Consider the following 61727-nt stretch of genomic DNA (forward strand, 5'->3'; position numbering starts at 1 on the left):
GACTGGTGGTTTAAATGAAGTTCTTTACGTTAGTATATCATCTTGGCCTTTTCTGACTAGAATCATCTCCAGCAAAAAAAGAACAAAATTTGCCATTCATTATGTAACCATCATGCAATCACAAGAACTTTACCTGCATTTTGAGTACTTCCCCTCGTCCATTTTCTTTTAAATACTCCTCTCTGGACTTAAGTCAATACAAAACTTCTTTGAATGCTGAGGGATAAAACCAATATATAAATACAGTGGATGGACTCATGTGTGACATTAATCCATATTCTGGATTATTTTGACACAGGATATTCATTATAACCTGCAAACTTAATTTATATGGCTTCAGCTTATGGGTGAATCTAGCTAACTGTGTCTTAAGAGAATAAGCCATCTTTAGGTCTGTTGTCATGCCCCTGGTGGAGTCTGAGGAAGAGGAGGAACAGCCAACAGGGATTGCAAGTGTGGCTCCGGAGGTGGTGGAGGAGGCTGGCGAGGGGCAGAGGCTGGCTGAGCAGTCAGAGGAGGATCCAGGCCCATCCCCTCTCCATCCTAGGTCACGCAGGGAGGAGGATCAGGGAAAAGCGAGGTCTACTCAAGAGGAGATTACCATGATCCTCCTCGTGGCTTGCAGGTGGGAGCTATGTATATAAGTTTGCAACTGCGCAGTTAGAATTTGCTGAAGTCAATTAGTGTTCACCTTGAAAGAGGCTTATCTTTGCTGGCTGGACTTTTCTCGGCTATTTTCCTGGAGTTTATAATTAGTTATCTCAGCTTGCTTCAGAACTCTCATCAATGCGGTTTGTTTTGGTTTTCTGTTTGCCTCCTTATTTACTTTTGTGACTTTAAACTGTGCCTAATAAAACAGTGAAGTTAAGTTGAAGGCTTTACTGGACTTTAATAATATGTTTTGGGTTTGGGGTTATTTTGAGAGACTAAGGGTCATCACATCTGTATAGGAACCAAGTAATATAATACACCCTCCGCCCCTCACGACTTCCAAATATACAACCATTTCTTCAAAAGCACATGGTGAAATGGGGTGGGTGGGGAGAGACAGTCAGTCATTTAGAATTATTTTGTCCTGGTGCACTATATTGAAAATACTCAAACGAAACACAAATCCAGATTCCAAAGTTCTGTATTTTTCAAAATAAAGATCACACGTTGTTTAGAGACAATCTACACAAGAGTTACAAAAAATAGTTGCCCAGGCATAAGCATACACAGGTTTGTTAATTATACACATATGGTTACAAGTGTGCTGGCAAAAAGGTTCATTGGAAATATACACAAGGCTCTGTAAATGTACACCGTGTAGTGTTACAATTCTATATTCAAACAAGGAAAATTGACAGTATGTTACATTCACTTACAAGTAGACAAAATGCAAAATACAGTTTATCTTCTGTACAAAAAGGCAAAGTGATTTCACACTTTACAAGGTGAAAGAGGGACTCTGATTTAAAAGGAATAAGGGGTGTGTGTGGTATTTTTTACTGCCACAAAATAAGTAAAACATTGCTTTTCTTTTTCAAAGAGTGAAATAAACACTATTTTTTAACTGAATTGTTTGTAACATTTAGAAAGGATTGCTACTCTCTTGACTAGGTGACAAATAAAAAAAAAAAACCAAGCATTTTCTTTTAAACATTAACCAGGCTGTATAAAGAGAACATTTCCTTCCAAAGAAAAAAAATTTACTTCTGGTTGAAATTACAATTTACAATATACAACACTATATGCTACGACCATAAAAGGGGTGAATATACACTGAAATGCACAGGTTTTGCTAATTTATTTTCTTACCAAAAATGGGTTTATGTTGATTCAAACTTCTCCACATTTACATTACAGAGGTTTACAAATGTACAATTGTACAATCAAAAGTATGTTCCACTACTAGGGTACATTATAGATACAGATTAGACATCAAAACAAGAAAATACTACAAATTTTTATATATGCAAAGTCTACACCAAGTATACACTATATATTTATAGAAGCAAGACCAAAGTTGAATTGGATTCTTTTCTACATGCTAAATAATTAAAAAAAATTGCCTCTGTGTTAACAGAAGAACTGTAGTAGGCAGTAACTACACACCAACCAGCTATTTAAAAAAAAACTCTTGGTGTGTATGTTTTCCCCTCAAAATTGACTGCTAAGCTCAATTCTTTAGCACTTTGTACTATGAAAAAAGGAATTTTTAAAAGTCTGTGAAACTTAAAAACTTACCTTAAATTGAAGCGTTAGCAAACCGATTCTTTTTTTTTAAATTTATAAACAGCGTTAAATGCAGATCTGCACAATTTAACTAAAACTTCTCCTTGAGTGTGGACTAAAAGAGAATGAAACAGTTGTTTCCAAAAAGCTCTCCTGTAAGGTAGAGGAGTTAAAAACTTTTTTTTTTAATTTCATATTAGCCACTTTGAAAGTTTCCATATTTGAAATAGTTACATCAGTGAACAAAAATGGCTTTCCATGTACATTTGTTGCCTATGTACAAGAATTCTATACACCACTGAAACAGCAGGGCAATTTAAAAAAATAATTAGTACATGTTATGCAGGATAAAATCAAAGAAATTTACAAAGGGGTTTTTTTTTGCCTCCCCTCCCAGCTTTTTTCTGTTTAAATTTGTTGACTAGTTTTATTTTGTCGATCTCATAATATCTATATGTTGAGCAACCATGAATATTTTTCAAAGTATATATTAGAGCTTGACAGGTTGCTGGTTGTGAATTCCAGGTACTATGGTCGCAAATTCTCTTCCGCCGTTCCGTGCTTCAGATGATGCCATTTGGTGGTCCACAAATAGGCCCAAGGTCAACCCCGTTCTTCATGTAATACTTCTCCAGCTTGGCCAAGATGTGTTTCCCGTACGTGTATTTGCGCAGAGTGGCAATGTGAGGTCGGATCTAGGGGATGAGGGTAGAGGAATTTAAGCACAAGTGGTTCACAAGTACATTCACACAAGTACACTATGATTTCTGAATTAGAGGATGATGAAACTTCAGATCTGGGAATCATCCTGGATTACACAAATGGTCCTGAAATAAATAGTCTGACAGGAGGTAAGTCAAGCTGCCACAGAGTGGATTTAATAGCAATAGCACTTAGACTTATATACTGCTTCACAGCTCTCTCTAAGCAATTTACAGACTTAGCCTATGGCCCCCAGCAATCTGGGTCCTCGTTTTACCCACCTCAGAAGGATAGACAGCTGAGTCAACCTTGAGTCTGGTGAGATTCGAACTGCCAAATTGCAAGGCAGCCAGCAGACAGCAGAAGTAGCCTGCAGTACTACACTCTAACCACCGCACCACTGTGGCTAATGCAAACTTTGAACTAGGCAATGAATAGCAACAGCCATTTCTGCCTTCACACATTGTTGTAAGGATGAATTCAGAGACCCATGAAACTAAGTCAGTTTTTATATTAAAAAGAAAGGAAGAAAAGGAAAGAAACTCAGTCAAATCAGAGGTGATTAACCTTAGAAACTTGGTTGAACTGGCAGATGCAAAACAAAGGTGCCAAGTTCTGACTAGCCAGTATTAGGGAGACATATCTGCATGCAATGATTCGTACTTCCTCTGAAATTTTCCTGTGTTTTTCCAATCCCTGTAAAGATTTGGGATCCTTCCGAATAAAGCATTGTAATGTAAGCGTGACACCCAATCCCTTGATAGTCATCATGGTTGTGCATTAAAATAGCAGTCCACAACCTTTCTGGCTTTCTTGGGGGGGATAGTTGCATGCAAGCAGCAGGTGCGCAGTTCACATAAATGGAGCCGTATGCGTGCGCGGACTCACCCGCTGTTTGCATGGCCCTGTTCCAAATGGGCCACAGCCCAGAGGTTGGGGACCCCTGCATTACAGGACATTCATTGGCATGAATCCTCTTCATGATTATTCAGTAATATAAACTGAAGAGCTGGGATGGCGCAGTGGTTAGAGTGCAATACTGCAGGCTACTTCTGCTGACTGCCGGCTGCCTGCAATTTGGCAATTCAAATCTCACCAGGCTCAAGGTTGACTCAGCCTTCCATCCTTCCCAGGTGAGTAAAATGAGGACCCAGATTGTTGGGGGCAAGAGGCTGACTCTGTAAACCACTTAGAGAGGGCTGGAAAGCACCGGAAAGCGGCATATAAGTCTAGGTGCTATTGCTATACTGCAAAACCAGCAAATATGATTCATTTAAACACAATTTGTATTTTCGTAGGGAAAGCGAATCCCGCCCCCTCCAAAAAAAAAACCCCATCATTCAAGATGCTACCCTATAACAAAAACACAGAGAGAGCTTTGGCACAGCTTGTTGTCCTGATAAGCAACTGGGAAGGGGGAGTGGCATCTTTCAGGTGCTTGGGTAGTACCTCCAAGAAATGGCTTTCCGTGGTTTTTGCACTGGCTGTATTCCAACAAAATAGAACGGGAAAATCCAGGCTGTTGACTCACCTTGTGCATCACAATTTTCCTTTGGGCTGGCTCTGCCACATCGATCATTTTCTGTACCACATAATTGGCATACTGATCTTTCATCATGGTGTATAAGGCACTGTGAGGGCCATCGTTCATAGTACACACCTCATCAATCAGCATGGCTCGTTCAGTGCGAGAGGCATGCGTGACGCATTTCTCCACAACATTGCTGTAGCGAGTCAGAAAGGCTACCGGTTATTTGCAGGCATCCCAACAGGCATCCATATCAATGGATTTTGCAAAGTATTTCACGCATCTCTAAATGTGGATACGCACATCCACAGAGGAAAGAGCCATAAAACATTTGAACAGTTTCCCCCTTGTTACATACAAATGCAGACTGGGAAATTGAAATAAATGGCCAGGACTGAGTTTTAGCCTGAGACAGAGAGACAGTATCCTCTATAAACAAGATTTAAAACATGTTCATTAACGTTGGCTCACTGATATCAAGAGCAACTAGAAGTAATGCACAGGGCTACTATCTACGTTCATCTGAAAAACAACTGCTCTACAATACAGCATATATCTCCCAACTTCTTCACCTACCCTTAAAGATACCCTGAACTGACAAATACAAAATAGCTGGTTGGGCTAGAATAAAGATTGTGGTTCTAAATACACACTGCAAACTGCTTCATATCAACAGCAAAATTGCTCTTATTAGATGTTCTTAGTTCCTGAAAGAGTAACAACTTCATCCTCCTCTTAGTATCTACATTACACACTGCTCTGAAGCTGCCCCCAGATGGAATTAGATAATACTTTGGTCCTGATTTGGAGAGGCGTGTTGGTGCAAACATTCTGGACTCCCATGGATTTGAATTATGTTCCATATGAGGCCAGTACTGGATAAAACTAAGCAACACAACACCTCTATTCTTTCACCATGATCTGTTCCATGACTGCATTCTTACACATTATGTAACTCTGCCCAATAGAGAGATCTGAAAATACATTTGTGGGACGGGAGCGAAACTAATAAATATTTTATCATTATGAGGAATTCTGAAGTTTCATCTTGAAGCTGTAGCTTTTCTTTCTGTACATGATAAACAGAATATTTTCCCACTTCAGTTTTCTTTCCTACAACATTATTTAGAAATAGACATAAAAGGAATTATGATGATACCTGGCAAATTTGTGCTGACTCAGTACAAGCACGTTGCCTCTAATTTCTGCCACAATCTTGCTTTTATCTTCAGGCCGCCCATGTTCAAGTACATGTTGGATAACATAGTTCCCATATTGATCCTGTTTGGATAAAAACAACAGAAGATTAAGTCTTAAAACCTTCTTTTATGTTTAAATATCCTTAAAACACAATTGTAATTATGCAGTACTATGTAATAAGCCGGGCTGTAATGAAATCAGCTAGTTACAATTTTCACTCCTGAAATGGAATACCAAAACTATTGCCTTCTCATCAAATTCTTTCTTCATCAAATGTGTACCCCACCTTTCATTCAGGAATTTAACACAAATGTAGGCAATGCTTGTGCCTATTTTTCCCCACAAAAGTGTGAGGTAGATTGGTAGGTTGAATATGATACCCAGTTGCTATGTTTCCTACTGCTAATCTAACACCTTTAACAGTATAAGTCAATGTTTCTTGGCCGTGGCTATTTGAAGCTGGCTGGACTACAATTCCCAAAATTCTACAGCCAGCCATGTTAGGCTGGCTGGGGAATTCTGGAAGTTGAAACCCACACATCTTAAAGTTGACACAGTTGAGGAACTCTGTTGTGCACTGGGTCCTTGTTTTGCTACCACAATTGGGACTGACAACTTAGTTAAGTGAAATCACAGCTATGCTCATGATCTTACTTCAGCATTCCTTTGCTTTACAGACCTGCTAAGGTTATACATGCAAGTATTGGTCATCAAGTTAACTTTTTCATCACGATTGTAACTGTGACTAGTCATTAAGCAAGGCAGTTGCTAAACAAGGACTACCCATATACCAGAAGTGGTATTCAGCAGGTTCTGACCAGTTCTGGAGAACTGGTAGCGGAAATTTTGAGTAGTTTGGAGAATCAGCAAATATCACCTCGGACTGGCCCCGCCCCCATCTATTCTCTGCCTCCCGAGTCCCAGCTGATCGGCTGACCTGCACAGGAGAACGGAGCTGGAAAGCAGGTTAGTGGGGTGGGGAGGGAATGGGATTTTGCAGTAACCTTTCCCTGCCACGCCAACCAAGCCAGGACCACAGAACCAGTAGTAAAAAAATGTGAATCCCACCACTGCCATATACCATGTATTTTCTGCCCTTCTCCAATCTGGTACCTTCTGGGTGGGGGGAGTTGAACTCTCAAGATTTGCCCACTCAGCATCGTCATTGCTGAGAATTTTGATGTCTCTGGAGAACATCCCAATACCGGGAGTCTGTGCAATTTCATTTATGATTTGACAGATTACCTGCACAAGCTGTTCTGTGTGTTGATGAAGCTCTTCCAGGATAGGGAGGGTCTGTTCAGGTAGACAGTGTTCAAGGATCCTCTGAATGACCCGGCAGCCGTATGGATGGGTTGACAAGGCAAACACCTGAGTTCAACAGACAGAGGTGAGGACAGGGTAAAAATCCTTATTCAGAACAGCCTAAATTTAAAACAAACAAACAAAACAACAGGCAATGTAGCATGTCAAATATTTTTTAATACTCGCTAGTTATCACTCACTGCCAGGCTCCAAAAACTGTGAAACTGAATTCTTTGTACATTTTAATACTTGATGTTAAAAGATCGATGGTGACATGGTGCAGTTGGAAGAAAAATGGTCATTTGAGCTTTCAAAACGTTGTGGTCTTGAACTACCTTGTTTTCCTGCAGTTCTGGAAAAGAGAAGGTAGCCTCGGCCTACTGCATGCTGGATTGTGCGAACACGGCAATGCTTTTAGCTTTCGGCACATGACTTCTTGGCTTTTCTCACAAAATCCTGCTGAAGGACTCAAATACTTGTGGGGTTTTTTTTACTGGATGGTTCTTTATAGAAAGAGATATATATCCCCATAGGATGCTTTGACTTTCAATCCCTTCTTAAAACTTAGCTCATTTTTATGATTTTTTTTTGCTTTTCAGCTCTTTAATTTCAGTCCAAGGACAAACAGCAGACCTGATCCACAATTTGCTCAGTGGCTTTGGGAAAATATTTGGAATTTAAACAATGCAAGGCAGGAATGTGGAGATTCACATCCATATCCACACCTCTATATGTACAGAGAATGTTTCCATCTTTCACTGCTCTCTGCTTCTCCCAACATTTTCCCAGTTATTCTATGAAACGATATACATATATTGGTGGAAAAACAATGGTAACAGTGTCCCCAGTCAGAAATTGGGGCGGGGGGTGGGGTGGGTGGCTTCTGGACAGTAGCAGACAAAGGGAAGAGATCAGGTTGCTAAGTGTAACTTTTCAAGGAAACAAAGCATTTAAATGATCTGGTATCTGATCATCATCCTGCCTTTTAACTAAAGACAGAGTCCCCCAAATTGACCCCTTCCGCCCTGTTATTTTACATCAAGTTTCCCCGCCTCCCAATGTCTGTGTACATTCTCCGTTAAATATGCACACAAACACCTTCTTACCTGCCCCTTAAATGCATCAATTATAAACTGCAGGGATTGTGGCTGCACACATTCAATGCATTTTTGCACAACGTGATTTCCATTCTGGTCTTTTACACATTTCAAGACGTGGCCATCCAGTTCTCGGACCATCTCGTTCTATGGAAGAAGGGACAGAGAAACAAAGAGAAAGCACCACCAGAACCACAGAGAGCGAGCCCTGTAAGAACCAGCCCTTAAAACCCAGCTAAGATGATGCTTCTTCCTAAACTCCCAAGCACTGATCAGGAAAGATTCTCATGGATCTTGGGCAAAATTAAGCTTCTCCCATCTCCTGTTTCGGATAACCAGGAACCAAATCACTTTTGCAAACAAATTAAAATCCAACACAGTTCTGGAAATGAGGTGATATTGCTCTGGTCACGCAAGTGTTTGGTTCATAAATATTTCAATTTCAAACCCAAAACGGGATGGTTTCAAACTCTTCTGGAATGGTCAGAATAGCATCCAAACCGTAATCTTGAGCTTGGAACAGAGTGCTTCAAATTCAGGATGTTTTTGAGTTCAAAACATTTTGCAGAGGCCTGTTATTTCACTTCCCCAAAAAACCACATCTGTGCTTGCTGATCACAAGAGTAGATTTTGCTGAACGGGTTGTGGGCATGTGGGCTATCTCAAAAGAGGAATGTCCCAACTGTAGCTCCTCCTAGGTAGCAATCACCACGCCCTCCTCACCCCAAAGAAAATAGCAAAGACTGCAAAAAAGACCTTTTATTGTTTTCTTCACTACCTTTCTGGCTAACATGATCTGGGGAAGCATACACCCTTGCCCACTAACACTGAATCTTGTGTTCCCCAAACGTCTTTCGCTAATTGTACATGTACACAAGCCACAGGATAGATACACCACAAACCACTAAAAGGAGAAGAAAAACAAACCACGATGACAACGCTTAAGGTGACTTAATTTAAAAGGAAAAAAAACACTGACATGTAACATCAAGAGATAAAATTAAAATGGAAACTTACAATTACCTGCTGGTCTGGGGGAATAAACTCAAGTGCTTTTTGTATAACTCGGCAGCCGTACATTTGCAAAGCCAGGGAGAGGACATGGCCACGGATGCGTTCTGCTAAAGCCAGCTTCTGTTCCAGGCTGCCAAACTAGAAGCAACGACAACAGTTACAAGACATATGTCAGAGTCTATCGAAGCACGTCAGAGCAGGCCTAAAACCTCACCTAATTTATAGTGTTTTTTAAATTAAAGGGCCGAAGTTTTTTGCAGGACGGCCAAATCACAGGAAGTTTCTGCCTTCTCACATGAGATTTCACAAGGTGACATCATGATGATTGCATGAGATTAGTGGTGGGAAGAAAACAGGTATGTTCTCCTAAAAGGTTTGCCAATTCCTGAATCATTCCGCTTAATTTGCAGTTAAGCCAAATGGAAACAATACCTTCTCTGGAAATAGCACCGTAAACAGGACTCACCTCAAAAAATTTCTGGATTACATAATTTCCAAACACATCAACCATCAGCTGATAAGCTGCCTGTAGGATTTCATTGAAGACAAGCTGTCTTTCAGCTGGGGTGGCACGTTCCAGTTTAAGCTGGATAAACCTGGAGAGGGTGCAATTAAACAAGAAATTTGTATGGATGATGCTGATGTATTTTTTTAAACTTGAAATTATGGAAGTAAAATAACTGTGCCTAGAATTTATTTGCCTGACATAAACAAACAAAAAGGATTGAGATTTTCTACTAGATTAACTTACCCACTACCCTCCAGCCAGCAATTCCCTATTGATTTTAATTCAAAATAAGCATAAATCCGATGATACCAATTGCTACCAGCATGCTGAAGCGTATAAACCCTTTTACACAAAAATAACCCTTCCTGTCTTCGCCTCAGGACAGCTCCCCGAACAAAAGCTTTTAGAAACAAGTGGTTCCTAGAGTCTGAGAGCTTTCCTCTACGGAAATGATACAGCTAAAATCTCTTGTTAAGATTTTAAAGTTGCTTTAAGAATCTGTTTTTTTGGCAATCTTTCTGACAGTTTTATGGAGTTTCTGTTGCCAGTCCATTATCCTGTCCTATTCCTTAAAGAAACCATTTCTAAACATTTCTAGGAACGAATGGTCTCAGCCACAGGCCAATCCTGAAGACCTTCAATGACCTCCCCCAGGTCTTCAAAATTCAAAGTATATTTTTAACGAGAAAAGAGGATGAAACATGCAATTGTATTAGCCACATTTTAGCCAGCTTGGGAGGTGGGGGTGTCCTTGGGTCAGTTTCTTAGGAAGAACTCAATGGCAAACCACTTCTGAAAAAATTGCCAAGAATAGTGTGGATTTGTTGATGGAGTTGCAAGGAATGAAGACTGACTCAAAGGGACCAAAACAAAAACCTCCTCAATATAAATAAGAATATACGCTAATCTGATGATCAGCGTTCCAAGTAATGCACCCATAGAAAGCAGAACTCCAAGACAGGTAGATTCCTTAAGGAACTATTTATTGGATATGTCACATTGGCACAACTGGTGTCTCTGTGGTTTTCACCTAATTAATAAGTGAAAGTTCCCCCTTCCCCCAAGTCATCAGTCACATTGTCCAATAGAAGTGCTGTCCGGTTGCTTGGTTACTCCACTCCTCCTCTCCCCAGCACCTGTTGGAATGTCCTTGGTTCCCACAGGAAAACTTCTTCTTTTAACTACAAAGCCTCAACTATCTATTTTCCACCTTCCTTATATGACCCTCTTCTGCCTCGTGGCAACCCTGAAACCTGAAAGATGGCCTCAGCCAGGTTCGCTTCAGGGTTCACACCCATTTTGCAGGGCTCCATCATGTCCCCGCAGAATGGCTACTCAAACACGATGCTTGGCCCGGGGGAAAAAAAACCCCAAAATTCCCACGCTCCTTTCTATAAAAGTTCTCCTCTGCTCGTTCTCCCCACTCGCCTTGATCCATGCTGATCCTGGGAAAATTCCATAATGTGACCGGCAATCTCTCTCAACTGCAGGTTCGGGTACCGGTTATTACGGAAGTCTTCGAGCAGCCGGCTGCGGCCGGAGGGCATGACGTCGGACATCCCGTAGCGCAAACGCGAGGATGGGAAGAGGGTGCTGCTGGGACTGAAGAGACTGGAAGCGCTGCTTGCACTCCGGTACTTGGCTTCCGCTCCAGGGGCAGCCGAGATGTAACGGCCACTTCCATTCGTGAGACCTCCTGCAAGGATTGTTGTTGGGTTTTTTTAATGTTAAAACAAAAGAGGTGGCTTACGCGGCTAATAAGGATGCCTCAAGCTGAAAACACATGGGAGTCATTTTCCCCAGGCTGTGACTGAAGCGGGACAGACTTTTAACTGGGAAAAGAAAATTGCACATGGGATCATTCAATGGTTGATTTTAGCCATAGAGGCAAGCTGTGGTTTCCATGTCCTTTGAACCTTCGCCCCTTTCTTTACCGGCACCACAGAGGTGATCAGTCAGTTTCTATCGTCATCTTTTAACGACCCCATAATCCCTTGCGGGGTGGAGTCTGGGCAACTAAATGGAGCTAGCAGAATGGCCGGATGCCCTTCCTGACGCCAATGCAGAGTTCTGTTCAGCAGATATATTCTCAGTGTGCCCAGAGAGAGAAATATCTGCCTCTACCTAGGATCGAACTCACAGCCTCCTGATTGTGAGGCGAGATCTCCACCTTTAGGCCGCAGCACCACTCCTAGTCAGTTTCTATATCCTGCTTTAAAGTCTCCAATGGATGAGGGCTAAAAGGAGACAGCCTTCTCTCCACAAGAAAGCACCACCAGAGAAAACCAAGCTTCTACCACACCTTTGCTGCCGTAAAAGGAGCTTTATACAAGTCATCTTAGCAGATGAGTAGTTTTTACTTTCTCAGAAAAAACATAATCAGGACCTATCACTTAGCAACAGCATAACTTTGCTGCTGCTTTTTTAAAAAGCTGCTAGAGATTTCAAGCTTACTCGTATGCAAACACAGAAAGTCTGCTTCAACTGCCCCTGGTGCTACTTCTTTATTGGAAGTTATCTTACGTATTATCCTATTCTTCTCCACGTTTCTATTTGCTAGCATATGCCCTTGGAAAAGCATTCCGTGCAAATTCCCTAGAAGACGTGTCTTGATCAATACGCCTGGGTGTGAAATTATGTTACCTACAACCTACAGGTGTTGCAACCCTATCAAGAGCCAAACGTGGAACAATCATGGATCCAGCACGCTTTTGGATATTCAGCCATCCCGTTTCCTAGGGATGCCATCCCATCATCTTTCAGACCAAGGAAAAGGCTGGGATCCAAAGCCAGTGGAGGAAAAAGCTCCTGGCTAACAAGACTAAAAGGAGAACAGTTTAATGAACTCGCATTCACAAAAGGAATATTTCCTAATATTGGGATTCTGCTGATATTTCTGGTTGAGACAAACAAAAAGCAGCTTTATAAGGATTACAGATCATTTATAAGACAGAACTCTTCTGAATTTCTTTAACTGGGCAAAGAAGGGGTCCAATCTTGCTAGGCCCACGGAACAGTTTTGCAAGGGGGGTGTTTCAAGAAGGAAGGATCCTAACCAGTTCAGATTCAGGACTTTTGAAGCCCTGCCACATCTGCAGGGATATCTAACCAAGCAATATAAATAATTTAGCATGTAACAGTAGATGAATTGGCTGTCCCATGCTGTCACTCAAACCATCTGGAGGACAGCAAGTTTCCTGCAAGCAGTGGGTCAGATGGGAGACAATGGAGCAGCCTTAGCTTCAACCAAGATGCAGATTTAACCTGTGAAAAGACAGCAGCATCCTTACCAAGGTTTAAGCTTGAAGAGGAGCCATGAGAAGACAAAGATGGTGGAGGAGTCTGAGAATGGCCGGGTCCCTGACTAGGCAAAGGCATGCCTACCGGACCCGGTGAAGAGGAAAATCCAAGGCCATTATAAAAGCTATGTCCTATAGGAGTCAAATTGCTGGATGTCCTTTTGTAGAGATCGGTGCTGCCTGTGAGGGAATCTCTGCGAGAACCGCTGCCTGTGTTGGAGTTGGCAACTGAAAGAGTAAAAGAAAGGCAGTGAGGAGCGAAATGCTTCATCATTAAGGAAAGGAGGAATACCTCTGGGTCTAATTATCAAAGCAAACCTGAATGATGGAAATCATCTCTACAAGAATTAGAGATGAAATCATCTCTACAAGAATTCTTTCACATTAAAAGAAACAGGCATGACAGGAAGGTGTCCAAACTTCAAACAGCATTCTCCACATTAAATAATAGTTTTTTTAATCTGAAAAACTCTGAAATCAAAATCTTGTTAGAATGCCAGCATCCTGTTTTACACATTGTTTTAATTTTCTCACCTGAGATTTACAGAATTGAGGGGTCAAATTACTGAAAGGGATATGGCATTTCTCTGAGATTTTTAATTTTCCCTGAGAAATACTTTCTCAGCAATTTAGCAAAGAATTGAGTGAGATACGGTACTGAGATTCAGAGCACGGAACAAATTTTATTGGGAAACCTTGGGTTAGTCACAATTTTAATGTAATACTTTCAAGGTGTTTAAATAGAATAGGGAAGACCACAAAAAAGGAGAATGCAAACAAACATAGCAATAAATATTCCTTCATACATAGATATCAATAAATTGAAATATGGGCTGTGTTAACACAACGCACTAAGTTATATTTATTTGTCATATATAACCACCAACAACCTCCCTCACAGAGAGATTTTTGTGATTTGTTTGATAGGGCTGTGAACCCAATTCTTGAGATACCCTGAGAAAACTGTGCCTTTAGTACAATGCGTAAGCCAGGATCCTGTCCCAAAGCAGCGGCCTCCAATCTTTCGGGCACCAGGAACCAGTTCCGTGGAGAGAAGTTTTTCCCACAGACTGGAGGGGGCATAGTTTTGCATGCTGCCTGCATCCCACGGATGGAGCTTCGTTTGTGCGGTCCAGTTTCTGCCATGCTGCGGCCTGGTATCAGTCCCTGGATCGGGGGTTGGGGGACCCTTGTCCCATGAGAAAAGGGGCGTCAAACTTGATTTCACTGAAGACCACATTAGGGTTGTGTTTGATCGTGGGGGGAGGGGGGGTTGGTTGAGGGGCATGGCCAGGGTGGGCGTGACCAGCTCGACCTCACTTGTCGAGGCTCCATTTTCGGCAGCAATGGCCTCCTGCAGCCCTCTACCAGCAAAAACAGAGCATGCAACCTCCCCAGGCCTCCATTTTCACTGGCAGAGGGTTGCAGGAGGCCATCGCAGCCAACAATGGAGCCTGGGTGCGCCTTGCACAGCCTCCCTGAGCTCTGTTTTCACTGGCAGAGGCACCATGAGCTGGTCCTTCAATGTTTCCAGGGCAGCCCCATGGGACAGATCTAAGCACCCTGCGGGCACAGGATCCTGCCCCTGGGCCTAGAGTTTGACACCCCTGCATTAGAATAATAAGAGTTGGAAAGGACCTTGGAGGTCTTCTAGTCCAATCCTCTGCTTAGGCAGGAAACCCTACACCATTTCAGACAAATGGTTATCCAATCTCTTCTTTCAAACTTCCACCGTTGGAGCCTTTACAACTTCTGGAGGCAAGTTGTTCCACTGATTAATTGTCCTGTCTAACTAACATGCCCTAAAGCAGGGGTGTCGGTTTCACTGAGGGCCACATCAGGGTTGTGTTTGACCTTGGGAGGGCAGGGTGGGCATGGCCAGCTCGACATCACTCGTGTCAGGGGTGCCTGTGCCGGCCCGAGCACTCTGCCAGAAAAAAACGGGCTCCCAAGCTCCGTTTTCAGCTGTGCCGGCCTCCTGCAACCCTCTGCCAGCGAAAACAGAGCTCAGGAGGGCTGCACACCCCGTTTTCTCTGGCAGAGGCACCACAGGCCGTCCATCGCTATTTCCAGGGCAGCGCCGTGGGCCAGATCTAAGCACCCAGGGGGGCTGGGTTCGGGCCCCGGGCCTTGAGTTTGACACCTCTGCCCTAAAGGATCTTTCCTGGATCTACTCAGAACAGGGAGCCTTATTCAGAACTGACCTACATCAAGGTTCTTATTCCCTCCTGCTGCATCAAGACATCAATGCCCATTGTTTCGTCACTTCGGGAGAGCTGCTGCTCCTACCTGCTGTTCCGAAGCCTCCCAGCGCAGACCCCAGGGTAGCACCAAGGGAACTGCTGCTCCCAAAGCCGAGGGAAGTGTTGGCAGGTTGGGCAGAGCCCTGAGAAAAAAGCGAGCTGCTCTGAGAATTGCTAGTTAGGGAATTGTTGCCGTAAAAGGAGCTGGAGGCCAAGTTGCTGGTGGGCTGTTGTTGCGGCTGCGGCTGTTGAGTCCCGAGAGGTCGAAATGGTCCACTGGTCGTTCCTGCGAGGCCACCGGCAGCTCCGTTTGCTGAAGCTGCTGCAGCTGCAACCGCTATCGCAGAGAAAGAAGGGGGAGGAATAACAAGTCAAAGAATGGGAAACCTCACACAGCCTGAATCAATACAGCATTTATTTTACAGAATGCTATCTATCCAAATTCATTTTCAGGAAAGGCTATCAATATTTTTTATGTATCACTTCGGAGCAGTAATCTCTAAACTGTTGGTTGAACAGGATTAGTGTATCGCCCTGGCAAATCAAATTAAACCATGGCAAATTGCCACGAGAGCAGAACAGCTTTCCACCTAACAGTCCCTGCCCGCCTCTCTTTTCTTTTGACTTTGCAAACAGGAAAGTACTTTTGCTGCTGGGGCACTTTAGAACTTACTTACATGTAAACCAGGAATTGTACTTTAAAACAAACTCTTTTAGCTTTCTAAAACAAACCATGAAAACCACTCCCTCCTTAGTATCTTAGCATTACGTGCAAATCTAGCCACTATTGCTTATTTAACACTCAAAAAAAAAATTTCAATTAAAAAATCCTAATTAAGTAGGTGCAAATACAGCCAATTGAAGCTTGGAAGACGGCACATTCAACACTTAAACTAGGATTCCTGCTTTATGTGTTACAACTTAGGTTCACGTGCATTGAAACTAAAAACTAGTTTCGTGTCCATGAGAGAATTAGCAGGGAAGGAGGGCTAGGCCCAGTTCGCTACATGGGGACAGTACCTTCTTGCTCACCCAGGCAGGATGTCTTTTCCATGTTGAAAAATATATTTCATATTTTCTCTGGATGTGAAGTTATATACAACCATCGATGTTCCCTTTGGATTTTGATACCCACTGTATCTACCATGTTTCTCTGAAAATAAGACCCAGTCTTGTTTTTCCCCTCCAAGAGGCATTAGGTCTTATTTTCGGGGGATGTCTTCCACCGTCTCACCTCGCGGTGGCAGCATCAACAGCCCCACCCAGAAGCCCATGTGGCTTCAGGAAAGGCCGTGAATTGGAGGCCAGGAGGCACAATGCACATCAATCCGGAGGTCATTTCTCGGCTGCAGAGGCCTTTCCTGAAGGACTCTTGATGGTGAAACGGACTCTAGGGGCAATGCGCGCAAGCGGCAGAAGAAGTAGGATGGCAAGGTGAGGCAGGTGTCAGGGCATGGGAGGCCTGGCTGCAACTGTCCTAAGGTAAGTAGGGCAGCTCCATCCCCCCTATCCCCACCCTAACTTGATTTTTACCCATGCACCTTGCTCTACACCTTGTGCAACCAGGTGCTACGGAGTGGGTGAGTGAGTCTTAACTAGGGCTTATTTGGGGGTGTATGGCTTTTATGCACATGTAAAAATCAAGCTAGGTCTTATTTTGGGGATAGGTCTTATTTTCAGGTAAACACGGTAACAGTTTCATAAAGCTGCTAAGATCACTATGCATCCAATCCCTGTGCTACCACAGAGAGTATCTAAACAAGACTTGCCTGCTTGTGCAGCTGAGGAGCTGATGATAACAGGAGCAGGAGCTACTAGTCGTACAGGAGCTCCAAGGCCATTTCTTGCCCCTGTATTCACCACAAGAGCACCTGTTTGGTCATAATAGGCAGCGGGAGCCAGGACTGGATAACCTAGGAAGACAGACGAGGCTGTTACAAGGAGTCGTCTTTACAACACTGGTTCTTTTTTTTGGTTGCCCCCACTCTGAGCCCCTCTGCTCTTCTGAAAATCCTAAGCTCCTACCTGGCATTCCTGCTGCCAGCCCCTGCCCGAAAGCAAGAGCTGAATTCACTGCTGCTGCAGCCACCAAAGGATCCGTCTGCTGGCCCTGTTGGTTCTGATTTGGGGTCAAAGGGCGCTGGCTGGCTCCCCCCCGGAGTACCTTGGAGAAAAGCAAAGAGGTAGTAGGTATCAGCACCATCAAGAGCGGAAAACAACATGCTGCAATTAACACAGAACATTCCTTTTTATTTGTTATCTTTGGGAACCACCCATCTCCCCTAAAGCACCTTCGCTGAATGTCATATATGCAAAATCAAAAATGGACAGTTGCTTTTTTTCCTGTAGAACAGGAAATGTAAAGGTTGGGCTACAGGAAAATTTATTGGTCAGTCAAAATTTGCACATTCTTTTATAAAAACATCAATTTCCTCAACTGCTCTTCACCATTCCTGCTAGATTCCAATGATGGTTCTGCCATATCTTTGTTCTGGTCTATTGACTCACAACCTTCTAAGAATGTCTCGCTAGAAATATAGGTTAGGCTTAAGGCTACAATTCTGCTTTAAAGCATGCCACTTCTCAGGGCTGTTTTTCTAAAATGATTTTAAAAAAAAAAACAGACAAACAGGAGGGGTGGAGAACATGCTGGGCTGCAAGGGAAATGTTGCTAAGGGACCCTGTCAGGGTTGGTTTTCAAGAGCAACACCTGTTGTCTGAAATGGCCTTCTAGTAAAAATCAAGATTTTCCCCCTTGCTGATTTCGTTCAAAAAAAATAAATAAATAAACATGGAGTTTCCTTTATGGAGCGTTTGTAGCCTGAAATGACACCATTGATAGGTACTCAAGGATTTTCGTGGCTGAGTATAATTAACTGAACTTAATACTCCTCATCTTTATCCATAATTAGTCTTAATGGATTGCTGCAAGAAATACAAAGAATACATATAAATTCATGGCTACCACAATGAGATTCTGTCCTGTTTTATTTCAGTTCTAAATAGTGAGCCATTATGACAACAATGACAACAATTGATAACTGTTTTGTATATATGGGAACTTATAAAAATACATACTTAAGTAAATTATCTGGAGAAAAACCGTCAATATATCCATGTGCATTGGGCAGAAAAGAGATGATAAGCTCTTAATGTAACAGCAACGTGCTGTTTAAGAAGGTCCAGCTCAGCTTATCTGAGTCCATTACAAGATTCTCATTACAGAACAATGTTCTCAGTGAGGGCAAGAGTATCATCACTGCTGGACCTTTTGAGTTCGAGGACTTGGAAAAATAAATTAAACTGTGTTTCCTTGTCCTCGCGTGGTAGAAACCACACTAACAAATGATTATTCTGTTGCAATCAAATATATTATTCTATTCTGCCAATCGCCGTGCCAAAAATCTAGACAGATAATCTATTTTGAGGATAGATATGCATATATTTTATCTGATTGATAGAGCATACTAAACCATCAATCATGATTAACAAACCCAACCGGGGAGTTCATACAATACACTACATCACAACCACATTATGGCTTAATGTGATCCTGGAACCCAATTAAGAACTGCCTGTAAACGAGAACTTTTGCACATATTTGTGGCCCTATTTCCATTGTTCTCTGCCTCTCCTCCTCTTGTGTACACACCAATGAGATTCTTTCTCATAATCGAAGACCAACACACAAATCCCACTGATCATTTTCGGACTTGGAACTACTTATTGAACAGTTTGCTAGCACTGCGGATTTGTCTCCAATAAGGAGACTGCTCAGTGGGAAACCTACCAAGGGAGTCTCGCGTCGTCACCATCCAGATCGCACCTACCTACTACAAGGGGGAATGTGCTGTTTTTGAAGTAATTCCTCTTACCTGCTGTTGCCCTTGCTGGGTCTGCTGAGAGGTTTGTTGATTGGAGGAGTTTGTGGCAGCAGCGGCAGCAGCTTGTTGCTGGAAAAGACTGGCGGGATAAACTCCCCAGGGAGCGACTCCGTAATATTGATGGGGGACAACGGCAGGCCCTAAAACATTGACAAAGGACTGGCTTTATCTTTTACGAAGTAGCACCACAGGGATTTGTAGCTCAAATCAGTCTGCCCTTAACTGAACAAGACAAACAAAGAGCTAGGTAGCTTAAGTGGAACCCCATCTGGCCCAAGAGGAGAAGGGATGAAGACGGTATCCCTGCCACATGCCCAATTTTTAAAAAATTTTTAGAAAAACACTTTAGAACAGTTTTAGGCAAAAATAATCCTCAACTTACAACAGTTCATTCAGTGACCATTCAAAGTTACAACGGCATTGAAAAAAAGTGACTTATGACCTCTTTTCACACTTTTGACCATATTCCTGGGTTACGTGATTAAAAAAAATTCAGACACTCGACAATGGACTCATATTTTATGCTGGTTGCAGTGTGTCCTGGGCTTGCGTGATCATCTCTTGTGACCTTCTGGAAAGCAAAGCCAATGGGGAAGCCAGATTCGGTGAACAACTTTGTCACTAACAACTGCAGCGATTCCACTCAACTGTGGCAAGGAAGGCCGTAGAATGGGACAAAAACCACTTAACAAATGTCTCCCTTAGCAACAGAAATGTTGGGCTCAATCGTGGAGTACCTGTAATTGTACCATATCACCCAGAACAAGTACTTGCTTACTGGCAGATATATTTCACCTGAGACGCTTATACTTTCAGCCCAGAGATACGGTGCTCTAACTGCTTAAGGGTCTGGACAAGCTAAACAACATATTTGGATCAGTTCGGTTTCCCTATCTTCTACAACATGATGCTCTGAAATCCAATGCAGGGGAAGTCTACCTGAAATTCTCAAGTCATCCAGGTCATGGTTGTCCCAAAGGTGCTTTTTCAAGAGGCAACTGGACTTTCTGGATTTTTTTTTTCTCTGAGAGCTGAAGAAGCTTCTTGGATGAGAAACAAAACGTCTTCGCAGTAAAACCAGAAAGTCCAGTTGCCTCTTGAAAAAAAAGCACCTCTGGGACAATGCAAGGGAAGGCAGCAAACTGGGAAGGGTACTGTGATTCAAGATACACAGCTGGTTCTGTGAGGCATTAGGAAGACGGTCCCTTGGAGCCTCGAGTATTTAGGGGTGGGCGTAGGCGTGGGTAGCGTGGGGAGGGGGCTTCTGTCCCAGAGCAGAGAGCATTTTGAAGCAACTCACCTAAAGTTGCGGCAGCCGCAAGTCCTGCTGCGTAGGGATCCGTGCCTGGCGGAGCAGCGCTGATGATGTAAGGGTTGGGCACAAAGGCAGCAGGGGCTAAACCTGCTGAAAACATACCTGTCAGTGAAAACAAACCCCACTGAACAATTTCCGCAGGGTGTGCGTGTGTGTGTGTGCATGCATGTGTGCAAGCAATCTATCTCTGATCGTTCAGGGCATTAAGACAAGAGTTTTAAAATCTACAGAGATCTTCTGTTAAGAAATCTACGCCTTTTGAATTAGAATAAAAAGAGAGCTTAAACTATAAAATGGGGGGGGGGGGATTTTTCCCATTGTTTAAATAATTACATAAGGCATTTTACATACGTCTGATTTTTGGAACAGCTCTATAAACCCTCCCCCCACCATAATAAGGCATACATTCTTCCGTTTGTCTTCAGTCTTATTTAAATGATTGGCAGTTCTTGGGCAAACATTATGTGGGGTTATTTCAGGAGAAATATGAGGCAGGAGAATGCGTTTCTCAGTTAAATCTCTTAAATAGCTTAATTCATGTCTGGCTCAGAGGCAACGAGTCCTTCCAATAAAAGTTCTCATTATAGACTCACAGTCTCAGTGAGGGCAAGAGCATCATCACTGCCAGACACAATGAAGGTAAGGATATAAAAATCCTATAAAAAAATCACATAATCGTTTCTGCTTTATCCTCACAGTTTTTTTTGGGGGGGGGGGGGGGGGGAGCAAATGAACACCATCTTCAGAGTTACTTGACAAAGTGATGAATGGAACAGAGAAAGGGATCAGATTTTTATCCATCCATGACTAGGAAGGCTTACCTATGTGAGGCTGATGGGCAGCTGCTAACGCGTATTGCTGTTGCTGGGCTGCTGTCAGTTGCTGGACAGCAAGTGCATTCGGTCTTTGGAACAGCTGAGAAACAAACATTTTTTTTAAAAAGAGACGTTAATTTTACAATTTTACTCTGATGCTCTTAATGCCAAGGAGCTCATTTAACCTAGTCTGTTTCTGCCCATAGTGCTATCCCTCTGACAAATAAATAAAGGTAGTCTTTGTATAGCGATTGCCTTGCACAGCAACTATTCACAGGGATGAAAGCATAACTCTGCCAACGATCCTCACATTTATAACTTTTGCAGGCTTGTAAAGCAAAGCTGAACATAATAAGCACAGCTGCAATTCTGCTTAGTGACAGCTCCTAGGCCACTGGTCCCAAACATGGTTACTAAATGAGACCTTTTATAATAGGGGGGAAATAACCTGGGACCCTGCAGATTCTATTAAATGGCAATTCTTCCGATGCCTAAAACTTGTCATTCTGTTGAAGGTTAATGGAAGCTTCCATGTTGCTCCCTTTTGTTTAACTTCCTTTCTAGCCATCTTTCTCTTTTTTCCAATCTCAGACTAACTACTATGTGGGTCCCCAAGTGATAACTCAGTTCGCTGTTATCATACATTAGGATGCATTTATTTATCGAAATTTCTCTAAAGATACTTCCATTTATTGCCACAATAATGCATAGGGCCAGAAAAGGCTCACTGTAACGATAGAATGACACAATCAGCTGTAGAGAAAGCTTTATAATAACTCACTAGGTTTATGTTTTTTGGCTGTAACAACTGTGTTGACACCCATTTCCTAAATGAATGCTTATAACCTATACATCCTGTGTGTGAGAGAGAGAGTGAGAGAGGGGGGAGGGAGAGAGGACAGAATATTTAATATCTCATCTTTATATCAGCAGCAGCAGACAGGCGTGAAATGCAGGTATCCAGAGTAGAAGAAAAGGGTTAGGGAAACCCAACTGTTTAATCCACATGGACGTGAATACACAGAGCTATTTCCGCTAAATGGGGGTGGTGTGTGACTGTGCAAATCCACTGAAGTCAGGTGGGGAGGCTGGAAAAGGGCATCGATAAATGCAACAGTGCCTACCTGTTGTTGCGAGTTGTAATCAAACAAGCCCACCGTTGCCGCAGCAGAATCCACAGGTACTTGGGTGCCAGAGTAATCAAACTGAAGTGGCTCCATGCCAACATGCTCCATGGGATCCAGAGGAACGCTCTGGGACTCCATGTTAGAGAAATCCTCCACAGGCTTGGCACCATTAGTACTAGCTAACTGGGCTAAGCTTTCTGATCCATTCTGGTTTGGCCCTAAAAGATCCACATCGTTGGCAGAGTTCTGGCAGTTTCCTGGTGTCCTGCTGAAAAAGAAAGGGGGAGGGGTGCTTTAGTTTGGTCCTACATGTTTCCTATACACTTTGTTAGAGCTCCATAGGAACATGAATACTTATGTGTTATAACACAGTCTCCTTAAAGCTGTGTTATCCTCTGCAATGGCTTCTCTTCTTTCGTATTATAAATAAATGTCTTTAACCCAGATGTGATACCATATTGGAATTCTCTCCCAGGACAATTTTATTAGTAACAATAAAACCTGAAAGCAACACAATAAGATCTTGCAAAATTGTCTTGCTCGATTAACGATCCGATGCAACCTGCTGCTGTGTGATCTCCCAAGAGAACAAAGGAAAGAACAGCCTAAGAACTACAATTCCCAGGATTCTCAATCAACAATCCTAGCTTACAAGGGAAAAAAAAACCTACCTGCCCCTTCCACTATATACCAACGTTATAGTCCAATCCTGGTAATTTGGTTAAAGGTGAAGGCTTCCTGTGTCCACTTATTTCTGACTCTAGGGGGCGGTGCTCATTTCTGTTTCTTAGCCAAGGAAACCAGCACTGTTTTTATGTATGGTATTTCATGGTCATGTGGCCAGCATGACTACATGCTGCGGCACACGGAACGCCATTACTTTCCCACCAAAGTGGTACCCATTTATCTGCTCACATTTGCCTGCTTTCAAACTGCTGGTGGGCAGGAAATGGGCCAAGTAACGGGTGCTCACCTTTGTTGCACAGAGCTCGAGTCTCAAACCTGGTTCAGCATCTCTTACTGGTGAGCCATCATGCCCTCTAGTAGTTTTGTAATACATTGCAAACTTTCCTCAAGCTGGACCTATTTGGCTATGTTTCTACGGGAACACTGAACTATGTGCATACGTACCCCTCTCCTTCTAGAAGAAGGAATTGGAGAAGCACTTCAATTTTTCTGGTTCGCTATTCGTCAATGAAAACCACTTTAAATTAGGATTTTTATTTATATGGCTGTTCATCCCATATGAAGCAACTCTGGACAGTTATATAAACTTAAATGTTCTGATCCAGCCAACCAAAAAGCCAGGCCTTGTATAACCACTTTGCTTAGCAACTGATTAGAATCCATTCTAGCCCACCATTCCTTATGTGATAGGTAACCAGTCAAGAATCAAGCAAATTAGGCTAGAATATGTCTTGGCACAAGAGTACAGAAATTAGAGGTTCCTTTCTCCTCAGAGAATCTTCCCCGTGAGTTGTCAGGACGCATTGCTGCCCTGCCCAGTGCACAACCACATATGGAAACTTACGTACCTAAAATCTTTTGCATCAGCGTCGATTCCATTTTGCACAGGCAAACCATTAGCCTTGTCCATTACATCTCCCTCTTCCTTCAAATCACCTAATTTATCGCCATCAAATGTACCCTTATTTTTCTTGTCTCCTTTGTCATTGTCATCATTCTCTGCATCCCTTGGCCCCTAGGGTAAGGTAGAGGGTTGTTATATTCTGCATAAACCGTATCAAAAAATTCGATTATAACAATTTGGGGGGAAAACTCTACATCAATAACCTGCACAGCACTCCTAAGTTTAACCACTATTTTAATTCAGTTCTATTTAATTTTAACCTTATGTCAACATAATTTGGGGGGTATTAAGATGATGATCAATACAAAATTGTTCCAAATACGGTGACGCTACATCAGGGTATATGCCAAAGAGATCACTGTGATTTAGAAATAGAAATGCCGTAGTGTTACTTACAAATCCTCCTTTTCTGAGACAGGAGTCCCCAGGGGATGAACTCAACACATATTCTACCATGCTAACGCCAAGCCCACCACTTTCCGATCGTGGAGACAGCACTGAATTAACTTCATTATTCACATGAAAACCTTGACCAGGTCTTCTCTGAACCATGATTGGTTGGGAAACAGAATGATCTGCAACACAAATAACCACAAAAGTCACAGGTTACAATTTCTCAAAAGGGAAATTTATTACCAGCAGAATATTTGGGGTCTGCAACGTTATGATTATTTCCCACTTTATTCTTCATGCCCTATTATCTACTCATTAATTTTTATCAATTCAACCATTTTTTTGTCTAAAAGTCACCAAGGATAATGTTCAATTGAAACTACCTACTAAAATGAAGCAGGAAACCTAAGGTCAGGGGGACATTGTCCTACAGAGTAAAAAGTTAAGAGTAATACTAACATTCATCTATGACGAACATTCCACATCGTTTCATGTAAAATAATACAGGAAAGGATTTACTGTTCATGCAAAACAGAGACTGGAAGGAGCTAAATTTTTCCCTCTCGACAGAGTGTTCCATAGCCAGGTGCTGCTATCAACAGTATCCATCAACCTTGACTCTTGAGGGCCTCTAGCACTGATGTTAAATGATCATCAGCCCCAAATAAAAGAACAGGCTGTTTCAGATATTCTAGTCATAAATTATTTAGGGCTTTCAGAGTCACAACCAGCACTCTGAATTGTGGCTGAAATAAACTGGAAGCAATATACTGTTCCAAGGTGGTGCAATGTAATTTCTGAAATGCATTCCAGATAAAAATACCACCCCGTGTACAAAGGCTTTTCATTCTGCCTTTAAGGAATTTCCGTCTTTAACAGAGCAAAGAAATTAACTCCATCCCTCAATGGCCGCAGACCGCCCTGACTTTCTTTTCTACTTCCTTAAAAAGTGCACCCAGGATAATTCACTATCCTGTATTATTCCCTTAACCAATAAAATTGTACTTACTTTTACACTAATTGGCTGTTATGGACAGTTTTAAATACTTTTAATTAAATGTTCTAAAGTAGTTTAAGGGAACAAGAGGAAGAGAAGACTAGCTTTAAAAGAGAAATAACACAGATTGTCCAGAATTATTTACAATCATGGTCATTCAAAATACCTGATGTCCCCCAAGCGCTGTCTCTCCACTGATCACCCAAAAATATTCCTTTTGGTCCATCTTTGCTTGAATCATCCGATTCCCAAAATTTTTTCCCTGGCAAAAGCTGCTGTAAAGGAAAAGCAGAAATACTGTTATGTAAAAAGGACATGGGACACTAGGACAAAGACAGAAGCTTTAGAATAATACCAAGTTCTCATCTCTCTTGTTGCTCTTCCTCATGTAGCTAACATATAAGGCAGATTTCCTAAGTATGTTAGGGCTGCAACTTCCTCCCAGAAAGGTGCGCTTGCTGGGACTTCTGAAGTTGCCCTTTCAACTCAACTGGAGGGTATTGGGGTCAGGTGTGTCTGCCATTCAGTATTTCAAAGCAAGGTAAGGGGGAGGGGCTTGGAAGAGGAAGAGAAATTTTGGACAGAAAAAAAAATCATTACACGTAGTCCTCAACTGACAAGGGTTCGCTTAGCAACCGTTCAAAGAAACGACGGCACTGGGGGAAAAAACCACTTCTGATCATTTTTCACATTTACAACCATTGCCGCATCCCCATGATCACGTGATCAAAATTGAGATGCTTGGCAGCTGGCTCGTGTTGATGACAGTGGCAGTTTCCCAGGGTCACATGATCCCCTTTCGCGACCTTCTTCTGACAAGCAGGGTCAACGGGGAAGCCAGATTCACTTAACCACCATGGTACAAACTTAACAACTGCCAGGCTTCGCTTAACAACTGTGGCAAAAAAGGCCGTAAAATGAACAAAACTCACTTAACAAATCTCTTAACCACACACCTTTGGGGCTCAATTCCCTTCCTGCAAGGAAGGGGGCAGCAATACTCCCTTGGATTACAAAGAGAAGGCAGGCACTCTTGAGCAACATGTCCAATAAATCACCAAAATAATTCATTTTGTGGGGCAGGTCTAAGACAGTCCTGGCAATATCTTTCGCTTCACCTTTTACAAAAGTTTCGATGACTGATAGGCTTTAATTGGGCAATAATAAAGTTAAGGCAGAGTTGGGTGGAACAAAGTTAAGTAGCAGGGGAGAGAGGTACAATTAGGGAACTCTTCAACAACTACAACAAAAACAGTTATGGCAGTTTGTGAGGAAATGCTTTCTAAAATGGAATGTATAAATAAGTGCACAAGAGCATACAACTAATTTAAGGCCAAAGAGTCATGTTTACATGCCAGTATTTACATATAGTAATGACATGATTATATAACTACATACTCATACTAGAATGAACAATTAAAAGGCCAAACACAGCCACGATGCAGGAAGTGGTAAAGTTTTAAGCAACATGGAATTTCTCAATATCTTGCCTGCCTGACAGCTGCCTTCTTTCTCTTACTCCCTGGACACGTTCAATTCTCTATAGGTTAAAATATAGTTTAGCAGCTTACAATAAACCAGGAAAGCTCTCATTCCTAGTAAATGACATGAAACTATTTTATTTCAGACTGTTGGCATATTAAATCAAGGTGGAAGAATGGAGTGAAGAGTGTAATGAACCTTACCTACTTAGGGTTACTGTGATGCATAAATCTGTGTTTCATGGCAATGTAATATATCAACTCTGTTGTTAGGATTCATCCAAGGAAATGGGGCTAAAGCAAGCTATGATTCAATGCACTTGCGAACCCAACAAATTTCTCATATTCTAGGAACCGAGAAACTAAGAGGGTATGGAAACCATTCCTGACACTTATTTGAAATTTTATAATTAATTAAACACAGTACATAATATTATACTATAATTAATTAAACACGGTACATAATATTATACTGTGGCGTCTTCCCATTCAGGAGTTTGGCCAACCAAGTGACATTTCATGATTGGCCAGTCTATTTATCCCATAAACCTTCCATATTTCCCCTCCCATTATTCAACATTATGGAGGTACAAGGCACAAGTCCACATGGCATGTCTTCTTTTCGCTTTGGTTTTCTTTCTTAAAAGCTTTTTGTACCTCTTTACATTTTTCAAAATCTAGGGCTATGCCAAGTTTTTTGGCATCTTATTCTTGTTATTCAGGGTCCCTGTTATGGGTGAGTCTGCTTTAGAAGGAGCAATGAACACTACTCTACCCCAGCCCCAGCACACAGATAACATCTAATGCTGGTCTTGGAAGCCTCCTAAGCAAGAGTAACCAGTATAGAATGTTTTCCAGTACACTGGCTGGGGAATTCTGGGTGTTGAAGTCCACATACCTCTAAGCCACTGAGGTTAAGAAACATTGGTGTAAGAATTTTATGGTGCAGAGTGAAGGATGGAATAGCATACTATGGTGATATTGAAAGTCAAGTATTTGGGGATTATGTAGCAATTCAGATGTATGAGCAGTGTCTTTTACGGAGTATCAGCATACATTATACATTTATGAAATGTAATGTATGTAATCAGTCAAAGTTTAAAACCTAAGCTGAAAACATTCTATTATACACATTCAGCAAGTTAATATTTTATTCTTCAATGAACGTAGGTGTATGGGTTTGTTTGTTTTTTTTAGATTTTCTAATCCTGTCTTTTTTATTTTTGTAAATAACTCAAAGTGGCAAACCTACTTAATGCTCCTTCTTCCTCCTATTTTCCCCCAAACAACCACCTCATCAGGTGGGTTGGGCTGAGAGAGAGTGACTGGCCCAAAGTCACCCAACCGGCTTTCATGCCTAAGGCAGGACGAGAACGCAGTCTCCTGCTTTCTAGGCTGGTGCCTTAACTACTAGAGCAAATTGGCTTAGGGATAAGTCTACATGATTTATGAGAAATAGGACCTGTTACTACCAATCTCATGGTTTTCCCTGGTTGGTTAGTAGATTTCAATTGATGAGGTCACTTTTTCATTTTAAACTGTAGCTTTATTTCAAGCCACCATTCATACATATCTTTTTTCATAAACACCCTTTCTAAAATAAAACGTCACTCTCCTATTCCAAATTACCAATAGAAAAATCAGCGGCCCTGTGACAACTTCCCTTTTAGTCTTCTACAGAGAAACAAGTGTCTTGGCTCTTTTCACAAATATATGAATATTTCACAAATAAATACAAAAATAATTAATAAATACAAGTATTTATTAATTTATAAATACAAATATATAAATACAAGTAAATCTTAAGGCTATACTAACAATATCTTTATTTAAAACCAAGAACCCCCCAAAATCTGAAGGATTGTATTATAGAGCTTTAATTGGCTAGCTTGGTTTCACAGGCAGATGTATAAATGAAGCTTTGATGTTGACCTTTGTAAGATCCTGAGTAATAACAATACAGCAAGTTTACTTAATGAGAGCATTTGAGAACATAATAGGGCAAAAAGAATAGACATTTTATCTGGATTACAGGACAAAGCTTTTTTTTTTTCTGTTTGCCAAACGGATTGTCTCTCTCAAAAGAGTATAAGAATGGGATTTACCACCAGCTAGGCTCATTTACAAAATATTCTGGCAAGTCTGTGTAAAATATTTTAACTGTAGTCTACATTAACATAGCAGTGGTAAAGTGTAAAACTCTTGGGACAAGGGTCCTTCTTTGTACAAGAATAAGCACCCAGGCACCTAAGGGAAACTACTTGGTTTTCTTCTTTCTTCCATTAACTTATTTTTATAATGATTTTTATATATAAGGAAGCTGAGTGTTTAACCTCACTTTCAGCCTAAGGAATAAAATATGTCAACTTTATTGATGAGGGCAACACCCCCGAAGCTCAGGATGCTTTTGGCTTAATTTTCAATATAGTTTGCATACTACTTCACATTGTCCCACCTACATTAAAAAAAGGTCCCAAACTACTGACAAAGGTAAGTGAAAATGAAGTTAACATTAATTAAGTGGACTAGGAGAGACAGAATCGTATAGCATAAAACAGCATTGGCACCTTTAAGATCCTCTCTAGAGAAAAGGCTTAGACTGTAGGTAGTCCTTGCTTAATAACAGTGATAGAGACTGGAAACTTCATCACAAACTGATGTGGTCATAAAGTGGGATAATTCCAGTGGCTACCATTAAGTGAATCCCACATGCTCATTATCACCTGATTGCTGTTTGCCAGCTTCTGCTGCCCTTCCTGGTTGATTTTTTGTTAGGAGCTGGCAGTGAAGGTTGAAAATGGCGATCACATGACCAAGGGGCCTTCAATTTCAAACTAGTTTGCCAAGTGCCCAAATCACAATCATGTGAATGAGAGGATGGTGCAACAGTTGTAACTACAAGGACCAATTGTAAGTCTCCTCATTCAGTACTGTCACAACTTCAAATGGTTGCCCGCAACCTGTAGAGCTGGCAGCAGAGTCGGACAGTGGGGACGAACATGGGTCAGTCCAGGAGTCCGGGGAGAACTCGGACGAGGGTCCTGCATTTGATATAGAGATGGGGCCAGGGCAGCTGGGAGTTATGTGCTGACTTCAGATCCTCCAGAATCCGACATCAGCGAGGCAGAGGAACAGGGGGAGCCTGCTCCCAGTGTTCGCATGCACAGAGCTGCCAGAAGGCAAGAACAGTTAAGGCAAAAGGGGCGACTCGGGAGTAAGGCTTGGAGGTGATTGGCCTTCCCATGAGACATAAAGGAGGAGTAAAGGGACAGGAACCTTTGCAGGAAGCAACTTTGTTTGGTCGGTTTGAAACCTGAAGCTTCTGTGTTGAATTTGTGCTCTGTTTGGCCTTGTACAACTAATTGGCAATTTAGTTGTTGGCAGCATTTCAAGGAAGATAAAGGTGCGTGCTTATCAGACTTATCCCAAAGGACTTTGGCAGAGTTCTATGGGACTATTTACAAATTGTTTGAGACTCATTACAGGCTGTGAATGATGATAATTCACAGCCATTGAAATAAAATAAGAGGTTTTTGAGACTAATGCGTGTTTGTTAATGTCTCAAGAAGCCTTAGTCTGAACAGAATTGTACAATTTTCTTTGTGTGGATAGCACCACGATTTACACTAACAGCAATCTCAGGTCTTTGAACACCAGCCATATGAAGCCAAAACAGCTCCAGCAATGTGAGGGGAATTAGCAGGCTCAGGTGAACAGATAAGAGACTTTTTAAAAAATGTAATAATGAAAACCCAAGGCTGATTAGGAAATGAAATTACCAGACGACTAGAGAATGCTCTGTACTTCAACATTTTGTCATCTTTCTGCTTTCCAGTTAAAAAAAACAACTTAACTCTCATAGGAGAATACACAATGTGGTCTTAGTGAACTTAGTGAAGACTTCACCTTAAAACAATCTTTGCAGGAACAAAGTTACTAAGTTGCTAATAACTCAAGATTCTTGGCTTTCTATGTAAACAGATTTAATTGAGTTTAATTAATCCAAACTTCAAATACCGAAGATGAAATGGCCTGAAAAAAATAAACACCCTTGCAATGGCTATTATTTTCCTCTCTGTACTGGCAAAATGCCCAAACAAACCACAAATACGGCAGTTTTTCATCACCATTTTTGTTTGTAGAATTTATGCTTGGAAAAATAAACATGGGTTGAATCTTCACAAATACTGCAAATGGTTAGGGCAGCCTCAGCACTAGATATGCTATCCACATAGCCCAGGTCACCAATAACCCACAACCTCTGTCTGATTGAAGTATTTCAATACCAGGAGCCATCTCAGGTAGGTTCCAGGGTTTAATTAAAATAAACTGCTATTGAAACTGTGGAAATTTGTGGGTTGCCATGAACAAACTGTACCCTACTGCAGATAAATTAATCTGTACCTATCTTGGTCCATCTGACTCTTGTCACTGCCAAACCTATTACAAATGAGCCAAAATCATGTTTGAGGAACCATGGCATTTCTGGAAACAACAAGCCATAAATCCCATTCGGTTGATATTTTACACTTTTCAACTTCCAGATGTGTAGGACTACCTTCTCCCACTATCCTACTGAGCATTTAATTTTTGGTTTGCATGCAAAGGAAGAGCAAAATAGGAGATTTAAGATTGGGGCTATTTACAAAAATAAACTGTGTTCTCCAATATTCTGGTTGATTCTTGGCGCAAACCTCACTCCTGCTTTCATTCAGAACTTTCCCTGTTATCATTTTAGTCCACGCAAGCTAATATATTTTCCTTTGTAAGTTTACCAAGTAGCCCACGCAACAGCCACGTATTATTACAATAAATTCTGTGCTCATCATTTCCTGTATCGGAAAGGTTTTCTTTTGAGATCCACATGACCAGATTTTAAGGTGGAGTGAGTAGAAATATTTGGGAGGGGGAAAAGTAATAAGGGCTCCTGTGATAAGGGATTTCTTCAGTAATTGGTAACTTGACAACTCTGGAACACATTCTTTCATAAGAGAAAGATAACTGCCCCCCCCCCAAAAAAAAAGCCTTTTCTTCTACCATGTCTTGAGGAACAGTTCATCATGCAGCCATAAACTACAGAAACTGACTGAAGGTCAGACCTGCTAGTGCTAGGCATAGCTGTTTCTTATCAGCATTTAACTTTGTTTTTACAGGGCAAGGCGCATAAAAAAAGGCTGGGTGGAGATGCCTCAAAGGAAAGCCAATCCTTTATCTGTTAGTTAGGATAAGGAAGCCTCTCCCTAATTCAGTCTCCCTATGGCCCAGACTGCTTTACAAAACAAATAAGGAATTTTAAAAACAGTCTGCAGAGAAGCAGATTGAACCCCCCTCCATTTCTTAATACTGTATTGATCAAAAGCCTATCTTATCCTCTTGAATCCAAGAGCAAATAACATAATTTATTGGCCAACTTTCTACTTAGTTTTACAGCAGCTGTCTTTGGATTTCATGTAGCTAAGGCGTATGGCAATTTGGTGCTTTGGGCAATCTGCTTGCAGGCAAAATTCAAAAATGGTTTTAAAAGTTTCAATAGCATAATACAAAGAGCTTCAAGTAGCCTACTTCTCTTGTTTTATTTTTATTTCATTATTTAGTAAATTTATATACTGCCCATCTGTTGTGGTTAGCCAGCAGCAGGTGTGGATGGCTGAGGAGAGCGAGGACTCAGATGAGGGGCCAGGACCATTGAGGAGTGGACTGCTGCCTTCAGACACTGTGGGGACTGGCAGCAGTGATGAGGAGGAGGTTCCCGAGGAGCCTGTGCCAAGTGTGCGTGCATGCAGGATTGCTCATAGGAAACAGCAGTTACAACAGCATGGGCGACTCGGGAGTAAGGCTGCAAGGTAATGGCCCCTCCTTCAAGAAGATAAAAGCCAGCTGTGAAACTAACTATCTTTGCAGAAGGCAAAGATGTTTTGAAACTCCAGCCTCATGGACATTCCAGTATCCTGAGTTTGTATTTGAAGATTCTTATTTTGCAAATAATTTCTTGTCTGTTATCTTTTGGCAAGTCTCGCATAGTTTGGCAAGGCTTGTGCTTATCACAGCTAATTATTTTGCAGAAGCGTTACAAGGTTTCTGTTCCTTTTGGATTGTGTTTGATTTGTCAGAAAAGAGCGTGGGTCAGAACACCATCTCACTACCCAAAGCAATGCTGGCTGGAAGATTTTAGAGCCTTCAAAGGCCATGTTACTTGTGCTTTCTACTCTATGTGGAAGGTATACATGGGAACATGACTCCAGCCATTTCTACACGGGCCTATGGAGAAACACTCTAAGGCAGGAACCCCCAATCTCCAGGCTGCAGACCAGCACCAGGCCACGGCCCGTGGCCCACTAGTAACCAGGCTGTGCAAGCGGTTGAAGCCCCATCCACGCACACGCAGGATCCAGGCAGGACACAAAACTACGTTCTCCAGCCTGTGGATTATAGTGTTAATTATAGCGGCAAACAAACTTCAATGGTAAGTCAATATTTAGTTACTTAAACAGCTCACAGGTGGGCAAAAAAACCAGTGGAAGCAGGAGCAGCTTCTGACTTCCTGCCAGCTCCCCTGCTGACTTTCCTTGTGGGAAGCTGGCAGGGAACACTGGAAACCACCATCATGGGACTGCAGAGATGCTGCAACACCACAACTTTGGCCATAAAACTGGTCTGAGCATCGTGGAAATTTCAAGTACTGTAATACTGACAAGTCTCTGTGGCAATCATGAGGAGAGTACACTCAAAACTGATTTAGCTGGACTTTGGCTGGTTTCCCTTGAGAGGTTGCTATAAGAGAGACTGTTAACTTCTACAATAAGTCCAATGAACATGTTCTATTCCATATAATGAAATTAAATGACACTTCAGTTTATTTATTTGTATCCCTCCTTTATTATTATTTGGACACCAGATCAAACCACAGCCATCGCTAAATGATAAAGCACCTCTTTCCCCACTGCCTTGATTCTCTTTTCCAAGGATTTACGCCCGCTGAATTTTTCACACAGCAAAACAATGAGATTTAGGACTCAAAGGAAAGCTTTAAATAAAGTCTTTTCCCCCTAAAATCACTCCTCTAGAAAGGAATAGCTACCCTGTGATATCTATTTCAGGAATCTGTATGTCCAGGTTCAATTTCTTACTTTTTCATTTCTCACATGGACAAACCAGTAGATAATAAAGGGAAAGGTGGGGGCTTTTCTCTCTTCTATTCGCTTAATATGTGAAAAAGCCACTACTAGTTCAAGAACATAATACTGAACTCATATGAGGTTTGATACGATAAAAAGCACATTTTTAAAGCCAATACACATACTTGGAGTATACTTAAAGCCAATACTCATACTTGGAGTATACATGAACATGGCTAGTCCTATGCAATCTGGCTACTTCCAAATGTTTTGGAGTAAAACTCCAATAAGCTCCTCAAAGAAGGACCAACAGTCGGAGATGGCAGAGGCTACAGTCTAAAACAGCAATCTTCAATCTTTCTGGCTCCATGGACTGGCAGTTGCAGTGACGGCAGAGGGAATTACGCACAAACTAGCTCCCATACCTGCGCAAATGAAATTTCACACATGCATCCACCACTTGCGCAGCCCAGTTCCCAACGGACGGTGGATTGGTACCACTTCATAACCCAGGGTTTGGGGGATCCCTAGTCTGAAAGATTTGTTCACACACACGTACAATTTGCTTAACTATAGTTTACTGAATGAACCACAATTTGCTAAGTTCATACACAACAGGTTATGTGATAAATTTGGGTTTACTAATGCTTCTGTCTTCAGAACTAAGCAACGAAGAATATCATTTAGTTTTACAGCCAACAGTATCTTCACAGCATCATACAACCTACTATGAGGAATTAAAAATAAATAGGAAACCTATTCTATAAGGTCATAAATGTAGGTTTGTAAAATATGCAGTCCTTTTACAGAAAGGGGAAAAAAATGTAACATTTGGATGGATGGCACATTGAAATGGATGAGCTGCTATAAACACACCTTTCAAATCACCAAGTATTTAAGTACAGAAATGCCAAATACCTTAGGGGGCTTTTTACTCAAGCAAGATTTGAGCAGCTGGACACAATCGTTAAATAAGGAAGACTTAAGCAAATCCCTTATAATGAACGTGCTTATATTTGAGGAGCCCCAGAGACAGAAGACATAACAGATATTTTATCTGAATGTCAATAGTATAAGAAAGAGAGAAAATCAGTAACTTCGACTGCACATTAGATGAATGGCCTATTGGGATTCTTATATTAAAACAATAGATTTCATGTGCAGTCAGAACCCCAAAACTACATATAATGTGGCTTTATACTTGAACAGAACAGTACAGCTGAGAACTGCGTACGTGGTTCTAATTGGAGGTAAATTGTAAGGTGACATGGAAATTTGATTTGCATTTTCTTTTACAGTACTTATTTCTTTTATTCTATTGTTAATTTATTTTAATTATTGTTCTGGGTTTCATAGTCTGTATTCTGTTTTGGCTTAATGGCTAATCAATAAAGTATTACTAATACAACATCTGACAAAAGATATTTCTATAAGCAGTGCCAAGAGCTTCATCTCTAGTTCCATCTCTAAAATGAAGCCTAAATCAGGTCATTTGTCATATGGAAACAAGGAAGAGCACTGGCTTTACTGGAGGAAGATCAAGTGAATAACCTACTTACCTCCCCCATCGCCCTTCCTTCCAAAGCAAGTGCTTGAAAATCATGATTTAATTCATCCATTGATCGAACCTATTATAGAGACAAGAGAAACTTAGGTAAGAAACCCTGAAGAACTAGAAGGTATAAAGCAGAGTTTTAAGCAACTGAAACATAATCATTTGTATTTAATTTGCATAAAAGTATATTTAAAATTACAGCTGCAAAAACAAAAGCAAATGTTTGATTATCAGTTATGGTAAGCAAAACATTTATTTATTGAAACAGAGAGATGGTTAGCCAACATAAAATAAAATGCACTTAGAACTAAGATAATTAAAGAAAACATTCACATTTATAAAATATTTATATATATATATATACACACACACACACACACACACACACACACACACACACACACAAGTTCACAAATCTCAAAACGTTTCTTGAAAAATAGAAACTTATGACTACACCTAAAGAGACGCTGGATCACGTGTAGTAATTAGAAAACCATAATTATCAACTGTACTAATTTTTTCTTATATGAAATTATACCTAATGAAATCTCTCCTGAATTTCAGCTTTAAAAAAGGCAACATGATTGTCTTCTTCTGCTTTCCCTCTACAAGCTGCCCTCTGAACTGGTAGCAATGGATACATATTATTATTGTGTTACTGAAAGAATTATGCTTAAAAATATTCAAAATCCATATGACTAATGAAATTGTTTACACTTTGGCTTTTCGCTGGCTTGTGCGTGTCGTGAGGATGGCCGATGGGCGGATTCCAAAAGACCTCCTGTATGGAGAATTAGTGCAGGGGGAAGTGCCCAAGAGAGAGACCACAGCTGCGATATAAGGATATCTGCAAGTAGGATCAAAAGGCCTCGGGAATGGACATCAACAGCTGGGAAACCTTGACCTCTGATCGTTCAGCTTGGAGGCTAAGGATGCAGCGTGGCCTTCTTCGATTTGAAGAAGAGACACTCGGTTCGGCAGGCTGAGGCCAAGAGGCAGACCCGGAACCAGTGAAATCCAGAGGCTGGACAGGAGACAGACCGTATCTATCCTCAGCGTGGAAGGGACTGCCACTCTCGAATTTTTCATTTTAGCCACACTAGATGCTGTTTTAGGACCTCTTTTCAGAGCACGATACCATAGTCTCTTGAGACTGAAGGATGCCAATGGGGATTGTTGTGTTATTGAAAGAATAATGCCTAAAAATATACAAAGTCCATATGACTAATTAAACTGTTTACATTCAGGACAAAACATCCATATGAATGTTAGCAGCATTAAGCAAAGTTTACAATAATTGCATCTATGCCTCTATGTGGAACAACTCACAAGTGGAAACATCCAAAATTTCCTCATATTTCCTCATATAAATTAGCAAATAAATTAAGTTGCTTGGGTCTCAAGAATTACTCTAATCTTACTTATATTAATTCCCCAAACAGGGAGAAGAACGAGAAGGGGAAAGCATAAAAAGCTTCCTTCCCCTCGATTCCTCCTAGAGAAAAGGGCTCAAAATAGGTGTTTTGTTGAAATGCAACCTGTATCTTAAGCCTGCAAGTCCCCTAAAAACAGTTTGAATCATGCTAAAACAAAGAGACTATGAAATTCATATGACATTAAAGATGTCCTGATTGTCTTAGATAACATCAAATTTTACACATGTAGTTATTTGTTCCTCAGGCGTGCACATACATTAATATTTTGTGTTTCTGGGTGCTACTTTCAATCAGTCTTGATTCCAAGTGACGACATGAACATGTCCATGCAGTTTCTCACAACCATTTCGCAAATGGTATACAATACCATAATAATCTAACTTGACTAGAGCAATAGTTCCAAAGAGCTTTTGTTCGTATATTCTGATTGACATCAGAAGAGTAAAATATTGTGCAACTTTGTGTTCTTGGAATTCTTCCAATACAGATACAGGTAGCCCTGGATTTACGGCAGTTGCTTGCCAATGGTTCAAAGTTACGACCTACCTGAAAAGGGGGCGTTTCGGGGCATTCCAAAGTTCCGCAGTCATGTGGCTGCATTTTGGATGCTAAGAAACACAGCATTTATGTCCTGCAGTCACATGAGCATGTTTTATGTCATTTTTGACACCATGACTTCCAGTTTTACATGGCTGTTGTTCAGCACAGTCGGCTACAGCTTTGCCTGAAACATGATGCCCAATTGCGCTGAACAACAGCCACATGAAAAGTCATAAAATCGGGTCGGTCACATGACCGACCCCATTCACAAGTGTCACAATTTCCCACAGTAACGGGCAAGCTCAATTACCGCACGGGTAGTCCTCAACTTACAACCACAGTGGAGCCCAAAATTTCCATTGCTAAGCGAGACATTTGTTAAGTGACCTTTGCCCCATTTTACGACCTTTCTTGCCTCATCTGTAAAGTGAATCGCTGCAGTTGATAAGTTAGTAGCCCAGTTGTTAAGTGAATCTGGCTCCCCGATTGACTTTGCTTGTCAGAAGGCCGCAAAGGGGGAATCACATGACCCTCGGAAATTGCAAGCTGTCAAAAACAGGAACCAGTTGCCAAGCGCCTGAGTTTTGATCAGGTGACCTTGGGGATGCTGCAAAGGTTGTAACTGTGAAAAACGGTTGTAAGTCACATTTTTCAATGCCATTGTAACTTTGAGTGGTCACTAAATGAATTGTTGTAACTGAAGGACTAGCGGTATGCTCTATCCCTAAATAGGGCTAGTGATGGTATCCAATTTTAAGGATTACAGTCCTGATATTTCTCTCAAGACAACTGAGAGATAATTCCCCAATCAGCTTCAAACAATTCTACCCTTTCTGCAGAAAGACAGCTGCAGTGGCCTTCTGGGATAAACAACAGAGGAAAATAGAGGCTTAAGCAGAACCCCATCCATGTTGTGTGTGCTTCATTTGTCAAATCAAGTTCTACTTAAGGTATAATTTTTTAAAAAAACTGACATGTAAAATATGATTCATTATTTTCCTCTTTCCTTTGTCAGGGGGCTGCTAAATTATAAGTATTAGCACAAACTAGCTCACTGTTTTACGTTAGCTAGTGCTAATCAAAATATTGTTATCATTCTTGCTTTGAGATTACTACTAAATAATTGGGGCAAAATTATGTTATCTGTACAACAGGTTAAGCCTTTGAAACATTACCAGAATATATAACTTTCTCAAGGCAAAAATGAAAGAAATCAAAATTGATAATATTTCAAATTTATGTCAAGCCATTCAACTTCTTTAAACTTTTAAGAGGATTTTGAAGAAAAAAACCCCAACCTTCAAATCAATTTTAAATGTAGCACATGTCCAATTTTATATGGTAAATCTTATGTGCAAGGAACTAGTATACTATCTTCAGACTGCTGATTTCAGCAATGGTCACTGGATGTTTTTGTTAACTGATTAAGCCCACAGCTACACAATTAGATAGAACACTTGTTTGAAGGCTTGTATGATTGATCATTAATTAAAAGAAAATTACAGCTGCAAACATTTAAGATTAACCAAACCAAACATCTTTAAAAATGTAAAACACTGCTTATGAAAGCTGGAAGTTACTAAACTGTTGGATGGCAACAGCTAAAAACATCTGCCAAAAAGAGAATTAGGAAACTACAAAAAAAAAAAGCTGGAAAAAAATTATTTTATTTTGTGTGAAAAGCAAAAACGTGCGTCTCATAAACTTTTCCAAGAAAAATCAGAGACAGGGAGACAAATAATGAGAAAAAGAAAGTACTGTAAATTAAAAATTAACAAAACTCAAATACTGTCTCCAAATTCGCCAGTTCTCTACCAGACAATTGAAAAACATCATTTTTAAAAAAGATCCCACAGCACTGGGATAATCAGCTGACTTTGTGCCTATTTACTGATTTTTGGGCTTGTTAATTTTTACATCGTATCTATTTGGGGGATTGGTGGTTTCCGATGAAGACACTACAGCCTTATTTATGCAGGACCTTGGGCCAGGCACTCACTCACTCACTCTCTCTCTCTCTCTCTCCCCCAGCCCAAAATACTCCACAGGGTTGTTGTTCTGGGGAAAATAGGATGTTTGCCGCCTTGACTTATTTGTAAAGGGTGTGTGTGTAAAATATAAATTTAAATATGTCTCAGGCCTAGGTTATCCACTGTAGCTGTCTCCTAACAGCTGTTCCTGATCCCTCTCCCTGTCCCATGATCCTAGTACAGATAGTCCTCTACGCACGTTCACAATTGAGCCCAAAATTTCTGTTGTTAAATGAGTTTTGCCCCACCTTCTTGCCACAGTTGTTAAATGAATCGCTGCGATTCATAAATTAGTGAGCCAGCTGTTAGGTCTTGGCTTCTCAGAAGGTGCCAAAAGTTGATCACATGACACCTTGGGACACAGCCAAGGTCATAAATATGAACCAGTGACCAAGCATCCGAATTTTGATCACATGATCATGGGGAGGCTGCAAAAGTCATAACTGTGAAAAACTGTCATACATATCTCGGTGCCGCTGTAACTTCGGTCACTAAATGAACTGTTGTTAAGTGAAGGACTCCCTGTACAGAACAGTGATATTTTGACACTGTTGGACCTTCCACATCACTTTCACAATTTTCTGCTACTTGTGTTTACAGCCTTCCAATCACATAATCCCTTCCGTCTGTCTTCCTTTATGTTTTTGGTTCCTCCTGCCACTGGCACTGCCTCCAGATTCTGGGTCTTTAGGGACCTGATGCTGTTAACTCTGCAACCATTCCCTTTCCCCCTGTGGAAATATGACGGTTTAAAATAGTTTTTTTCTTTTATTTGATCAGTGAATTAGTGTGGGGTCTGGTTGTTTCACCCTAACTGTATTTAAGAGAAAGTTGTAGGTTGCATCTGTTTTAAATATATTCAGTCCTACCCTAGAATAGTTTAAAAAAATCACTGTGTGGTTATTTTATTATGAATGAAGGCAAATAAATAAGCTTGTTTTATTATTTATTAACATGGTTATATTACATTGTTGCATTCTTTTGTTGGCTCTTTGTGTGTTCATATTTGTTCAATAGATTCAGTTTATTTTATTGGATTAATTTGCAGTTACTCTTTCCTACCATATGTTGGTAAAGGCATTTATTAAATCCTTACCCTTGTCCTCTTTATTGTCCCGCCTGTGGATGTAGAAAACTTTCTTGGATTACGTTTTGTAAGCTTAAAAGACTCTTTCCCAATCTAGTGTCTTTCAGGAATGCTGACCCATAGTTCCCATCTAGTCAGTATGGGTAATTAGTGAATGAATAAGAGCTTCGGACCTTCTGTTTAGATTCCAATGTCCTTCCACACAGTCAATTGGATTTAACTGAGTTGACATAGATAGGGCTGCCTTAGGAAATGCTATAAAAACCTTATTTTTCTTCCACAGTGAATCTATGCTGCGGATTTACCCTCATCTAAATTATGGCACAGCTACCGGGCACTAAATAAAAACTGGTTTAGAAACAAAACAATCGGCTATCCTTAACAGGATACAAAATGACTTTACACATCAGAAGTAATTTCAGAAGGACCATATCTAAAAGTTTTTTAATTTCCATAGTCTATACACAATGCACTGAGCTAAAATAGCTGACGACATATCCAATCTTAAGAAGTTTAATTTGTGTACTGTCCGAGGATACTGTGCACCACAAGCAATTCAGGCTTTAAATAAGTAAAGATTTGATATATGAATTTCCACATCAGGCTTTTTTTTTTAAATTTAGTATCTTTCATGAAAATGTAACTGTGTTTCATGAACCGTTTTCTGTTTCTAACCCATCCTGAGGAAAGGAAACACGGGTGGCACCTTGGCACTGCTTTGAAACTCATTGAACTTGGTACTCGACGCATTCTGGTGTGGAAATTTTGTCCTGGTACTCGTTTGTTGGGTACTCAATGCACAAGCTAGAACTTGTCAGTGGCAGCTGCTTTGTGACTCACTAACTTATTCCTTATGGGAAAAATCTATTTGATACTCCTCATTCTTGGTACTCCTCATGCCTCCTGGAACCAATTTACATTGAGTAACGAGGTACCACTGTCTTCTACAATCCAGGAGATAGGCATTTCACTTACAACGGGTTCCTACATTTAAAGCAACCAGAACATAATGTAGATCATTTTCCAATTAGATTCTCAAAGCAGGACCTGAGCTTTGTTTCAGTCATAAGCACAGCCGAATGCTTTAAAAAAAATTAATATCCATAACGGTTATTAGAAAATCTTGAAAGAGGGCTGGTATCAGGGGTGGGATTCAACCGGTGTTACTGCCGGTTCAGTGTTACTACTGGTTTGCTGCGCGCACGTGTAGAAAAGCCTTAGGCTGTGCCGCCCGGACAGCTGAAAAGCGCTGCGCACAGATGCGCAGCATTTGAAAAGCCACTTTTTTCCTGCTTTTTCAACCTCAGCTGTGCCGCGCCAAGCAGCTGAGGTTGAAAAAGCAGGAAATAAAGGACAGGTAAGAGCCCGGGCAGGCAGGTGGGCCAAACAGCAGCAAACACAGAATCGGTTCAGTGTTTGGTGCTCTTCAGAGCTACTGGTTCTATAGAGCCGGGCAGAACTGGTAGTATCCCACCCCTGGCTGGTATGAAAGGCCTTGCATGATCTATAACAGGGCTGTCTAGTTAACGGGCCGGATGTATCATGTGCTGGCCATGCCCATGCCGAGTTTAGCGAAAGGGGGAAAGCTGCTATATGTAATGTGACGCCACCGTTGACGCCGCAAGTTTGAACCCCTGATCTATAGGAAGAACCAGCCTAAGGCCAGGAAAGTCCTCTCAAAAGAGGACAGGCAGAAAGGCAGACCACACAGATTCTGTGACATATACTATTATCTAAACAGTACTATGCCACATGCTAGATAATAGTTTTATCCCAGCTCATCAAAATTTTGGTTGAGGTCATGCATAAAGGTTTATCCTATTAAGAATTGTGCTAATTCCCAAGCTCTTAAAGAGACAGCAGATTATCTCATGGCTTTTATCCTTTTTTAGAAAGTGTGTCAGGACTCTTATTTCATCTGGCATCCTCAGCTGCTGCAATGTTAACTTTACCAATCATGTATGAATTTTAATGACGCTTCAGAAACAATTATTTCAGTATGTTCATTGTCACTGTCGTTCATATGGAATACATTTTTTAAAAAATAACATTGTTTCAAAGTAATGTGCTAACTGACCTCTTCCATGAGAAGAGCCTTACATGGTAGGAAGCTAAACAATACAGAAGCCTGAGAAGATATCAAGTTAGAGCTTGAAATCTGGATACAAAAAGCAAATTTATATATCTATATCTATATCTATCTATATCTATCTATATCTATCTATCTATCTATCTATCTATCTATCTATCTATCTATCTATATATATATATACATACACACACACACACACACACACACACACACACATATACATATATAATACATATCTGCTACAAAAATACTGAGAAATTGACTACTACTATTTGATCCATTCACAAAAAAATTGCACAATTCATTTTCACAAGAAGACAGCAATGATTTATTATGCATATTCTCTTTATGTATAAGATTAAATCCACAGAGTAAATTTCATCAAAAGAAAATGTATTTCTCAAAACATGGTTACACTTCACAGGTCCTCTTACTCTTTGTCAATTTTTAAATGGGTGACTGGTTCCTAGAAGGACAAAAATGTTAAGAATTGGACATTCAACTCTGATCCAAACATCATATTCTTAGAGACTGAATCTGTTCAAGATCCTTATTAATTTAGGGATGCTTTTTAAAAAAAAAACGTTTAATGAGATTGGTTTTAAATGTTCACTTTTAAACAATTTAAGAATGCCAACATGCTAAAAAAAAGAACTGAAAGTTATGAAAATCGTAACAGTTAAATTAACATCAACACATAAAAAATAAACACAGTCCCACCCTGTCTTCTAAATTCCCATTACTCCCCACAGCCTTCTAGATATGAATACAATATAGTGAATTGCTACACAGCATTCCAAGCACATAGAACAAAGGCATATAGCAGCTATTTCCTGCCTACATTATAAATCACCACGATCACCCTTCTTCCATTTGGCTCAAAAGAAAAGAGCTGGTGAAAACACACTCCCATTTCAATGGCTTTTGACAGACGATTCAGGGGAATATAATTACTGGGTCCATATAATTTAGTTTCTGAAATAATATACGAAAAGCACATACAAAAAGAAAGGCTTTGCTTGGGTGACCAAATTGCTGTTTTAAATTTAATTTGACAGTTGTTGTTTTTTTTAAATTCCCTGGTTATTGGATAAGTAATAAAATTCAGCTTACTTAAAAATATTTACTAGCAGCAGCAGGAGGATGGATGGAAATGAACGTCCCAGGAATGTTTGGTTTTTAATTGTGCTTCCCCAGTCCCATTAGATATGGGACTAAACAAGCAGCAAACTATAAACATTCCACCAATATAAAACATTAAACACCTTTGCAAAGTGATGCCTGAAGAACTTTCATAAATGCATCAAATATATTAAACAATAGCAGCACATCTGAAAAGGAAAGGAAAGGGTGAGGGAAAGAAGAAAGCATTGTGCACGCACCCCAATTTTGATACAAAAAGCAAATTAAACTAGCTTGAAACTATCGATGAATATTCTGATTTGAATCAAAAGGCATCTGGAATCCCATGTTGCTGTACCCCGAGCAAAAGAATTTCAGTTTGGAAATGCAAGAAGCAAGAGAAGGAAACATGATCAATTAGATACACAAAAATTTCATAACATTCACTGCATGCAACTACCATAAGGCCCGCTTAGCTCATTTGTTCAGTTCTGAAATATTTAACTTTTTACCTGATGTTCAGCATGAATGTTATCCCCAGTAGGCCACCGATGTTTGCTGTTATTATAGCTGCCTCCACCACTTCCGCCTCCCCCAAGCTGCTCACCATGCTGCCTCTGAAAGAAGTAATCCACCATTGCGTCGTCCTGGGAGCGACCTGCAACCCCTATGGATCCAGGAACAGGGCTGGAGTGGGTCCCTGCTGCAAGGGCTTGATTTGCAGCTGGCTGTGTCTGAGCCTGGGACCCTGTTCCAGATGTCAAAACAACAGGCATGTTGGGATTAGCTGTATCTTGACTGTGCTGTTTCAGGTGGGGGCTGAAAGAGTCCTGCCAGAGCACTGCTTTTCTCTTCAAAACACATGCAACGCTCATTCCACCAGTACCTAAGGGAAGACAAGTTCAAAACACCAATTAAATTGAGTCTGCCATTTACAAAACTCACGGCTAAATACAGAATAGCCATTATCAAGGAATCCTAAAATAAAGTCCCACCCGTATCATTACACTAGCTTAGCGATCCCAAAACTTTTGGGCACCAGGGACCAGTTCTGTGGAGAGAGGTTTTTCCATGGACCGGAGATGGGGGTGGGGGGCGTAGTTTTGTGTGCTGCCTGCATCCCGCAGATGGGGCTTCGCTTCTTTGCACAGCCCAGTTTCTGGCATGCCACAGTGCTGATCATAGTTGGGGACCCCTACACTAGCTTACTTTTCCAGCAAACATTACTGGATGATAATGCATATATCCCTAAATTGCTGGATGAAAAATAATTTTGGGTGCTCACACGTACATACATTGATCTGAAAGAGCATCAAGCTGACACCAGACCCATTCTCAGCCATAATGCAACTTTGGGCATACAAATAAATTGGAATAAAAAAAGTAATTCAGAACGCGCTGGTTTCTTTTTACATGCGAATCAGACATTGTGATATAAAATGCATTCACTTGACTAATAAATCAACCCAGGGTTTGTAGCTGGCTCCTAAGAACCAGAATATTTAAACTACATGTTTTTTTATAGAAAATAAGGTAGTACCATATTAAATAATAATTGTCTTTAGTTAACAACAAGTATAGGTTAAAGTGAAACACGGTTCTATGATATTCCTCCTCCTGTTGCCCATGAGATAAAGAAGTGATTACACAAATCAAAAACTTTCTTCAATTTGCATAGGCACCATTAATATTGGTGTGGCAAAGAAGTGTGTATTTTCAAGAGTTATCATGCCTGGACTTTCATGAGCACACAGAGCAATAAAGGAACACAATTATTAACTACATTTGAGGTTATTCACATTTCAATTGATTTAAATAAGGTGTTAATATATTTATAGTCCTGTAATAAATTTCTCCCTTTTACTACATTAGAAATTGCAGAATTAAGGAGAGAGAAAAAAAGGGGGGGAGCGTGTTCTCTATCAGAGGAAAAAACTATTTGAAGAGGTGCAGGGAAAAAAATGTGAACCGATTCCACAAATTAGAACTCACACAGCTCAAATTTAAAAGGAATTCTTGGTTCCTCTACATTGGGAAGCACCATGGGTAATGTATTCTTATACACCCCTCACTACTTCATAGTGGTATCAGCAACTGCTTTTAATTTTAAGTAAGATATAATTCCCAGTTTAGTTGGAATTTAAAGAAATGTGATCGTGGCTCATTTTCGCTAACAAGAATTAAAGTGTAATTTACAGAAGAAAATATGGTTTCTTTAAAACTGGAAGTAAATGGAATCTTCCCCATTGGATGCAAATAATAATAATAGAAAGCATGCTAAGGATTCAAATTTGTGAGGATAAAGAGATTGAATGATATAATATTCACAAGCAAAAGTGCTAAAGGTGCATGTGTAAAACGGTCATTACTCCTGTTTCCATACACTAATACTTTTCACGTATCTATCATCTCAAAGAAGAAAAATGAGACAATTTGTATGGTCTGGATTGCAGCTTAATCAACCTATATTTAGATACCAACACTGCAAAGCTTCCAGTTTTGCTATTTATATAAATATAGTAATGACAATTTATTAACAAAGTATGATCAAATGAAAGTATTTACTTAAATAAAATTATTTCAATCTGCATTAAGTGTAACTGATTTTTTTTTTGTTATTTGGAGCTATAGCTCCAAAACCAAACAATGGGTTTTTCTTCTCTGTTTATTTCCAAGTATGAAAACATTCTCCAGTTTAGTTTTAAGTTACTGCTCATCCTATAGTGATGACAAAGAAGTTGCATTATAATTGGCTTTTTTAATTAACAGATAAACGAAATACATATGTTGGCTTTCTACTCTTCAGACTAGCTTAAGAAGGAAAAATGTGTTTTAATGTAACAAAACAATGGGGGAAAAAAAGTAACAAAGCCACAAAGCAGATACTTCAATCTCTAAATTTAGACACCCACTGCAATCAGAACTACTGTACTCTAATCAGTTTTTTGAAGTATAGCCAGCAAAATTGTCCTTGGGAAGGAAAGCCACAAAGCAAGTACTTCTACTACAGGCCTACAATTGAAGTAGTGAAGAATGGGGGCGAGGGAGTTACCTAAGGGGGAAAATCTGGAAAGCATACTGAGAAATTCCATTTCTTAAAATTATTTGGTAAATGAATAACAGTAAATAAATCACGCAAACAGCATGTATACTATTAATCAAATAAGAGAGCTGCCCTTATTTTGTTCAAGTGAATTGTTCCTCTGAAACATGGGATATTCCACTGAGCTAAGGTGTGCATTATTACAACATGCAAAGTTTTGTGGCCCAGGAGTCTGAGCATTTTCCTGAAAGATAGCTCGGTCTGACAAGTCACAGGAGAGATGCAATCAACAGACCTCTCATGATTTCAATAAAACCTGGGGAAGCATCTTCACACCCTGTAAGATGCCACGACTCTTGCCACCGTATAGGGATATTACAATGGAATAGCATACCTTTCTGTTTTTCTAATCTAAAGGACATGTCAATGAAATGCACTCTGGACAAACTCCGGGAGATTTAGGCAATGACTATTTGAGACATTCAGAATCCATGGCAGGTTATCTTTCACACCAGTTCCTACAGAACAATAGTGTGAGAGAACCACTGCCTTTCCACTCTGTTAAATTTCCTAAATCCACCAAGTTGCACGAAATGGTCTTCGGGCTGATTCATCAGAATCATTCTTTTCTATATAATAGAGGCAATCCAACAATTGCATATCACTACTGGGATTATCAAAAATCGTCATCCCTCCCCGATAACCCATTGGCCCATTCCACATGCCATTACTGGAACAATAAGAAAAAGTAACGTAAGGAATTGCATAGAATTTCTAGAGCTTTCAGGAGGGATTTGATCTTATTTTGTTTCCATTGATATCCTCAGGGAGTTAACAGGATCCAGAGCACCTTTGGCTAAAAAGGAAAAAAAGAACTAATGTAAAAGGCAAATTGTTAGTGGGAATTTTTTTTTTCAAGCCTGCGGTGGGGTATAAGCTGTTAGGCACCAGTTGTTTCTTTACTGTATTTAGTGATACCAAGCTATTTGTTATTTATAGTCTTAATCTTTGTTAAAAATTGAAATGCTGTGAACGGCTTTGTCAACCTTTTAGATTGAAAATGAAATACAAAACATGAATGATTTGAGTGCTGTACATGGGCGTGGAAAGCTTACCTTGCAACTCTTGTTTAAAAATAATTTAAGAGGTTTTGAGATAATTAAAAAAATTAAAGTCAATATATTTTGCACTGCACTGCATTCAAGATTCTTGTGTTGCATTAATGCTCCTTGTCAATCCACCTGTCTCAAGATTTAAAGACAAATCCATGACAAAAGACTATCTTGCTACAAGAATAGTAGCAACAACAATGAACATTCCAAGGTCGATTGGTGAAAACCAAAATTATCAATTCTTTCAGTGAGAGACTGCATATATTGAAAATGTTAAGGTTAAAAGTGTTGTTTCTCTATATTCAAAATTGAAAGAAAAGCCTATGGCATTATAACAATTCCTAACTACTGAAATAAAACATTTTCAGCATGTAGATTAACTCCATCTCCAGGCCCAAGTCAATAAATAGTGCTTGAGGGGGAAAATACTAGTGAGTAGGTATATGTTTCTGCACACCTTCCCCTGTAAGTCCACTGCTTATATGGATGTTTATATAGTACCAGTTCTATTCATGACCACAGAAAAGAAAGTGCCCCATGCAATGTTATAGCTGCACTGTTGCTTGCAAAATTGTTAAGAAAACTAATTCTGTTGTCTTCTGGAGAACTGAAGAATACGATGCAATGGTTAGAATGTTAGCTAGAAACCCAGCTTAGATCAGCTCAGAACCTCAGATCATCTGGGGTGAGACATGTGCTCTTAGTCAACACCTACCTATCACATAGGACCACAGCCAAGATGACCACAAAAGACTCTGTAGGCTGCAGGAGCTATATGGAAAAAGAGTAGGCTAAACTATGATGATGGAGTTAGTCACTTTCTCCTCAGAATCTTAGCAAACATCAGTACTATCAACAGTCATTCAGCCATAGATTTTTATCTGCCATCCACAAGGCATCCCAAAATGAGTAAGGATGACGAGTTCTGAAGAGCAAATGGGGAGCAGCATCACAGGAAATTATGGAAATAGGTGACACTGAGCCTGATCATTCAGACAATTGAGAAGTGAACCCCTCATCACATGGGGGGGGGTTGTTGTTCATTTAGCCCATGTCTTTAGCCCCTCTTTACAAGAAGACGTTATAATACACCTTGTATTTTTAGTTAGCCTTTGTATTACAGAGTTATCAAGGTGATTAATGGAATTAAATCTCCTGGAAAATTCTAGAACCTACATAGGTAAGATTCACCTGTCATATGGTGTATATTTGACTAGAATGTCAAGGATGCTGTTGCCTAGAAATCAGAGGAATTGTTTAAACTCTATAGTCCATTGATGCCAAACGCACGATATCATGTTGCTGTCATATGATCTTCCCTGACATTTTCCCCTTCAGGGAACTGGGGTGGGCGTGGCCTGCAAGTTTGACACCCCTGCTACAGTCCAACAAAAATGCAAAATTTTCCTCAAATAGGCACCCTAAAACTGACAGGTTACAATTCTCATCGACCCTAAATTGGCCTGATAACACCTGAAGAGCCCATCTAGGGCTTATCAACTATCCCTTATCAAAAGTCCATTCCCATTAGGAGAAAATAGAACACTACTATCTTCATTTTTCACTCAACAAAATGATTTACATTAAAGTTGTGGTATACAATTTGAAACACATCATTTAAGAATATTACAACTCAGTATATTCAGGTCTTGTAATCACCACTGCCTTTTTAATTTCTCTACTTTAGGCCCCAAAATTGTTTTTGGTTTTGATTCAGTTTCTGGTGAGATTTATTTCTAGCTACCAGTTTTTTTAATGCATTCTTCAATAAAAAGTTATGCCTGCTACATATTACCCAGTGCTAAGCTGGAACGGAAATTAAAACATGATCACAAAACCGATGGTGTATTAATATTTTGCTGAACAAAACCAATATTATCTGGATTCACACAGGAAACCAAGCAACACTAAATAAATCACTTTACAGCTGAGCAAAATGTGAAGCTACACATAGCGCACATACAAACACATATGTAAGAGCACTCATCTGTATGTGTATATATACGAACAGTTTGAAATACTCAAAAATCAGTTTCTTAAAGAAGAAGACAACTGCTTAAATAGTACATCTAAATGTAAAACTATACTTTGAAAGTCCTATGCAAGAAAATGTTTTTTAAATGACTCGTCTAAATACCTGTAATTTAAACTTATCTTATCAAGCCATCAAAACTCTCTTTAGTGCAAAACCTGAAATCAGCTGTTTCCCCTCAAACTGCTTTCAAATTATATAACCTAAAAACACTGGATGAGAACCCAAAATAGTGGACTGATATAGGACATAATTCCACATACACAAACATGGGGAGTAAACACGGCTGAATACAGTGGCAATCACTATCAGTAAACATTTACAGAATCAGGCTACATTGTTAAATAGCTGCTGAAATGCAATCTAAACAACTAAAAACTAACAAATCACACAAGTTTGTCCTGTTCAAACAAACATTTGATAAGTACAACAGGGCTGACTCCTGGATATGTACTGACTGCACCGTAAAATACTGCTATGCCTTTTCCGTAGGACAAATTCGTACAACAACAATAGGCCACCCGGTTCTCTTCTTTGTTTCCAAACTGCTTGGCCAAAACTAACTTGAAGCTGGAACAACCGAAGGCCTAGGAAGAGAAGAAAACAGCCTCCTGTTGCTGCTTCCTTACTGAACAAAAACATAATTTTTTAAAGTTATATAAGTGAAGTCAAGAAAGAAAAACCTTCATTATTTCCCCCCAGTCCCCTTCATTTAGGGGAGAGAAAAAAATAAACTCAAGAGCACCCTTGTTTTGCCTTCTTAATCCTAAACATTACTTAAGTCAAAAAGCAATCCCAATTGTACACCCCACCAAGGGGCACAGCTTTGAATGGAGGGCAACAAGAATGTTTTAATTGTGAAGCGACCACCCCACCCAGCCCAAAGTTAAATTGATGACACACATACACCACCACCACCACCACCCAAAAAAAAACCAGATAAAACTTTACTCTAGGAGCTTGGGCAGAAGTCACGTACTCCATTTCCTGCATATACAGCTCCTGTACATATTAATTAGGCATCACCTACCCGCCTTCCTCATCCCAGTTATTTTCCCTTGTCTTACTTTCCTCTCCTCCCCCCCCCCCCCCACCAACCCCACTTTCCTTTCAAAACCACGATGGAGTTGAAAGCCCCCTCCCACTCCAGAAATCAGCAAGCTGCTGCCTTTCCTGGCTTGTTTGGAAATAGTATCTAAAAGGCCAACCAAGCGTTCCTCCTCCCTTCCCCCAAAGAAAAGCGACGGGAGGAGGGGGGAGGAAAGAAAGGAAAAATTAAAATAAAGCCAACCAAGCCTCAGTTGGGGAGCCTAGGAAACCCCCTTTTCTTTTCTTAGGGTCGGTTGAACGGGGCAGCTGCCGTCTCCCCTTGTCCCCCAAAGAAGCGTCTCGCCTTTCTCTCCCCTTCCTGGAACAACAATAGAGGCCTTGCTCGGACTCGAAAACATGAACCAGGAACAAGCGCGAGGAAGAGCTTCGGCAAGAATTGCCCGCCCAGGGCCGCCTTTCGGAGGACCCTCGCTGCCTCGGCCGAAGCCCTAACCCCAATACGGCTTCACCGTCGGGCCTCCTGGGCTCCGGAGTCCCGTTCTAACCCACTTCGGTCCGGATACTCACGGGCGGAACGGTAGGATGAAGACGGATCTCAACGGCCCCCCCCTCCCCCCGGCCTCTAAGCTCTGGCTTTGCCGCTCCCCCTGCCTTTCACTTCAACAACATGGCGGCGCACTGGGGACTCGGGGAGGCGCGCTGCATTCTGGGAAGTTGAGGCTGGAGCGCGGAGAAGCTCGGCTGCCGCGGAGGGTCAGCCGCGGCACGGCGGCGGGATCCGGGTAAAGCGAAGAAGGGGAGGGGCCTCTCGGCAGGGTTTGTTCCCCAGCCAAGGGAGAAGTTGCATCGGATCTCCGAACATTCTTCGCACGGGCAATATACAATGCCGTTTGGGCGCTTAGCCAAGAGAAGATTGGGTTGGTTGGAGCTGGGTTTGTGTGTGTGTGTGTGTGAATAACCGATTGGAGTTGACAGAGGCGGGTTAACACAGGAATGCTGCATTCACAAATGCAGTGATCCAGGGCGGGTTGGCGGGGGAGGGAGCTGATCCCCTATTTCAGACAATACGTTGCAACACCGAGGGCTGATCTGCAAACGAAATCCGCCCGCAGTCCGCGGTCCCAGCAAGTTGCCGAAGTCTCCAGGGTCAACGAAAAGGAAGGAGACGGAGTGGACAGGTGGCTCGACAGGCAGAAAAACCCGAGAGGCTAAACGGCTCTCTCTGCCCGCAAGATACGAGCAAGGCTTGGAAGCTTTGATGAATAATAATTGCACTTGGGGGTGGGGGGAGTTTCACTCGGTGTTTTGCAAACTTGGCAACTTTTAAAGATGAGTGCACTTTTTTGGTAGTAAAATAATTACTACCAACCTGCCTTCCGTTAAGGACCTGTATACAGCGCGGGTCAAAAAGAGGGCTATGAAAATATTTACAGACCCCTCACATCCCGGACATAAACTGTTTCAACTCCTACCCTCAAAATGATGCTATAGAACATGCACACCAGAACAACTAGACCCAAGGACAGTTTTTTCCCCGAACGCCACCACTCTGCTAAACAAATAATTCCTTCAACACTGTTCAACTATTACAAAGTCTGCACTATGATTACTATTAATCTCCTCATCACTCCTTATCACCTCTCACTTGTGACTGTATGACCGTAACTTTGTCGCTTGTATCCTTACTATTTATATTGACTGTTTCCTAGTATGATTTGATTGCTTATTGTACCCTATAACTATTATTAAGTGTTGTACCTTATGATTCTTGACGAATGTATCTCTTGTGTACACTGAGAGCATTTGCACCAAGACAAATCCCTTGTGTGTCCAATCACACTATTCTATTCTATTCTATTCTATTCTTCAACTCACAGAATTCCCCAGTTAGCATCCTGGTTTAAAGTCCAAACAGTATGGATCAAGCAGGGTGGGGGCATTCAAGTCCTTAGCAAGATTGTCTTCGCAGGAAACAGAACTACTCTGTAGGAACAGATATTTGTATATAGAAATTTATGATGGCCTGCCTGGATGTTTTCCCAGGCTGTGGGGACAGAGTGATCCACGAGTGAGGTCCTGTTCTTCCAGTTAGTTGTGAGCTTTGTATACATATAGTGTTTGGAACCTGCCCAGAATCATGAAAGAATTAGGCAGCATTGACATTTGATGACATATGATGACACATGATATACCTAACAATTAAAGGTTAGACTTTTGTCCAGATGCAGCTGGATGGGTTATAACAGGTTATAATAAACCTGGTTAAAGGTGTCATGTGAATTGAGCCATACTCAATGGAAAACATTGTAGTTTTATTGGAACAAAAGCTGCTCCAACTTCTTGCCTATAAACAACCATCCAACACATTTGTTCTTTCACTGACAGAAGTCCATTCCATATTCTTGGTAGCAGAGAAAATCAGCTCCACCCAATTTATTTATTTTTTATTTTATTTATTTTTTATTTTATTTTGTCAAGCAATTATAAGATAACAGGTATAAGTATAAACATAGTTATGGATACATGAAATGGATACATACAAGAAAAATAAAAAAGAATAGGACAGGGGTGGAAGGCACGTTAGTGCGCTTATGCATGCTCCCTTACCAGTTGAGACATGTTTCAAAATAACAAGCCCAAGATGATACCATTCACAGTAGACCAAGTTGAGCATAGTGGGACGATGCCCAGTTTCTCCTGAGGCCTCAAGTGTGCAGAGTTGCTACTCTTACTCAGTAAACCAGTGTGATCTTGTTCAATTTCCTCCAACTTTGACAAGCTTCCTGCTTTGCAAATATGGGACTTGACATCCATACACAGCTTGTCAGTCAGCCTGTCACCATTTTTTAGGGAAAATATTTGCTAAATGCCCATCCAAATCCAGCTTCCAGATCCTCCTCCTGCAAACTTTCTTACCTGGAAGATAGGAAGGTGCTCACTTGATTAAACTTAGGAATCACAGATTAAAACAAAGGGTGAATACAGGTAACAAATAGTAATCTCTGCTTTCTAAATACCTTTCCTATGGAAATGGAACACAGTAGCATTTTCCAATGAATATTAAACAATATTAGGATATTAATAGGAAGGGAGAATTGTAGTGTGGTGGCTAGGTCTCTTCAAAGCAAAAATCAAAACTCCGCATATACACTGGTAACAGCATTTCCCAAAACTATGATTTTAAAAGAACTGTAGACCCAATACATCTCTAAAAAATCCAGATTGAAGTAAACTTATTGCAGATAAGGACCGGGACTTAACCAGCCTTATAGTGTGAACTTATATTGTGGGTGTCAACCGTGTTTTTGTTTTGTTTAGTGTATTCCGTGGACGGATCTTATTGTGGTTTATTCTATGCATTATTACTAAAGCAAAGGGTAGGATAAACACGCTGTGTGAACAGGCATCTCTATCCAGTATACAAGATTCAGTTTCCAGTACACAATATGTATCTGTAACTTTAAAATAAAATAAAAAAGGGGGCGGTGCGGAGTTACACAAAGAAAGGTCCCTCTGGAAACCTCTTCGTTATAAACGCAGATGGTCGATTTTGTGGGACTCCATGTCCCGCCTTGCATTGCTTTTCCCGGATGTGAAAGTTGCACCCCTCCCATTGCCCCTGCGCATTCTGGGACTCGTAGTTCCTCCAAATATACGTCGAAGTTAAAGGAACCGTTCGTTGAAATCACCAGTTTGAAAGAAGAAAAGAAGGGTTATAAGCAAAACAAAAAAGCTACTCTTCATAAGGTTTCTGATTTCTTTACCACTCTGAGAACTTTACTTCTTAGCCCTTGATATTTGAAGGATCAGCACAGCAACAGAAATATACCCATTTATAACGCTGCAGAATTTTGGAACATCGTAATTCTATGGCTTGATAGCAAATCAATTTACGAAGTTTGTTTAAATGAAAGCATGGAATAAATTGTATTTTATTTCAAATAAAGAGCAGAGAGATGAAAATACTGCTAATTAGGATCTAGAAACCATTGACAGAATATCTATGATTTAATTTAAATTTGGAAATTTGCACATGGAAAACAACATACATACCACAGCCCATTGGCTGCATCTGTGGCTGTAATTCTCTTTTTATTGTCCAGAGTTGAATATAAAAGATTATGTTGATTTCAGACTTTGGCTGTGTTCTCATGTACAAAGTCACAAACATCTTGTGTATTGTATGAGGCCAGAGAACTGGATTACGGGCGGGTAAGCATAGTAACAGAATACCCTAAAGCACTTGAGATTCTAGACTTAAACAACCTTGAACTATGCTGACTAAGATTGGACTTAAGCATAGAACATAAAATCATATGTTACGTCTTACCAGTTAATGAATATTTCAGCTTTAACAACAACAACGCAAAGCACACAACAGATATAAACAATGAAATACAAGGCTGTACCACCCACATGGCCCGTGAGAACCCTCCCCACCCACTCATTCCTTACCCAGCAAACTTGCCTGCTAAGTTGCTATTTTTCCAACCATCAGCTGTTCTACTTTGCTGGGAGATTTAGATTAAGCAGGAAATGGTTGGATTTCTTGCTTCCTAGCTAGTCTTTAGATCTTCGGCTCTGCTTTTAAGCACAGCTGAACCTCCCTTAGGACTAAAGGTTCTATTGTTCAGTGCAGACTCACTGCAAGCAAATTTTATGTGACAGACTGAGCTAGCCGATGGCAGATAGTTCACTGAATGATTCTGTGAGCAACTCAATCTGCCTGCCTGCTTTGCCTGATTTTGGATAAAAGTTGTTCTTTTTTATAAAAAAAATTCAATACATGGTGTGTTGTGAGTTAATTTTGTGAGTTTGCTTGCAAGCAAATTTTATGTGACAGACTGAGCTAGCCGAAGGCAGATAGACAGATCACTGAATGATTCTGTGAGCAACTCAATCTGCCTGCTTGCTTTGCCTGATTTTGGGTAAAAGTTGCTCTTTTTTATAAAAAAAGCAATATTTGTATAAATATTTATATTTACATACAAGCCATGCCCAGCAAGTCACATGACCAAAGCACACCCACAAATCAGGCCACACCCACAGAACTGGTTAGTGGTCCCTGGGATTTAAAATTATGAGTTTGGTGGTCCCTGAGGTCCAAAAGGTTGGCAACCCCTGAATTAGACTGTTCAGAAAAGTGGGGAAATAGGTGCAGGAAGCTAAATTTTACTGTTGTTATATTATGAGTTCTATGTCAAAATTAGCTTGCATTCTAAGCACTTAAACCAGGAGTCAAGTTTTTCAGTTCTGTACAATATTAAATATTAGCTCGATACCCATGCTTTGCTACAAAACTATGTGGTGCGGCTTAGTTTTGGGGGAAGAAAATAAGGGAAGGGGTTGAAATCTGCCTCTGCCTACCAGCATCCATCAGTATTCATGTGGCTAGTGTCCTGTCAGTGTGTGAGTTGAGGGCTGTTTGGAAACTGAAGCAGTATTTGTGTGTGAGCAAGGAGACGACAGCAAGGTGCCTGGGTGTGGCTTAGCTCAACTGTTCTGTACTAAAGCTGCTTGGTGCTGTAAAACTAAAACTGAAACTGAAACTCCTCTCCTCTGCTTGTATTTTGCATTTGGAACAGATTTCTTTTCAGGTAGGGAGGGGGAGTAGAATTCTTTAGCACCAGAGCGTGTTAATAATAATATACAAAATACTAATGCTCTGATGATCATTTCGAAAAATCCTTTCTTAGTGAGCTCCTAGAAGCCAAGAGGAACATACGTGCCACATGTCAAGTTTGTAGGCTTTACGGTTCTGGAGATTTTGGGATGATTCGTGAGTGGTATTTCACTTTTATATATATATAGAGAGAGAGAGATTGGTCTACCCAGTTGGAAAGACTGAATAGGATAAAGTATCTTGTTCCTCAAGGATTGAGCAGGATAAATCATCAAGAAAGAGGATGCCTGCAGTCGGTGTGTCAGGGAATGTCTTTATTTTTCAGTCCACCATGTAATCGTACATTACCTTTTTAACGTTTAAAAGTTTTCAATCCTGGGAATTGAAGTCCCCACATCTTAAAGCTGACACAAATTTGAGAAACACTGCACTCCACTGTTCAATCAAGGGTGCACCCTCTACCCTGTGAAGACTTATTCCAACAGAATACTTCAGTAAGGATATTGCACCAGATATATTTAAGGAAACAGGAGAAATCTGACATCACGCTGACTTTCTGTTGCTTTTGAGAAATTTCAAGCAGCTTTTCAATCATCCACAGGAAATCTGACAAGACCGCCATTCCAAAAGGGAACAGGTACAATTTATTTTATATACAGGTAGCCCTCGATTTACAACAGTCCGTTTAGTGACCAAAGTTACAGCATCACTGAAAACAAGTGACTTGTGACCATTTTTCGCACTTACGGCCATTGCATTTGCTCACCATGATCCGGTGATCGAAACTCAAGACCCTTGGCAACTGACTCATATTTATGACAGTTGCAATGTCCTGGGGTCATTCTATTATCTTTGGTGACCACCTGACAAGCCTCGGTGGTTAGAGTGCAGTACTGCAGGCTACTTCTGCTGCCTGCTGGTTGCCTGCAATTTGGCAGTTCGAATCTCACCAGCCTTAAGGTTGTGACTCAGCCTCCCATCCTTCCGAGGTTGGTAAAATGAGGAGCCAGATTGTTGGGGGGGTTAACAATTGCAGTGATTCGCTTAACAACTGGGGCAAGAAAGGTTGTAAAAATAGGGCAAATCTCACTGAACATCTCGCTTAATGACAGAAATTTTGGCCTCAATTGTGTTTGTAAGTGGAGGACTACCCGTACATCCCACCTTTCCACCAAGAAAACATAGAGCTCTTCCCAATTCCCCCATGATAGTCCTGCTGAGTATATGAGAGAGACAGTAAGAGGCCCATGTTATCCAGGAACAGTGGTGGGACTCAAATAATTTTAACAACCGGTTCTCTGCCCTAATGACCGGCTGGGTGGGCATGGCCAGGGGTGTGTGGCAGGCAGCACTCGGCCTCCTGCACCCCCATGGGGGCAAAAACAGGCCATGGGGGGGCACACATACCCATGCCCCATTTTGGGCCTAGTAGGCCTCCCTTACCTGGGAGCCAAAATGGCGAGCCTGGGGACTCCTGAAAGGAATGGGGTGGGAAGAGGCCAGGCCAGCAATTTAACAACCGGTTTGACCAGTGGTGTGAAACAGCTGAATCCCACCACTGACCAGGAGGATCCATGATTAAGGTTAGATTTCATGTTGAGAAGACATTGAAAAGGAGGTGCAGAGGGCAGTTCAGCATAACGTTATACTTGTGCAGTCTGGCACATCGGTAAGAGCCGGGGACACCGTTTCAGAGAACGTTTTTTTAAGAAGGTCAGAGCAGGGATGGGGAACTTCTGACCACTCCGATGCCAAAAATGCCCCTTATCCTTTTCCCACCTATGGCCATGCTAACGGCTTCCACGGTAGTTCAGAAATATCAGGGCCTCGGGAACATGGCCTGCCTTATCTATCGCTGGGGTATAGAAACAGCAGAAAGACTTTGGACATCCTCTTTTAATCTATTTATCCATTGTTCCTTCACAGCACCTGGTCCATCCTTCCACTATGGACTTACGGCCAGAATAAGAGCCCCAAATTTCTGTTGCTAAGTGAAACGTTCATTAAGGGAGTTTTGCTCCATTTTGCAATCTGGCTTGCCACAACTGCTAAGCAAAATCACTGCAGTTTAGTAACACTGTTGTTAAGTGAATTTGGCTTCCCCGTTGATGTTGCTTGCCAGGTCACCAAAGAGGAAATCATATGACCTAGGACACTGCAACCATCGTTGTAAGTTGAGGACTACCTGTAATTCCTTCTAGTGGGGAAAAGAGACACTTGCAGAAATGCAGGGATTCTTAATGGGGGGATGCCCATTTTGTCTGCATGCCAAGGGCATATTACTTGGGAGTAATGAAACGGTTGCCCCAACACTGCCCACTTTCTCTTGTGCACACATGGTACTCCAGGATTCAGTTGGGGAGATGGGGTGGGAAGGAAAGTATATTTTTTCCCCAAATTTCAGAAAGATCCTGATTCTCGTGAAGCCCAACTGACCACCAGTTTAGGAGATGTTATGATTCACTGCCTATCTTCGATTTGTACACTGCTCAAAAAAATAAAGGGAACACTTAAACAACACAATGTAACTCCAAGTCAATCACACTTCTGTGAAATCAAACAGTCCACTTAGGTAGCAACACTGATTGACAATCAATTTCACATGCTGTTGTGCAAATGGAATAGACAACAGGTGGAAAGCATAGGCAGTTAGCAAGACATCCCCCAATAAAGGAGTGGTTCTGCAGGTGGTGACCACAGACCACTTCTCGGTTCCTATGCTTTCTGGCTGATGGTTTGGTCACTTTTGAATGCTGGCGGTGCTTTCACTCTAGTGGTAGCATGAGACGGAGTCTACAACCCACACAAGTGGCTCAGGTAGTGCAGCTCATCCAGGATGGCACATCAATGCAAGCTGTGGCAAGGTTTGCTGTTTCTGTCAGCATAGTGTCCAGAGCATGGAGGCGCTACCAGGAGACAGGCCAGTACATCAGGAGACATGGAGGAGGCCGTAAGAGGGCAACAACCCAGCATCAGGACCGCAACCTCCACCTTTGTGCAAGGAGAGATAGGAGGAACACTGCCAGAGCCCTGCAAAATGACCTCCAGCAGGCCACAAATGTGCATGTGGCTGCTCAAATGGTCAAAAACAGACTCCATGAGGGTGGTAGGAGGGCCCAACATCCACAGGTGGGAGTTGTGCTTACAGCCCAACACCGTGCAGGACATTTGGCATTTTCCAGAGAACACCAAGATTGGCAAATTCGTCACTGGTGCCCTGTGCTCTTCACAGATGAAAGCAGGTTCACACTGAGCACATGTGACAGACATGACAGGGTCTGGAGATGCCATGGAGAATGTTCTGCTGCTTGCAACATCCTCCAGCATGACCAGTTTGGCAGTGGGTCAGTAATGGTGTGGGGTGGCATTTCTTTAGGGGGCCACACAGCCCTCCATTTGCTCATCAGAGGTAGCCTGACTGCCATCAGGTATCAAAATGAGATCCTCAGACCCCTTGTGAGACCATATGCTGGTGCGGTTGGCCCTGGGTTCCTCCTAGTGCAAGACAATGCTAGACCTCATGTGGCTGGAGTGTGTCAGCAGTTCCTGCAAGACGAAGGCACTGATGCTATGGACTGGCCCGCCCGTTCCCCAGACCTGAATCCAATTGAGCACATCTGGGACATCATGTCTCGCTCCATCCACCAATGCCAGGTTGCACCAGACTGTCCAGGAGTTGGGGGATGCTTTAGTCCAGGTGTGGGGGGGAGATCCCTCAGGAGACCATCTGTCACCTCATCAGGAGCATGCCCAGGCATTGTAGGGAGGTCATACAGGCACGCGGAGGCCACACACACTACTGAGCCTCATTTTGACTTGTTTTAAGGACATTACATCAAAGTTGGATCAGCCTGTAGTGTTTTTTTCCACTTTAATTTTGAGTGTAACTCCAAATCCAGACCTCCATGGGTTGCTAAATTTGATTTCCATCGATAATTTTTGTGTGATTTTGTTGTCAGCACATTCAACTATATAATGAACAAAGTATTTAATAAGAACATTCAGATCTAGGATGTCTTATTTTTGTGTTCCCTTTATTTTTCTGAGCAGTGTATTTTGAACATAACAACTGTGGAAAGAATACCTAGCTAAATGGAAACCCTCTCTCAGTCAGTCCTCTGGATGATCGTAGTTTCAAGATACAAGCCGACAAACATCGGGATTTGAAGTATTTTAATTTGTACAAATAACGCACATCCCATCTGGCAAGAACAGTCAAATTCCGATCCAGGTTAGCGCTGGGAGTGTTGGCCTTCCAGCTCACTTTATAGTATTACCCTGCCCATCTAATTGCAGCTAGATCCTGCAGACCGCCCTATCCCAGAACCCCAAGTATCCTTGATCAACTAAGGCAGCTATCCATAGGTTATCTCCGTATTTCACATCCTGCTGCCCAGTCCGTCCCTATTCTGTCCCTATACCTAATACCGAACCCCCTCTAATCCCTATGTCCACCCCTTGGTGTGAAAGGAAAAATCCACCCCTCCGGCAAGAGCCGGAACACTCCCAAAGTGCTTGGTTGTGATGGGGTGTTGAACCAGAGTTCCCCACGTCATCTGGAGATGGGGATTCCCCACACAGCCATTGACTCCCAGCCAGCATCATAGGAGATTCCCTACGTGTCCACTGCACAGAGGAAACATCAGGGAATGCATTTCTGGTGGGGTCTGAGGTTAGTATTATTGTTGCTGGCAGGCTCCAAGGTTAGCACCGTTGCGTACGGAATCTAACACCCTGGGCAAGAGGGTGTGGAATCATTTTTAACCAAGAGTTTTGCACCCCAAAGATTATCATGGGCTGGAAATATTGGAAGGTACTTCTGCACGGGACTAACACAAAACCCTTTCCCGACTACAGGTAATTCTCAACATTCATTTAGTGACTCTTCGAAGTTGTAACAGCACCGAAAAAAGTGACTTGTGACCACTTCTCACACTTATGACCGTTGCAGCATCCTCATGGTCACGTGATCAAAATTTGGAAGCTTGACAACTGGGTCCTATTTTTGATGGTTGCAATGTCCCAGGATAATGTGATCATTTTCTGCGGTCTTCTGACAAGCAAAAACCAATTCATTTTACAACCAAGTTGCTCACTTAACAGCTGGGGCAAGAAAAATCCTACAATGGGGCAAAACTCATTTAAAACTGTCGCTCAGCAACGGAAATTTTGGG

The 61727-nt window shown here is 41.2% G+C and overlaps 1 protein-coding gene and 2 non-coding genes across 31 annotated transcripts; all 3 read right to left on the reverse strand.

The window, feature by feature from the left end:
- Positions 1-1114: 1114 nt before the first annotated feature.
- Positions 1115-51805, reverse strand: PUM1 (pumilio RNA binding family member 1). Of its 29 annotated transcripts, none has more exons than XM_087939832.1 (22): positions 51498-51805; positions 44206-44579; positions 35391-35459; positions 25402-25510; positions 24242-24420; positions 23790-23956; positions 22252-22519; positions 21134-21227; positions 20298-20402; positions 18989-19137; positions 17139-17277; positions 16883-17026; positions 15160-15450; positions 12862-13098; positions 11000-11267; positions 9530-9659; positions 9067-9201; positions 8059-8196; positions 6893-7018; positions 5607-5728; positions 4451-4643; positions 1115-2912 (listed from the first exon to the last, which is right to left on the reverse strand). In XM_087939832.1, exons 2-22 carry the CDS (start codon positions 44566-44568, stop codon positions 2781-2783), a joined length of 3558 nt encoding a protein of 1185 aa, XP_087795958.1. In that variant the 5' UTR covers positions 44569-44579; positions 51498-51805; the 3' UTR covers positions 1115-2780. The 29 variants fall into 29 exon arrangements, with proteins under 29 accessions (XP_087795958.1, XP_087795957.1, XP_026558238.1 ...); XM_087939831.1 differs by having other exon boundaries at positions 20298-20414; positions 25402-25507; positions 51498-51638; XM_026702453.2 differs by having other exon boundaries at positions 22252-22522; positions 51498-51638.
- On the reverse strand, positions 18295-18380 carry LOC113437747 (small nucleolar RNA SNORD103/SNORD85). Its single transcript, XR_003374289.1, has one exon. It is a non-coding gene; the product is annotated as a small nucleolar RNA SNORD103/SNORD85 (small nucleolar RNA).
- Positions 20853-20941, reverse strand: LOC113437736 (small nucleolar RNA SNORD103/SNORD85). The gene has a single exon (XR_003374278.1). It is a non-coding gene; the product is annotated as a small nucleolar RNA SNORD103/SNORD85 (small nucleolar RNA).
- Positions 51806-61727: the final 9922 nt, after the last annotated feature.

Source organism: Pseudonaja textilis, chromosome 10, assembly GCF_049901715.1.
Source record: "Pseudonaja textilis isolate UNSWEBS1 chromosome 10, rPseTex1.2, whole genome shotgun sequence".
NCBI classification, from domain to species: domain Eukaryota; kingdom Metazoa; phylum Chordata; class Lepidosauria; order Squamata; family Elapidae; genus Pseudonaja; species Pseudonaja textilis.

Coding starts and splice junctions, on each gene's coding strand:
- PUM1 (XM_087939819.1), bottom strand. CDS start 51,328: ATGTTTTCGAGTCCGAGCAAGGCCTCTATTGTTGTTCCAGGAAGGGGA. Junction 19,138..20,297: donor TGCGGCTGCCGCAACTTTAG/GTGAGTTGCTTC, acceptor TCAATGTTTTAG/GGCCTGCCGTTGTCCCCCAT. Junction 4,644..5,606: donor AGTCAGCACAAATTTGCCAG/GTATCATCATAA, acceptor GACTCGCTACAG/CAATGTTGTGGAGAAATGCG.